This window comes from Catharus ustulatus, chromosome 3 (assembly GCF_009819885.2).
Source record: "Catharus ustulatus isolate bCatUst1 chromosome 3, bCatUst1.pri.v2, whole genome shotgun sequence".
In the NCBI taxonomy this organism is placed as follows: Eukaryota; Metazoa; Chordata; class Aves; order Passeriformes; family Turdidae; genus Catharus; species Catharus ustulatus.
Window position 1 is genome coordinate 9381598 of NC_046223.1, and position 56930 is coordinate 9438527.

General features: G+C 40.5%; 1 protein-coding gene across 1 annotated transcript; it reads right to left on the reverse strand.

Annotated features, from left to right (window-relative positions):
• Positions 1 to 19628: 19628 nt before the first annotated feature.
• Positions 19629 to 56696, reverse strand: LOC116994791 (serine/threonine-protein phosphatase 4 regulatory subunit 3B-like). Its single transcript, XM_033056730.1, is given in 17 exon segments — positions 19629 to 19712; positions 20254 to 20455; positions 20904 to 21043; positions 21385 to 21554; positions 22236 to 22394; positions 22841 to 22943; positions 23589 to 23720; positions 23914 to 24030; positions 24810 to 24923; positions 25132 to 25209; positions 26452 to 27005; positions 27008 to 27065; positions 53510 to 53678; positions 54848 to 55065; positions 55384 to 55484; positions 55596 to 55740; positions 56514 to 56696. Coding segments are annotated over 17 exon segments (2727 nt in total).
• Positions 56697 to 56930: the final 234 nt, after the last annotated feature.

Genomic DNA, 56930 nt, shown 5'->3' on the forward strand with positions numbered 1-56930 from the left:
TGTCCTCCCAAATAACTGACCTGTGATTTGTAGAGAAGAACTGTAAGTTTTATCTGCAGTTACATGGGAAGAGATGCTTTTAGAGATCTCTCACATTCACATTTCACTGCTTTCTTCAGGCTTTTTGTTTTGTCAAGCAGCATAAATTCAGTCAGGGTACATGTGGAGTCAGCCACTTCTGGGATTTTATCAGAGGCACTGTGAAAGATTTTGATAGTTACAAACTGCTTTAAAGTCTTTTTTTCTCCTTAGAAATTTTAGCAAAACAGCAGAACACATTTCTAGACATATATAGCAAAACCAGAACATGTTTTGAATGCTTTTGATTTTGAACTAGTGGTTTCCAATGCTTTCAAAGAGGTTTATAATGGAAAGCACTATTTTCTCTGGTCCTGTAAATAGTTATCAACGTGTTCATTAAACACCAGATATAAAACTCCTGACACCTTCTCACTCTTCAAGTGAAAAACTAAAGCATTAGAAGGTGTAGTAATATCTCGAAGAATGTGATCTTGATCCTATAATTTAATCATCAAATCACTCTTATTTGCTCTAAACTGTTTATGCTTAGTCTGTATGCTGAATAAACCTCATGGATGTAGTTGGAGCCAATAGACAATAAATGCCAGATCAATCAATAAATCAATCAATCAACCAACAAAGGACAGTTAACCACCAAGAGAAGAAAGGTCTTTTAGAGATTGAAAGTTATTTCTCATCTCATGAAGATAATGAAGCTTATGGACTCCCAGATATGGTATAGAGACAGGAGAAAGAATAAAAATATTACAGCCAGAACAGCCCCTAAGCAGTATAAAACAAGCAATGAAGAAAATAAGCACTGCTTCTGGTTTAAACTTCACACAGGATGTAGTTTCGGGTGTATATTCCAATTGTTGCTTTTTATAAATACTCTGTGTATTTTTTAAAAATATAGCTGGCTTATCTGAACAGTATCAGAACATGATAGCTGACACTTCTTAAGTAATTTTGGCCCTGCTACTTGGTCTACACAGATCTTAAATCTGCCAGGGACCTCTGCCAGTGAGCTGTAAGTTTGAACATGTGAGCAAAATCACTCTCCTAAGTAATGGGTCTTGAGCCATTGCAAACAAACACTAAAGATGCTTGCATTTCTCTTATTAGCACATACTACCAAGTGGTTCTGTGGGAAAGATTTAGGATGGGCTCTGTAATGACACTGAAAGTAAACATTAAGAATTAATGCAATTCATTAAAACAGTATTTTTAAATACATTTTAGAGTAACTGCTAACAGCAACTTACCTCTTTGTGGTGCTTAGCATTTACTGAAATAAAAGTGCACTATTCTAAAATTTATGAGAATTGATATCAATGTTTTAATGAACTTCTCAGAAAGTGCAAATGTCCATAGTGAGCTGCTTAGGATGGGCTTCTGACATTGTATTCAAAAGACAAATTTTATGCCAAGATTGTAATTAAAGTCCAGCAAGGCCATTTGAAGGAGCTAAACAATAGTGTGTAATTCAGTATGAATAAACATAAAAATCTGATATTATGAAGTGTTTCTCAGCTACCAGAAGACTTGCTGTTCTTGTATTGAATCAAATGCACTCACAAGTTATGCTTACTATTTACAACTTCAAAATCAATTAGTGCATCATTACTGGTTAATGTGAGAGTTACAGGAAAGCAATGATAATGAAAAACCGTGCAAGCCGGAAATACACAATTATTGAAAGTCCCAGTCTTGGTAATGGCTATTTCTAATTAAATATAAATGGATGAGAAATGTCTGGCTCTAATCCTCTTGTCAGATCACCACAGGGTAACAAAAGGATAGATCACCTCCCACAGGCAAACAGTTTTTCATGTAAGAAAGAAGCCAGATATTCAATTGACTTATTTGGATTCTGCTGAAGAAAAGGCATTTAAGTGACTTTAAGAGACAGGAGAAATGAACCTGAACCCTGGCAACAGTTTACAGGAACTGTGCAAAGAGCCAGATCAGAAAATCATCATTTTATCATCCTGCTAAGAAGGTGAATGCTTTCCCTCTATCAAGTCATCAATATCATGGATTATATTGTAGGTTAATCTAACGGATTGTACTGTTTGGGCCTAGACATTTAAGTAGATTTGGATTTGGAAACACATAAATGGACTTCTTGTTCCTGATAGTCAGTAAGCTATCTACAAGGTGCAGAAGTTTGCCACGTGGAGTTAGAACTTACTTAAAACATGTATTGGTCAGCAGGGACTGAGCTCCATTCAGAACAGTATGTAGCAAAACATAATTGGGTAACACACATCTACAAAATATGACAAAGTGAGCACAAATATTTTTCCACACTGTATCAAGTTTGAAACTGAGTAAGTAAACTTGTTATCTCATGGAAACAGACCCTAGATAAATGTCTTGTAGTTCTCTGCTCTTGCTAAAGAAAGTAATAATAAAGCCCCCCAAATTTAAAGCTTTTATAAAATTAATGAAAGACAGTTGTTACAAGTCTGGTTAGTTTCAGTCCAGTCACATTAATTCTTACTCAACATAAAAGGTCTGGCCATTCTATTTTTCTATTTCTTCTCTTGTTTCCACATATCTATTTAAAAAAAAAAATTATCCTCATGCACGTTTGAAATTTATGCCTTTCATTTCAGCTTTATATTTCTCATCTGGTCTCAGTTGCCTTATTAACATTTTCATGTTGCTTTGGCCATCAAGCAGCTGGTGGTGATTACCACTTGAAAAGTTAAAATTTTGCTGGAGCAGAAAAATATCTTCTTCTTCAGCTTTTGCTAATGTCCCCAACACTGATTTCCAAAGAAAACGCCATCACCATGGACAGGAGTTTCACAGTAAAGGCACTCAAGATTATGCTTGGAGGCCAGACTGGAAAAAAGTCCCTAACTGTCTATATCTGACTCCAGCACTTGTTCCAAGATGAGTACTGCATGCCCTGATTCCCAAAGGTGTTCTTTTTAGATTATCTTGAAAATCTGTGATGCTACAGGCACATCTGGGCAGATCAGTGTGGGAGTTACAGGCAGGATAAGCCTTTCTATATGGTCAGATCTTTGTGTGGTTTAGAAGCTGCTGAGCTGCAATAAGCTGCCCTATAAGGATTTATAGTCCACTTTGGGGCTAAGATGTGATAAAGCCTCTCTGAATTGCATTGAAACAGGCTTTGGGGGCTTATTTACATCATGAAAGCTGGAGGATGGTGGCAGGTGATGCAGGTGTGGAAACTGCAGAGTGTACATCTGTCCCTCCAGCTGCAATGGAAGGAGCCACTCTCACCTCCAAACTTAGCACAGGCACTTTCAAGACCCTTCTACAGCTCAAAGGGTGACTTGCAGTATTAGAAATTCTGTTGGAAACACTCTTGTACCCTTTGAATCAGACCCTTTGTGAAATAACTCACCTTTTACTCTAAGATATGTTTTTCCATGCTCTGTGATCCATCCGTTTACCCATTTCCAGCACAGGGAGAATCTATTTTTTCTTGCTTTACCTATAACTTTTTTGTAGGCATTAAAGTGTCCACATCCCAGGGTAAAAGTGATTGAGGATTTAGAGCTGGTAAATGAGATTCAAATGCTGGCCCTTTCTTAGTCACTAGTAGTCACTGATGCTCCTGTCACTCCCAGTTAGCACAATCTTGGATTTTTCTGGTATTATAAAACTCAAAATCCTGCTTGTAAATTATAACTTGTTCCCAGAAGCTGTGTGACAGAGAACCCAGCTGAAATCACATGTGAATCAGCACAACATTACAGTCATCTTTCTAGAGTTAGCACATGCAAGCTAAGCTCAGTCCCTGAGCAGAGAAACACTTAATACGGGTTTTAAACTGGTGTGACTACAAGTAAGAGATTAAAGTGATAGAAACAGGCTGCAGTTTTTGCAGCATATCTATGCAGTTAACACCTAAACTCCTGTTTTCTGCAGCAAAATATCAGTGTCATGTTTCTCGTTAGCAGCACATGACAGATGATGCCTGTTTCTGACTCTGGAAACCAAAGGGACCAAAGCTGTTCCTACAGAGCACTCAGCTCTACCTAGGGTCATGTGTGAGAAATTTTCATGTTTCCTACAGGCTCCTTGCACATTTGCTATGTTATTTTCCCCCTCTCTGCTTAAGTAATAAATCCTTTGGGACAGGAGCTGCCTCTTACTGTGGTATAGCACAGAATTTTGCTTCCAGTCTCAGTGGAGGCTTTTAGCTGCTACTGTAAGATAAATGATAGCAGATAACTACAATATAGATGCTCTGTGGTCTTTGGAATGGTCACATGTCTGCAAAATTAGCATTTCAGATGTCTCAGCTAAAGTTTATTTGCTTCTTGTTTATTTATTAATTGAAAATACCTGTGCCTAAAGGTAAAGCAATCAAAAATTAATCACTTTCATTTGGAGGAACAGATGTCATTTTAACCACAGCTTTTTTTTGTTGGCTACAGTTGGCAGACCCCCCTGCAGAGGCAGAGCTTTTTGATTTGTTCAAGTAACAGATCATTAAACACAGTACCCAGCAAACCCAGGGAACTAGGAAAATTTGTAGAGAATGCCTCCAAAATACTTAAGCTGCAAGTCAGACAGAACATACCTTTCACTTGTTCACTCTGGCCCACGGACTCAAAAAATAAAGACACTGAGCAATTTAATAGGTAGCTGATGCTAGCACCTGTGGGTACAGATCAGAAGTGTACTTGATGCTACAAATAGCAAAGTTTGTAAATTTGCTGTAGGATCACAAAAACTATCTTTCTCTTTAATGATTTCTGACTGACAAACCTCTCACAAAATACACTTTTAAAAGCCTTTTTCATTACTTCAGGGTTCACAAGTGATAACAGGATTATCAACCCTGCGGCATGAGATGCACAAAGCACATACTGGAAAAACTGAAACTTGAGAAAACCTCCTATTTCCCAGTAGCTCCTCCTCTCCCTTCACCTTCACAAAACATTAACCTCAAGGCTCACCCAGCCTTTCATTTCTCAAGCTGTGAACAAAGGAGAAGCCTCAGAATCTGAAATACCAACAAGTAGAATGTAAACGGAGAGTGCTGGGGCTGGGTGGGAGGTCCTTCCCTCATTAGCATCCCTTCAAAACCGGGATACGCTTAGGGATACCCCTCAGCCTATAAAGGGCTTCCTGGGGAGGTAATTCTGAGTACTACTCAGACCTACAGAAAATCTGGAGGCATTTGCACCAGAATTTTATTAGCCATTTCAAACAAAGAGAAGCTGTTCTAAAGTTTTATGAAACTTGAGAACCTTCAGGAGTTTTCCTGTGTGAACTGTCTTTAATTACTGCTGTTTTCTTTTAGCTTAAATCAGAATATGGAACCAGCTTTGACATTCATCTCAAGACAAAGTGCTGACACTGTGAATGGCAGCATCATCAAAGTGCTCTATATGTTTCATCCTAGTTGCTCTTTTTATTGTATTCTTTATAAATTTAAAGAAAAAAATAAAATACCTAAATATCCCATTTGGAAAAGATTAGAAGCTGTTCTCATGAAATAAAATTCTGACAAAAACTTTGAGGAGTCATATTATGGCATGATGTCCTGCACCAATGAAGCCCATGCAACTGCACTGTTTATGTGCAACCAGTCTTAGTACTTACTCCTCTCTTCCAGCAAAACTCACATCCCAAAACCAGCCAAATTCAGGTAGAGGTTCTGCACAACTCTTAAGCTTGTAAATAGACAGCTGGATAGAAAATCCACTTCTTTTGCACAGTGTATTATGTTTTCACTTTTTGTTCATGACATTAGTTTGATTAGGGTGAGAACATCCTACTGTGAGCTACTTTAATATGAGAAAAAATAACTTTGTCACTGGACAATGGATACAAACAATGTATTTTCCAGATTTCTTTCCACAGGTTGTTTTCCATAAACTTGTTTGTTTTCTGTCAGAGGGATGAAGTACACAAAACTTATTATAATAACCCAGGCAGAAAAGGGATACTGGTTTTGGAGGAGTAGAGGAAAATATCAGTAGCAGAGAAAAAGTTCCATATGAAGAGAGCATGATTTTGCTCTACACCCCTCTGCAGACTGACAGACACATTTTGGTCTTCATAATCCATCACTAAAAAAGTTCCCATCTCCCCAAATGATAAACCCATTTGAAAATCCAATTGAAACCAATTGATGTCAAATTTCATGAGAGGTGGACTGAGGCAGAGAGCTGCACAAGAATAACAATTGCTCCACAGCATACAGCACTTGGCTTTTGATATTTTTCTCATTAAAGGTAAAGTCGTAGGATGGGTTAAACAAATGACAGTGCAGGAACAAGAAACAGCAATGTCTCCCTGCGGTAAATGGGAGCTGTACTCCTTCCTCCTACCCAGTCCTTCCATGCTGGAAAGTAGGGGCACTGCCTCCATCTACCTCCTCTACTGTTTATTTCATGCACTCTTAAAGTACACATTCCTTTTGTCAATATTCACATAAATGGAAATAATTAGTGAAGTCATGCAGTTTGCTTAAAGAGAAATGTAAATTCTCTCACTTTGAAGCATAACCAAATTATCAGCTCCAGAAGTTAGTAGAAGACTTTTCTTAGAGAGCAAATTTTTACATATATAAACATGCAGTTTCATTCTGACCACCTCCAGACTTAAGGATTATAACCTGAAAGCAGGTAAAATATGTCAAACCAAAAGTCTGCCGAGGCCAGTATTCTCCCTCTAATTGTGAATGGAGGCAGGCTGTTCTGCATCCTGTTATTTATTTTTATTTGTTGTCCCTGGTATCAGTTGTTTTTCCCCTTGTTTTTTTAATTTCCTCTTTTTGCACTTTAGTGCCCTATAAGACTTCATTGTTTCCTTAGGTTCATGACTGGCTATGTGAGGAGGATCCAGCATGAAATGGATGGAAGAGCACAGGAACAGTGCAAAGAGTCAGACTTTCCTGCAGGGGATGGAGTCCTAGCCTTCTCCTCCCACTGTGTTTGTGGCATCTGGGTTTACTCTCTTAAGCTACAAAGCAGAGGTTTTGCAGCTCTGCATCAAAACAAGTGTGAATACAGACTGCAAACCATGACCTGAATCTATAATGGATGACTCCTGAAACTGTTCAGAAATGCTTCATGAATATTCTAGTTAGAGATAGGTAATAACTCAGCCTATGAATACAATATACAGTTGCCTGTTACATGGCAAATGAACAGGTGTAGAATGGTAAATTGTCCTGGTTTCAAAGACAGGTATTTGCCGAGAAAGGCAGGAATCCCTCCCCGGGAAGAAGAGTCCAGATTCCCTCCCTCCAGTTTATTATAATTTGGAAATTAAGGGGCTCTCAGGCAAAGATACAGGATTAGGAGTAACAGTTCTTTACTAATATATCTACAAGACAAACAAAACCAACATCAGCTATGAAAATTAGCGACAAAACAAAAAACCAGTAACTTAATTCCAGTCCTTTTGGGCCACAGACACTGTCTTCCTGTGCTCAGTGCTGATGCTGGGGCAGGGCGGAGCTCTGCGGAAGGCTGGGATTATGGTAGCAGAGGCCCAGGTGGGAGAAGGATGGGGGAAGGACTTCCTCTGCTCACCGTGGTGCTTGGCTGGGTGCCCAGAGGTGACAAGCAGAGCAGGAAAGCGGCAGTGCAGTGTCTCAGCAGAGAAACCTGCCTCCTGGAGTTGGGATGGTGTGAGGTGAATGTCAGCAGCTCCCCAGACATCTTCCTCCAACCGCACCGACGATCAAGAGAGCTGACGAGTGAGACAACCAACAAGCCAGAGAACCCCACCCCACCCAATTCTTTATCCTTAGAGGTCACAAGCTGGATGCAGCCTGCAAAACTTTCTTAGCATAATAATGGGGAAAATTCCACAGCAAGATGAAAGTAGAGGAAGAGATTCCCAACCCCCAACATAAATCAACTGCATTTGTCTCCATTTTTCCAAAGAATGCCTGAACATCCTTTGAAACTTTTGAATACATGTAAAAATAAAGTGACTTGACTTTGATAGGGCAGCTTTGACCCTTTCCCACTAATTTCAGTGGGGTTGAGAGATCTTCAGGACATCAGGTCTTCCATGGGGTCCTATATTTGAAATTTTTTCATGTCTTGTCCTGGTTTAGAGGACAGGTGTCTGCTAAGAAAGGCAGGAGCTTCTCTTTGAAATGGAGAATGTAAAGCCCCTCCCTCCAAATTATTATAATTTTGAAATTAAGGGGCTTTCAGGCAAAGATATGGGAATTAGGAATAACAGTTCTTTTCTAGGGAAATTAAAATAGAAATACAGTACTACAAAGAAACAAACCCCAAACCTTGACAGAGTCAGAGTACAGCCTGACACCCTGTCAGTCAGGGTGTTGGTAGCAGTTCGATTAAATGATGGTTGCAGTCCCCTTGCAGTTGACAAGTGTAGTTCAGTTGAAGCAGTGGTCCTGTAGAAGGCTGCAGTTTCCCTCTGGAGGTCCAGTGATGATGTGGAGAAGTCTAGTTTTCTTCTGCAAGTCCAGTGGAGAAAGGGCTACCTTAGTGTCCCAAAACCTCTGTTTTTACCTTGGTAAGAAATGTTGGGCTCTTCCCCCTGGCTGGAGCAACTTCCAACGGGATGAAATAATTTTATCAGTCCCACAGTGGGACTCAATGGGCCATTAGCAGAAGATAAGTCCCTGGAGGAAGGATGGGTTGTGAAAAGATAAAGAACAATGCCCCTCCTGGTTTCAATGGATGGCCCATTAGCAGAATGTCTCCTGTGGAGATAAGAACCACTGCCCCCACCCTCAACAGAAGGTGATAGAATAGATACCTTTGATAGCATCCTTTATTGTAACCCAAGACATGTCTATAAACAGAAAAGCTTTATCTTAATCTACACAAACTATATTTTCTCTTGTTTTTGTCTGGATATCATCAAAAGCAAGGCTTGATTTGTCAATATAATGCAAAAACAGATGAAAATTTATGAACTGTGTACATTGTTTCTAAAACTTAGAACCGGTGTAATATTTATTTCCTACATAATATCACTGGTAGAGGTATGTATCAGTGTTTTTTGCCTTCAGTTGATGAAAACTACAGGTAAAAAAATTTCTTCAGTACTTGAATTTTCAGTACTGAGGAACTAAGTAGGATGTGCATCTTATACTTGCATTCAAGAAATATTGTATATATTACTTTGAACACACCAGGGAAAAGTCTACTCTAGAGAAACTAATGACCAAAAGAAGTTTTGAATACAAACTCTTCCACTAGAAATATAAATAAGTTATATTCATAATACAGAAGAATTTCTAAAAATTAAATGGGATGAAGCTCTGACTTTTGTTCTTTCCATATCTGTGGATTTGGGTGTTTCCCAATGTCTTACAGAAAATATTTTTACATGGCACTTTAGCCCTAGGAGCAATTTTCCAGCCTATAAACTCTACATTTAATTTCTGTTGGCTTTCATTTGTTTCATCAAAATTTACTCACTAACAAAAAGACACGTCTAGAGTAGCTTTACTGAAGATAGCAGGACCTAGTTAGGACCTAGGTTATAACAGGGTGTTCTTGTCAGTTTACCCAGAGGAGTCAGGAAAGGTGGATAAGACACAAACCTGACCTTTGGAATTGAAATCTTTCTCAGAGATTTGAGCTAGAAAGCATTCTCATTTTTCCTATTTGACCTTGTTACAGATCAAATGGGAGCTTCAGACAAGTCTTGCTTTAGGCTAAGATTTTTGGCAGCAGTTTGAATTTAGGCAGCCCACACCTAAACCTCTTCAGCCCACAAGTTGCCAAGAATGGCAGAAGAGGTCTATTATAAAAGGAATTATTTATTGAATAGATAGGAGATTAAGAGTCAAAAGGCCTTAAACAGAGTTACTTACCACACAGTATAGGACAAAAAAGAACTACTAGTAGATTACATGAATCAGTGCACAAGATTACGATATCTATATTAAAGCTAGCAAATAAATAGTTTAGATTAGAAGTCAATGCAATTTACCACCGAAATGACAATAGTGTACATAGAGTCCTTTCACTCAGTCCCCAGCAGAATAAGCACAAAGAACCAGCATCATGACTTTGGGGAGAAAGCTCCACATATTTCCAGGGAATGTGCAGATTTCTGCTTTATGAAAGTTTGGTGTAGCTTTTATTGTTTGTAAAGCGAAGCATCTTCTTTCTAAGTGTGCTTCCACAGCAAGATGTTCATTGTCATCTAAAAACATCAATTCCATGGTACTGAAATAACTCACTGCAAGGCAAACTGTCTTGATCATATTATTGCACCAAGGCTTATGTGAGCTCATGTGAGGTGCCGTGAGTTATTTTATCAGCTAATTAGCAAAAGTTCTTGTGTGGTGGGGGTAGGTGCCCTGCTACAGACCTTGCCATGGAACTCACAAACTGAAAAAGCCAAGACATCTAAGTGAGCTGGTGATCACAGAGATGGCTTTTGTCTATTCCAAAAATGTCATGGACAAACAATGGTTAAATGTCAGTTTTGCATGTATTTGCAGAGGTAAAGAGAGTTTTTTACATTCTGGAAATCTCAGACAGAGGAAAGAGAGTTTAGTACCTTAACAAGAAGAGACAAAGTAAAGATGAGGCATTTACTTTTATAAATAAGTCAAAAATCTGCATCCTGAAGTCCGTATTCCAAGTGTTCCACTCGACTTACCTCCACTTTTATATTCAGGAAAGCTGAAAGGACACGAGCAATAAAGGCAACCAAATGTTCAGAATTAAATAGAATCAAATCAAGTATTAAAGCTCAGAAAAGAAAATCAGGACATGCCAATGTAATTGATATTTCTGTGCATTAAGATATAGCCTTTTAAAACATGATATTACACTGTTTTATTTAAGAACTTTTAACCCATCATTACTGGATCTCTTCTCACTCACTAAACTAAACTCTTCTCACTAAACGCCTATAGACTAAATCACTTGACTAGGGTGAATACAACTCTAAAATTTTCCCTGTTGGCAAACCATGCATTACTATAGCACTGCTTGGGGGAAGTCATCAAGTTCAGAAGTGGAAGGTCCAACATTAAAAACTCAGGTTTGTCTGTGAGAACATGGTGTTGATGCTTTGGGTTTTAGCTTTTATATTTTTCAGATTCTCTGCTGCTTAGTGTGTAACTCTGAAACTTCATATTAGGTGTTAGTAAGTTCTCTCCAAAGGGTAGTTAGACAAAACAATCCCTTCCTAGCTAGATAATCAAGGACAACTGGCACCCAAAAAAGCATAAACAATGGTGAGGGAAAAGGGGCAAGGTGGGGACTAGACTTCATAGCCTGAGGCTGTGGTAGAATAACCGACCCCAAATTGTAGATGAATCAAAACTTATAAAAGTGTAAAGACTTGTGACCGGGAACCATCTTGGATTGTATTTTGGTGTAGCCCCGGCCAGACTCCTGCACTGCCCAAAGTGTATCCTTTCAATAAATACTTATTTTATCCATTTTGCTCTGTCTAGTCTCTGTTCCAGGTCACCCTTTCCAGATGTCAGTTTGAGTGATTATCTGTAGGGATAACTGGCATCTCTAGCATTACACTGAGCTACTTTGAACAAGGAGGACAGATAGGAGTTTGCCAAGAGAGGAGAGGTACTGTCTGTCACTGGAAATGTCGGGGAAGGTCCAAGCAGCAGCTCTGACTCTGAGCCCATTTTGCCCAAAGTACATGACAGACCATGCAGCAGTGGTGGTCACTGGAAAAAAAGAAGCAGTCCAGAAGAACTTAAATAATATCCGTTTGCCATCTAACTTCCAGGAGCCAGACACCTGTCTCCATGATGGCATCTTTGAAAATATCTAGGAAGCAATTTCTCAGAAGTCGGCAGTTATCAAGTGCCAGTGCTCCCCTTCACAATGCTAAGATGGTAAAGTGCATTATTTATGGATTCAAATGGCACATTCTTCTTCCAAAATAATCGTATATTTGGGATAATGCCCTTGATTGTCTGCCTAAGTGAAACTTGGGTAATAAATAACTCTTGGCTTTCGGCCATTTGACCAGTAGTCAGCGCTAACTGAAAACTTACCATTAAGGCATTCAAGAATAATTTATCTTTTCAAATAAACAAAAAATGTCACAGTGGTACTCATCTTCCTTATAATATTTTGTAGTATTTTAGATCAAAATAATAAAAAACTGTCTTTTCCCCCTTCTGAAAACTTTTGCAATAATGTGCAAACCAATTATGACAGTATTTTCCACGTTCTCTCCTCATTAACCTCTTCCCATCATCAATCCTCTTGTGTAAGTAGATGACTGTCAAGATTGCAATAGGGAGTTATTACCTGTGTGTAGAAAATAGGTCTAGTGTTCATGACACTGCAGCCTTGGGAAGATTTCAGAAGGAAGTTAAGAAAAGGTCTCTAGATTCCAGAGAGCTTTACAATGTAAAACAGGGAAATCGAATCAATTTAGCATTTAAGAGAGAGGGTTAAAACTGATAAATTTACTGTATGTGTCCACAGTGCCATAGAGGAAGTAAATATACCCAAGTTATGGTAGGATCTCTGTAGCTGTATAGCCACAGTAACGTTTTGGTATGTTAAAATTAACTCTGAGTTAATGCTCTCTGAGTTGGTTAACTCGGGAGTTAACACAGCTTTCGGAGCAAATTTTTCAGAGAGCACTGAGTCCTGGTTTTGCTAAACTGATTGGAGAAGAGAACTCATCTTGACAAGTTTGAAGCCATTTACTACACTGGAAAGGATTTTTTCCTCCTGACTTCCATGTCTGATTTGGAGAGATTCCACTTTTGATAAACATATGAAAACTATCCTTCTGCCCTGCACTGAAAAATAAAATTTCAAATCCAGAAATCCAGTCCTTAAAACACCTTGCAGAACCAGACCCAAGTGCAGGAATTGCACCACTGAAATATCATGGATTATGATATATGGAATACTTGTGAAACAACAGGTCAGCATCAACACATCAACAGTGCACACCAGCACTGAGCAGCTATGTGAGGGCAAAGACTCAGACACCTGTGACTGCATACAGATACACCTCTTCAGGTTCCCCGTCTCAGGCACCCTTGGAATATAACAAATCACTGCCTCTCAGTGCAAGATTTCCTTAATAGCAAACTCTCACCTCTTGGCAAATCCTGCGCAGTTTAGCAGACTCACAAAGATCTTTTCCTGTAAGTATTCAGCGTTTCTACTGGGAGGGCTGAGCTCCAAACAAGAGCAGAAACATCTCGTATGAAGTTTTCAATAACTCAAGGCATTTAATACCTTCTGTTTTAGTACTCCTGACCAGAGTCTGCATCTGTTGCTGTTTGTGTGGGCTGTATTTCCACATTTGTAAAACATGATTACAGCAATGCTTTACATCACAATGATGTGACCGGACTAGATTTCAACACAGTGAGAAGCTTACAATTCAACATTTTAGGAGAGATTCCCCCAGACAAAATGGTGATTTAAGTATGGAAAAATTCAATTATCAAAAGAACCCCTCAAAACCTAGTTCCATACGTGACATTGAGGTGAGGCTAGAAGTTCCCTTTCTCCTCTCTTTGATATCTGAAGATCTTAAATGAGGAAGACTCAAGAGGAAGTAGCTAGCAAAAGTGCAGAAGAGAATGATACAAGAATCAAAATATATGAATGGAGAGTAATTTTCTGAATCTAACCATCTACACACACAGAATGAAATTATTCCTTGAGAATTAAATCAGAATTGGAGATAAAGTAATTTGGTGAAGAGGTGGTAGTAACAGACTGTATCTAGGTTAGGAACCTGGTTGTAGTATTATGTATCAAATGACTAATATTTTTCAGCTCAATCTTTTGATCAAACCAGGAAGATAAAGAAAAGAAATAAGAATAAAGTAAATACAATAATTTGTAGCAAAGTATTTCTGTAGGTTTCTAATCTAGTAAGGAAACAGAGAGAGGAAGAGGAACTATTTATTAATCAATGAAGTGTTGCTTTTTGCCTTACTGGTCTGCCAATAAAAAAATCTACCTCACATATCTGATATAATTGTTTATATACATTGAGAATAATTGAAAAATACCATGAATCTTCCTTAATCTGATCTTTTAAAACCCATGACAAACATTAAATACATTCAAATGGCAACAGCAAAGTTGTTCTAGCAGGGCTGGGAGCTTGGTGATGAGGACCCTTATTCCTGTTCCCCTTCATCTCATGTAGTAAAGCTGAGGACTCCTAAGTCAATTATATAATGATTTATACACAATCCTTCACAATGGTGAAAACACTTCACTTCCTTGCACTGCATGAGTAAAGGCAGAAAAAACATAGCTCACCAAGCAGAGGACTGGGCTCTAAGACTACAAGAAACATGAGCAACTGCTCATATTCCTGCCTTTCATCCTCATGTTTTCTCTTCTCCATGCTTCCTCTGGAGCAATACATCTATTCACTAATTTTTGAGCTTACACTGATGCCTTAGGATTTCAGCTTTTGTATTTTTCATGTATTTTTAATCCTGCAATTCTTTAGTGTAACTCTAGACTCCATATAGAGTGTTAACTACTGATTTTCCATTTTGGTCAGACACAGCAATTCTTCTCCAGGCCTGGGAATCAAGGACACCTCACTGTCTTGGGCCTAGAGAAATGCATACAAAAGTGAGTTGGGGGAGGAGCAAATTTGGGGTAAATGACTTCATTACCTGAAGCTGTAATTGGAAGATTAACCCCCAATATGCAAATGGACCAAACCTATAAAAGTATGTAAACCTGTAACCCATTGTCAATTTTTTGTGTGTAGCCCCTGAGGGGCTGTCATCTGTCCTGAATTCTTTTTAAATGAGGCCTTGCCTCTATTTAATCTTCCCTTAGTATGACAGTTTGGTTCAGCTGCTCTTCCACAATCAGTGGAGAGCTAAATTAGTGATGTGGAGTACCAAGAGAACCCACATACTCACTGTAAAAGCATCACCTGACAGCAGCCAAGAGGCCTGTCAAGCTGAGCACCCTCAGTGAGTGCATCATGTTGCCTGCAGGCAGGGCACAAACATGGAATTACCAGTGTAAGATGTTGGAAACTTCTTCCATAGTGAGGTATGTCCTGGCCTTGTATGAAAGAGCACACCTGTGAATAAGAATAGTGGGTCCATGAGGTTTTATATGGCCTGGCAGCTCAATCCCTGGGAGCATCTACTAGTCTAGTTACATGGGATTTCTACCGGCTAAGATGTCTGCCTGGCTGCTCTGAGCTGGGCAGACTGAAGAAATTTGGAAAACCCAGACAATGTGGCTAATACCTCCAGGGGCTGACACACAGTGGAGTTACATTCCTGCATGTCCCCTGGCTCTGGAGTCCGTCCTATTTGTTCTCTTCAGCCTCAGTGAATGTCGTCTGAGTCATGTCCTCTAGGAATGAAAAGCGGAGTACTGTTTGCAACCACTGTACTGCTGTGTAAAGAACCAAATGATGGCACTCTGGCTTGCTTCCCTGCCTCCAGTTGCAGCCAAAATTGGATATCTTGGGAGAAGAAGGTGGTCAGAGCAAGCAAATACGAATTATGATCTCCCTAGGAATGGTATGCAACAGAGTCTGCATGGACATGATCACAGCAGCTGGCTTGGGACCCTGAACAGATGTAGAGATCCTCTCCTTCGCTGATAAATATAACAAATTTTCAGGTGTTTCCTCAAATATTATTAGTTCTGTTCAGGTAAGGAAACATTTCCTGCTAAGAAGCACAATTAACCTGTGCAGGTCTAGGGCTTGCTTGGCTACAGCTCCTGCATTCCACACAGTCACTGCCATGAAGTGCTGCCATGGCTCTGCAGATTTCTCACTGAACTCACTCAGAAACTACCAATGTCCTCCTGCCTTGTCACCTGACAGGCCCAAACTTAAAAACCTCCTCTACATGAATCCAGGATAAAGTATACCATTCACTGACAAAATATGTGATTCACATTCAAAAAACCCCAAACAATTCAGCTTCATTGGTTTTTCTGGATCTGGGCTCTCTGCTGGAGACAGAGACCATGATCTATTTCAGTGTTTTGGGGGTAAAATAACTAACTGTTCTGTTTTCTGGGCTTTTCTCACATTTATTTTCCAAGAAAAGACATGGTCTTCTGTAGCTGAGATTTGCTCAAAGCTACAACAACCTACAGTTGACGTGCCAGCTTCAATCATGTTTCAAGGTAGTTGGACTTCTTCAGCTCCTCACAGTTCTACTCTGGAACACTTCTGGGGATAGCTGTGAAATTTCAACTGATTTGAACTGATTCAGGATATTGCCTTGGACTTCTTTATGAATACAGAGATAAATAGGGCTTACTGCAGCAAATACAGTAGATATCTCATTACTCAGTGGGTATTTGTATTGTTTGTAGCAAATTTTGATGAAGACTGATTTGTCTCTCAATGGTCAAAGTTGAGACATATCCCCACATGGTGAAAATGCAATGAAAGAAAGGGGTATGCACAAGGCAAATGTATGGAACCAAACTGCATGCTATTTTCACAGTCTTGTGATATTTCACTGTCACAAAGTCTGATGTTTACTCTTTGCCTATTGCTATGAGTAAGTGCCAAGTATTTATTAGAACAAATTATTAGAAAAAATAAGCCAAACAGGAAATTAATAAAGACTCATTTGTGTGGAAAAAAATTGCTTCTCCCCACATCTGATAAATAGCCAGGCAGGCAAAGCTGAAGGATCTCCATGTCAAATGAATATTTGAGTTACTGAAAAATAAATTCCAGTGAATTACAGCAGATTCCCTTAAAAGGGTGCTAAATGTAAAATGTTTCATTGAAAAAATTTTATACACATGAAAAAATTTTTTACACAATGAAACCACTAGGTGAAACTACAACATGTATGTGACTTAAGCTTGCTAACTTGCCTTTCTATTGGTTTTCCCAATCTATATGAAACAGATTAATAACTGTAGAGTTCCTCCTTATTTGGAATGAGAGGGCTCAATATCCAGTCATTTTTATTTCCTGATTTCTCATATTTGTCTTGTTAAATGAGATCAGTTGTTTGTAACCTTATGTCATGGCAAATATGTATCATACAATCACTTTTCCTCAGAACTACTCAACCCGCAAGATTAATAAAGGCAGACCACACGGACATCCACCACCCATTTCTTGGCACTCTAAAAAACCTCCTGCCACAAGACACCCTCCAGTTATTTCCTTTTTCTTCCTCCACTATTACTTTTTCTGCATTTCTGAGCATCATCCATCATCATCTTAGCTCACACATGTTAGTTTTTCCCTATGACATTCCTGTGTCTTTTTATGGTGGGATTATTCTCTGCCTTTTATAGGTGGGGACACTGCAGCAGTGTCACACCATATTTGGTGTGAAGATGAGGAAAGATACAGGCAGCTGTGGGCCTCTTCCAGAGTATAGGAGGAGGAGGATGACAAACATTAAGATATAAGAGAAAATTAGGAAATAAATAACGAAAAACAAAAAACCCTACCCAAAACAAACCCAAAAAAGCACCAACAGAAAAAAACCCCAAAAAACATCTAATTTGCATTGGACACTTGAGGAAACTAATGCTGTGAAACTTTCAGGACACAAAAAGGAAAAATTGTAGAATCGCTATTAATAGCTTTTTTTTGCATGTCTCTCTGTCATTCAGGTTGATGCTGTGTTTTATTTCAGTAGATGGTAACCACAGAAATCAGAAATCAAACAAAAAAGAGCTCTCAGTGATAGAAACATAGTGATATGGTGATATGACACAGATATTCTATGCCTTTGTTATCTGTGACCGCCAGAAATACAGACAGAAAGAGAGAAATCACCAGGGTTGCTTTAAGATGTGTATTAACTCTCAGGTTGTCAAAGCACGCCACCGGAAATACATCTGCAGCAAACTCCTGAAACAAAGAATTACATTATGCGACAGCTTCAGAGGACGAAACTGCATTTTTTTGTAAGAACACAACTTCATTATTTAGTCTCTCCAAAATGTTGAATATAAGCTGTCAGTAGAGAAAAGGCTCTAGAAAATAAGTAGCTTTATATGGTGAGCAGTCTGCAAACTGCATGTACTTGTTGTGGCAGTGTCTAGCACGTTCACGAGAGTCACCCAAAACAAGCCCTCCTGATCCCACAGCTAGCTGAAAGATATGGAAGAACCATGTATTTAGTCTATTCTTGAACCTCCACTTACATAAATACAAAGATTTTTGTCCACTCATACATAGAACCTTTAAAGATAAAACCCCCCAGATTTTTGCTGCTTTCTAGAGACAAGAAATGCAACCAATGTAGGGGTTGCACTTTAATTTCATTAAGAGATATGTTTATCCTTTTGCACTTCTCTAATTTGGAATAGGACAGTCACCAATATGGGCTATATCTAAATAGCCACAAAAAAAAGTGTTTTTAACCTGGTTTACTTTCCATGCAGAGAAATTTGCTTAACTTCTGTAACAGAGAGATTTCTCTAGCAAAGAGAAATCTTAAATAGACAGATAATTCAGAGAAGCACTTTGAATTCATGATTTCATGGCTCCCACACTCTTATTAAGTGAGGCCTAAATTTCTCTGTATGTGGCAGGGGAGGCGATATCTGTTCACACACATTTGATATAAACAACTAAAATCTTTTAAAGTCGAGACTACCAGTAAAAAGACAGCCTTGGTCAAGAGCCATCACACAGTTATTACATTTATTCTAGTTTGGTTGGTTTTGGTTGGGTTTGGTTTTTTTGGATTATTTAAAATATAAATTTATTTTTAGCATACAATGTCTCCACTTAACAAAATCTTATCCATTTTCAATTTTCCTGATTTTGCCTTTCACTTTCTGCTTTTGCAGAGCATCCCGGCAGTGCAGATTTGCTCAACCACTGGCCTCAGCCTCTTGAGAGCCTATAAACAACCAGATACTGAAATCTGCTAAAATAAAATTAGGCAAAAAGAATTGCCTTACTTACGAAGTTTAAGATGTCACCTGCAATTCAGTCTAAAAAGAGTAGAAATCTTTTTAAAACCCTCTACCGGCTTGGCTGTGACAGATTGAAAGTGAAGCTAAGAATAGGGTTACCCTTTGCACAGGGCATGATATCACTGACTGCAACAGTACCTCACAGGAAAAGAAGCAAACGCACCCAGGCAGGTTTCATGTAACTTTTTATTAAAATAGTACTTATAAATAGCACATCCTATGAAATTACAGAGTCCAGTTTTAATTCCTGAATTTTACAGCTCGGCATTAATATTGTCACATATTTACAAATGGCGTAAAACAAGTACATTGGGATCTTTAATACAAAATAAACTTGTTTGATGGAACAAAGTATCTTAGCGTATCTATACAGAAAGCAATTTTTTTTCCAAACAAGAGCTACAATTAAAACTAGCTGCTACCCTAAACTAACTACTAACTAAATCTCCAAAACATAGAAATGGCTTCACCTTAAACTATTCCAGTAGCAATTGACCTAACATATGTTACTATCTATTATTACTATATTACATAGTATTAATTATATTACTTATATTGTATTATATTATCATATAAACATATATTACCATCGCATTATTTTCTATAATAACATAAATTACAAGAGAGATATATGTGATGGACTGCAGCTAGTTCTGTATTTTACCATTAAACAGTTGCAGCACTGGAAAACCCATAATAAAAGTTCTTATTTAAAAATTTCAGTTTCCTTTAGGAATCCAGGCGAGCTCTTTTCTTTGGAGGTGTCTCATGATCTTCATCATCTGGATAACCAAATATTTCAAATAGACCTCTCTGCCAATTAGAAATAGGTACAAAAATGAAATTCCCACTTTAAAAAAATACACACTGCACATCTGCTTTGCCCCCAAGTCAAAAGGAGTGAGCAATAAAATTCTTGCCACATTTTTCTGTAGCTTCTTGGAAGCTAGGATTCAAATAATGCTCAGCTGTAAAAGGCACAAAAGAGGTATCACTTCCTGCATTTTGTCTGCTTAAAAACACTTATTCATTCCCTAATGGAGAATAGATTCAAAAAAAGGCAATCCCATCTGTATATCACACACACAGTGCACTAGCTGGGCAGGGAAGAAAGCCAAAGAGTAGGAACAGTTCAGTCACGCAGAAATCAACCTGTGCCCACTAGATTAACCACAGACTCCAGCCCCACCCTATCCTCCTTACACTATACCCTAAACTAGTCAGGGTTTCATTCTTGGTGAAAGTAGTCAGGGATTTGGGTGAATTTATCCCTAAAGATACCCTGTACAAGGCTATTGCTAACTGTGCTGCATTACACCCAGTAAAGCCCCAGGAGGCTGCTCTGCTGTCCTACATGAGGATAGGAGCCTCCATAAAAGTTATCTCCCACCTTGGGGTCTGTCACCGCTGTGGCCAGGGCTGGATAGGAGCCATTGGAGCTTGCTAGTGGCATTGGAGCTGCCTTCTCTTCACCTTCACTGAACTGCAGATCTTCATCCACCTCTAAGCTTATTGTTTCTTTGACAAATGTCTCACCAGGCAATATGGAGGGGACACTGCAAGAGGCACAGGACAAGTGACTGAAGCTTTGCCTGATGTTTCAGACTCAGCCAGGTCATAAATGACTTTCAAAGCTTTAGAATGAAGTGACTGGGGGAAGACAATCCAGCTCCATCCCTGCTTCCACCTTCACCGTAAGCTTCACAAATACCCTGCTGATAATGAGGCAGACTAAATCCTAACTCAGAAGAACAGAGCAAGATTCTGCTCCTCATAAGCTGAGAGTTTTCTCAACGGAACATTTAATCTACTGACCACATCAGCTCTACCCCAAAAAAAGGTAGATGGGGGTTCACTCTAACCCAAGAAGTTTTCAGCAAGAGTGAAACCAAACTGCAATCCCAGCCACCTGCTTCTGCTGCTCTACGGGAAATTAAAAACCAATCAGTGGGCCTGCAGGATGGCAATCACTGGCATCCTCATTAGACAGAAACTGGGCCATACCTGTTTGGTTTCTTGTTTTGCTGGTCTTTTTCTTGCTCATATTTTGTCTTCAGTTCCTGGAATGTGTGAATGTATTTGAGAGATTCCAGTGCATCAGAGAAGTTCTCAACTATATGTGAAATAAGGAACTGAATATCCTCCTGATTAAGAACAAAACAGGGCTTCACTTTCAAATGTTCACATGCAGAAAGTCAGAAAACTTTTAACTTTATTTTGGGAAGTAGCTGATTCCTTGTCTAGAACCAGAATATTCTTGTCAAGAACTAATGGGGAGCAATCAGATTTATTCTTAGGAAAAGAGCTGAAATCTAACAAGAATTATTAAACTTCCCTTATAAATGGACAATAGACTCAGCAACGTCCCCGTTCAATTTGTGACCGTTCCATTAAAATGGATGTTTGCTATCTTGGAAATCTGCCTTTTGCCTCTTGCCCTGCAAGGTCATGGACATATCAGTGCTGAGGCTGCTGCTGAACTTACCATTCGGATGAATTCAAACAGCTCCAGCAAGGCAGAGTTGAGCAGGTTGCACCTGTTCCTGCTGTCCAACACAGCATTTACAACTGGTTCAAACAGGTTTCCCAGAGTGATGTAACGGTTATAAAGTTCATCTTTCAGGCCAATTATCCTTCTCATAAAGCGAAGAGCACCTGTGTGAAGAAAGACATTCAAGCATTCAACAGCCACATGCCAGGGCTCTCACCTTCTTGTGGAAGAATTGAAAAACTTGATGTTATCCCAAGAGGAAAATGCACCCCCTCCGAAGTGCAGAAGCAGATTTGTTGACAGGTCATCTTCCTTTCTTTTTTTGACTTTCCTGGCTATTTGAAGGTCAGCAGGAACCATGGATTTCTTTCTCAAGTCCAGCAGCAATGCATTCCAGCATGCGTGTAGTTAAACTATTAACTTCCTTGTGTTCTTTTTCCTTGTTCCCCTCCCAGAACCAGCCCTGAGTCTTTAAAGACCCTGGTTAACAGCATTTCGTTCACTCTCCACAAGGAGAACCAGATTCAGGACATTATTAGGAAAGGACACAATTTCCACTGAAATGAGGCAAGAAATCTGATTACAAAGGATCCTGTCATGGAGATTTGAAAACATCCCTGTAGACTTCAAAAGAGACAACAATCCTCCTCTCATCAGAAATTGCATTGGTCTGTGCTTACAGACAGCTGCTACCTCTTTTTTCCCCCCAAATTACTTAATTGTAGCCAATGAAACACAGCAAATGAACAGGAATTCTGAGTTCAAGTGTACATTGACATTCTTGTACCTTTCACACAGGACACACAATGCCTTTAAAAAGGAAATCACAACATTTCCATACTCACACAAGGCCAGAAATTTGTGTTTGGATTTCATCAAGACCAGTGTTCTTCTTAGGAAATCTTTGTTCATAATGTAATTCTTCATGTGATACTTGTGCTGTTCCACACAAAAAGACAGAAGCTCCAAAACTGAGGCAAGTATTTCTGCTGTTTGATAGTTATCTACAAGAGAAATTAATGCCTTAAGTTGTACAAAAAAATAAATACTGTACACTAAGCTCAGTTGCTATTGCAGTTCCTGACATATTTTTAGTCGATTTTTGTTTTACTGGATTGCTTTGGGAAGCAGGACATTGGGTCAGAACAAAACAACAAACTGTGTCTTTTTTTTGCCTTTACAGTAAATATTCTTTAAAATTAGACTAGTAAAACTATGACATTATTCTCAATATACATGAAGGAAGTGCATCTTTACAAAATAAACCATCCAGCTATGTCAGCATTCACAGCTTCAGGAAAGGGCTATGGAAATTCCTGCCCGCATAATCCCTGTCCCTGGAGGAACAGCAGCTTGCAGCAAGCCTATTTCCAGCAGGCATCACAGGTCTATTGCTGTTACCAGGAGTGTACTGCCGTTCAAAAGGGGAAAAAATTTAAATCGTCATTACCTATTTCATAACATTCTTCTGATGTAACAGCCAGAAGCGGTGCAGTAAGAACATGAATGTAACGGTCGTAGAAGATATCGAGAAATTCAAATATTTCTAAATTCTAAAACAACAATAATTTCATTAACCTCTGGCATGCACATACAACCTTTTAAATTAAAAAGCGTGGCAACAGAAGAAACAGCCTACAAAGAATTCTTCTGAGTTTTCTGGGTCTGCAGAACTGTCTTCACACAAGATAAATTTCTTTATTTTGGGAAAAACTTGTGAGACATCCAACCAACCTAGCTGTCATTAAAAGAACCTCCAGCATGGATGCAAATATATACTGGAAAAAACATCAGTGACTCAAAATGCTTGACAAAGTGTCCTTAAACCATTCTGAAATGCATGTAGTTTTGCCCAGAACAACCTGTAAACCATTTTACAGGTATTCTGGTACATTGCAATGTATTTAAATATTTCAGGATTTATCATCCAGATGGAGAGAGCTATGGTCAGACAGTTCTATGGCACTGACACATGGGACTGCATGGTTTAATACTGGCCCAATGTCCCAGACACATACCTTTCATTAGCAAAACTAGCTTATCTTTTGCTTATTTAAAGTTGCTGTTAGACCACATTCCAATCAATAAAAAACCCCTATAATTTTTTGTCCTCTGCTCACAATAACAGCAATAGAGAAAATCAGGCTTTTAAGTTTGACAGGACAATATCATGCCTTCTGCCATTCATGTTCTCTTACACTAGCTGTGGCCAGCATTTTCTCTGGATCGATCAGTGCATACAAAATCTCCATTAACTGATTGTCACCTCCAAATTCAGGGTCGGAACTACAGATTAGCTGCCTAATGACCTGAATGATGAGTTGGGTATCCTGCAAAAAAATCCAAAGAAAGAAATCACAAAAAAATTATTCACAAGAATGGAATGAGTTCCCCCTTTTCTACAATTTTCAAAAAATTAAAAATTAAAACAAAATGCAGAAATTTAGGTTTTATTTTGCTGGTTATTTTCCTGTTTGCCCTAAAACTGGTATATTCAGCAAATTCCAAACCACTTTTACTCACATTCTCACTCTGTCGGGCTTCTTGCATTACAAATTCTTGGACCATGGCTGGACTAAATTCTGCCAGATAAGACAATATATCTGTAGCAGCAGATCTAACTTGCAGATCATCCACTCCCTCACACACACAAAAAAAAAAAAAAAAAAAAAAGAGATTAACTTGTTAGAGTGAATACTGTTTGGTATTTCTTATTGCATGAACCTTCAAAGAAAAGGCAGTTGAAAACTGCAGAAGATTTTGTTACAAAACTTTTCATGAGAAACATGATAATATGGTTACAGAAAAACCACAAGGAACCAGGCAAATCCTTCAAATCCTTTCCCTACTATTTTCATCCTTTAGACAGGACACAACGCTTTCTGTGAATTTAAGAGCCCTAACTTAGGCTAGAACATTCACAACATCTTACTTTCTTGAATATCTAAGACTTTATTGATATTCCATACCTGCTGTCCACAATTTATTCATTTTGTACTAAAGGACTACAGTACAAATCAAGGTGTACAACAGTTTCAGTACCCATTTAGAGACAACAAGAATTCACACCCTTCCTTAAGAGATGTGATTTTCTCTGATTAAAAAAAACAACAATCAAGCTTCCACATGAAAAAGTTTCTTTCACCTTTTGACTATCTTGTCACAAGGACTTCACTGCCCTCAGACTTCTCCATTATGAAAAGTAAAATAGTAAGAGCAGTCAAACCAGGCTACTTCAGAGCAGAACTGTGGGCGGGTTCTGGATTCTGGACATTATCAGAAACTTCCACTCTCAGCAGAGCAAAGCTTTCCAATCAGACTTACAAAAAGGTGCTCAGCAGATTAAAAAATATTAAAAAAGGTTATATGGCTGTGGGCTTTTCTAGTTTTATTAAAACTAGTTCTAAGTCTTCACTTACCATTAACATTTCAAGAGTTGGAAGAAATCCCAACTTTGCCAAAGTTTGAAGAAATTCATCTCTTTTCTCAGGTAGCATAAAAGAAAAGGCACAGAATTCCTTGAAAAACTTTATCTGGTGCACAGGGGAAAAAAAAATTTTGTGTGTTTGAGTCAGAAAACTCTCTGAAAGGAGGAAACAGTTACAATTTGTACCCTGGGTGGTGTACTGCCTGCTTCTCCAGAAGTACTTCTAACACTGCAGACCTCTCAGAAGAGTTTCACTTTCTAATTCATCCCTCTCATTTAAAGCCATTGAGGAACTACCATGACTACTGACTTACCAATTCACATTGTTGCTCGCCAGTTGTAGCTTCATTTGTTAATTGTGCAAAAACTTCAGGCAAAAATTCCTCATCCTTCTGTGGAGCACACAAAAAGAACACAAATTATACAGTGCTTCTAGAAAGTGAAAGCATGATTTTTCTAGGATCCCACACTGTACAAAGTCAACTCTCCACACTGCATTATTTTTATCACAAAGAAGGCAAATGCTAGAGTACACATCCAGCAGGATCATTTCCAGACTTTCTGTGCAGCTGAAGCATCTCCAGGACAGCAGAGCCACAGGTAAAGCTGATCACAGGGGATAATCCCCAAAGATGATCCCTAAACTCATCTCTACAGAATATGACATTTCCTTTCCTTCTCTGCTGTGCCACCCCTATACTTTGCAGTTCTGCCCGACTCCATAGACTCCCTGTGGGATTTGCCACACCCATACCCACATTAAAAGGACAGAAAAGGACAATGCTAATTTGTTTCAGACTCCCTCACAGCACTTTGCATATAAACTTCTAGGTAAGCAACAGGTACACTTCTGATGTAAAAAGTGCTAACCAAGAGAAAACTTCGGCCCTACTGTACCGACACCATTCTTGCTACACTTTGAACATCCCAAGGAGATCAGTTTCCCTCTTTTGGATCTGCAGCATTGTGAAGCACCCTTTCAGTCCATCTCTGCGAGACCTAACAGATTACAGGTTGGCTGCAGCCAGATTCTCCTGAATCTTACTTGCAGTAAAACCAGCTGTCCCACATGCAGGCACTCTGCTTTGCCAATATGGGAAACTTTTGTGACTATTATTTGCTTTTCAGATTCACATCCTCTACTGATATGAATATTTAAGGATAATATAGGACAACACTACACTTCCTGTGAAGCATTAAATGCTTCAGACTCCAAAAGCTTGGAAACATCATCTCTCAAGTGTATTGGCACTTTCTGCCATATATATCCAACCATTTCTCTGTACCCCTTTACATGGAGCACAGGGTAATAAATGTCCCTGGAACAAAATACTGGAAGTTGCATGTTCCTTAAATACTTATACAAAAACAGCTCCAAAAGTTTGCTTGGCAACCAAAGAGCAAGACTTGATCTGTTACAGCCCATTAAAAGTGTTAAGATACTGACCTGAAATGTATCATTTTGAAAATACAAAATCCAAGGGATCAGAAAGAAGTGAAAGCATTGAAAACATTGTGCAAATGAAAGTGCCTGTGATTAACTTATATGGTGTTCACCAGCTGTAAACCATTTCCAAACTACAGCCAGAGGGATCTCTACAGATCCCATCTAAGCAACATTAAAAATCACTTACCTGCAACCCATGTAAAATCTCCTCTTTGCTGGAGCTGATAAAGGAATTGAGGTTAGAAAGAAAACCCTCTTCAAAATCCGATGGATTAGGCATTATGATGGCCTGAATATACTGTGCCCTGGATGCCTGGTGGATTTTTTGCCTGAGTTCAGGGTCTCTGGTAGGAATAACCTCCTGAAGCTTTGCTCTTTTGGTCAAGGATTCCCTGTGCCATCCTGGCTGAGCCAAACAAGGATCATACTCAAGGCATCCGACAACATCCAGAATACACTCGTCAGAAAACATCACCTCAAACAGAATGGCTTTGTCCAGGTACAGAATTCCTCTCACAATTTCAAACAGAAGATGCAAGCCTTCGGTGTTCTTTACACGCTCACAGACTTGGAAAAGCTGTAGCAGCTTTGGAATATAGCCTTCATTCCTCAAGGCCAGTGCAAGCTTTCCCTTATGGATGCGTGATAGGCAAACAGAGGTCACTAGGTCTGCAATCTCTCCAAGTCTGGAGAGTTCACAGGTAGGAAGGTCCATGAAACAACTTATTCTACCCATTTCTTTAGGTGCTCCTCTTCTGACTCAAGAAGGTCCTGGGTGACTTCAACGGAATGACACCAATACTCAAAGGGGTCAATGAGGGAAGCAAGACAGAAGGCCACTCTGCACTGTCCTTCTGCTGCTCTGCCCCTCCAGCTGCCTCAGGTGTTCTTCAGTCATTATGATGTCACCAGATCAGAGCCTGCTGATTGGTCTGTCCCTCTAACTCCCAGACTGCAGAATGCTGGGCTCATGACTGCCACGGTAGATGACCAACGGCTGTTGTTCGTTGTTGACCTTTTGGAACTTCTAGACCCCCTTCCAGTACCTTCTGAGGGCCTATAAGAAGGCTGGAGAGGGCCTCTTCCCAAGGGCAGGCAGGGAAGAGGGGGAATAGCCTTAAGCTGTTTGTATTAGATATTAGGAAGAAATGCTGGACTATAAGAGTGGTCAGGCACTGTCACAGGTTGCCCAGAGAAGTTGTGGCTGCCCCATCCCTGGAAGTTTTGAAGACCAGGCGGGATGGGGCTTTGAGATACCTGGTCTAGTAGAAGGTATCCCTGGCTATTGCAGGGGTGTTGGAACCAGATGAGCTTTTAGGTACCTTCCAAAACTGTCATCATGGAAGCATGCTTGGACACTTCCCCAACTGGAGCACTGTATCTGAGGGCTACAGGCTTTTCAGAAGCACAAGGCCAGCAAGGGAGGGTTTCAGTGTTAATGAAACTTCCCTGCCCTACCACCCAAGAGCCACTCTGGAGTCATTCTCACATCACCTCATGTGGGACCAAAGGCCTTCACAGCTATATGCTCCACTCTCACACAGTCAGACCAGGCTTCCCTATCAGCTTAACCCTGGGTTTCCCATAGCAGAGTCACAGATGTCCAGATCCTCAAAACAGTTTAATCATGATGGAGTGACTAAATAATAAAATAGCACCTCAAGCAGGTGTCTCTGAGGAGGAACCTGGAATAAAGAAACTCCTGTGCTTTTATCCCCTCACTAAGTTCATGAAGGTCTGGAGCTCATTAGCTTGTACTGCGTTTCTTGGGTGTTTGATCCCCTAGCTGCCCCACAGGTCCCTGTGCCCTTTGTAATGCAAAGGGTGGTTCATGGCCTCTTGCCTTGGGCTTGGGTTCCTGCCCTCCCAGAGTTCAACCTGCATCTTGTACTTCAGCTGCATTTCCAGTTATCTGCACTGAACATATTCTTGAACATCTATCTCACCACCATCTGCTGGGAAAGTGATACAGGTGGCTGCAAGCAACCAAGGGCATTCCTGGAATGTGTAGAGGCCAACTTCCTGATCCAGGTATTAAAGGAGCCATCCAGAGGCTGTGGATGCCCCATCCCTGAAAGTGTTGAAGGGCAGGCTGAATGGGGGCCTGAGCAACGATGTCTAGTGAGAAGCATCCCTGTTCATGGCAGAGGGGCTGGAACTGGATGATCTTTAAGGCCCCTACCCATGAAAAACCATTGTATGATCCTATTATTTGGAAGAGATATAAAAACAGCAATTACTGGAGCATGGCTCTTACCCCATGTTGGCTTGGTAATAGCAGCTGTTTTTGTCTTTTCAGCAAGTGCAAAGAATAATTTGTTTGTGCAACACCTTATTTCAACTTATGTTCAAAGTATTCTTTTCTCATCGGTTAATTTAAAGCTGCTACATGTCCCTCCATACCACATTAACTAGAAGCCACACTGGCCCTTCCAGCAATAGGATACATGCTGCTATAAAAAGAGACATAATTGATAATGTACAATCCCACTAGCCCATTACGGCTGGAAAGCCTTTTGAAATCAGATGGCAATGAACAGGTCCAGTGTTTCACAATTAAGGGTGTGTCCCAGCTTCTTCTACGCATGGTGATGCCTTAAAATGAAACAACACACCCTTTCAAGACAGTATTTCAAGATAATATTGCAAGATAATATTCAAGATAACAGAAGGTAGTATAAAAGCAGGTGTTTAATGTAGGCCTCCAGGGGCAGATATGGAAAATATCCACAAAATGCACTCCCCTGGGGTGAATACAGTTTTCTAAGTTTAGTAAATTAGCATAATTGACAAAAATAATCAGAGACAAAACTGGTTACGCAATTTCCCCCAGTTCAACCCTTCTCTGAATCCCGCCTGCCCTTTTTAGGGACTAAATGTTCTTGATGAAAATGTGTCTCAAAGTGCTGTTTTTTACTTTGGTTCCTAGGGAAAACCAAGATAGGATAGGGGCCTTGTAACCCCCAGGGCTTGGAGCTCTGGAATATATTTTCTCTCTCTGCCTAGGGAAAAAGGTAAGGAAAAGTACTGGAACTACGAATATGCTAAAAGGCTATAAATGCATGTGTAAAGAGTATAGAGAATACAGAAAAGAAAAAAGGCTAAAATCAATTTGGTATCAAATGAAAACTGCATCTAAAATAGGCATGGAATGAGTCCCGTGGAAAACAACACCAAAAATTTTGTGGAGGCCTTTAGCAAACAGGAGACCATGTGCAGGCACACGTTATGATACTTTTCTGGTCAGAATCCCTTTCACAGAGAGTTTTTACTGGAAGATCATTTATTTTTAGCAAAATAATCATGGCAGAAGTCAGTTTTGAGGAATTTCTTGTTTGTGCTTTATGCTTTGAAGCTTCTCTTCATAATTCTGATACTCTGATCCTTTTGCCTTTGAAAACACTTTTCTAAAAAAAGAGAAAGCAAGTGTTATAAATGAGAGAGATTAGAATTAAAATGTTTCAAGCCTAGTTGCATATTTTTAATTTTGATTATATGAAAATGCTCAGCTCTGGATTTTCACCTCAATTAAAACATCATAAAACAACAAAAAAATGTTTCTACCTACTTCATTAAAATATGCAGAAGTACTTTGTGGAATATGAATTGAAGGGTATTTGGTCTCGAAAGAACCAGAGTTCTGTCTTTCCATTTGTGGGGGATGAGGTATAGGGGGAAAATGATGAAAGCATTTCATGAAAAACATCAATTTGAAATGTAAAAAAAGGACTTTTAGAAAGACTGGCTAAAGTTTACAGATAATAGCTATGAAGTGGCAATTTTGAAACCAAGTATTAAGTTAGCCAGGAATAATTCCCAGTTTTCAAAATACTGGTTTTATAAAGATCAGATCAGCTCCATTCACAGAGGTGGTGGTTTGCAGGCAGCTGCTCTCGCAAGACTGGGAATGATTTATTAACTTTAAGTGAGTCACAGAGGAAAATGATTTACAAGTGTGACACTTTTCTCCACTACACTATTATTCTGGCTCTGGGTAACTCCTCCGTACAGCACTGCAGACCTGAGGACACTCCCAGGTTGGTGCAACCATGCAGACTGCCCAACACTACAGCATCTTCTTTAGTTCAAAAGGCTGTTGTCTGATGAAGACCAGTGCCAGCTTTGAGAGCCACAGGCACAGCTTGAGGCACAGAATGTTCCCAGCTTGTGCTGACAGATGTTTTGCTCACCAACTCCTTTAGTAGTTAAAGACGGATTCAGCTGGAACTGTTGGGGCATGGGGTCTGTGGTACAATTTTTGTTATCTGGTTTTCAATGAGTTTACTTTCCTTGAGTTTTCATGAAAAACATAGGTATGTTTCACATTATCAGAGTTGGCTGTTCAGAGTGTCTCAGTCCCGGTTTTGCTAAGATACCCAGGGTATCCTTCAGTGGGAACCTGATTAATCATTCAGATACCCTTGGTAATTAAGGAGCTCAGATGTCCTTGTCAGAACCTGAATCCCACTGATTGTCAGTGAAAGCTGGGACTTCTAAATGGCTTTGCTGTTTTTAAGATCAATTATGAGCTTGAAGAACCTATATACTTTGGAAAACAATAAATAAATATGAAGGATTTACACTAGCAGCGTGCCCAGATGCCCAGGCATTGGCAAAGATTGTCCCCAACAAGGAACAGCCTAGTCTTAACTGCTCCATGCTGTCTTGCAGTGATTTTATGATGATACTCTATTCACTAATTGTCTGCTCTATACCCAGAAATGGTAGCTTTAGAGTGGGTTCAGAGGTTGAGCTTGGTTGTGCAGGATTTTTTCAAAGCTTCACTCCCAGCCAGGTGTCTGTGGTTCCTTGCAGATTGGCAGACTTTGTCGCTTAGCTAGCTTGGATTTGTTAGCTTAGGCAAGAAGTTTTTTTCCCTTTCCCTGGCCTTGGAGACTTTGACAGCAAATCTTCCACAAGTTTTTTTTTTTTTAATTCTCCTGAACTGTTCGGTTTGGTTTTGGTTTGAGATCAAAGAGTTGATGGAAGAAGCAGAGGACCAGAAAGGAGCCAAGGAGCTGCTCCATCCCAGCCCCAGACCTCAAAAAAACCAAACCCACAAAAGAAAGGACAACCAAATCCACCAGCTTCATCTGGTGTGATGAGAAGACCAACATCAGAGATTCCCCAGGTTCCCACCTGTTTGGATTTTTTTCCCCCCGAGCTCCTGTGTGTACCTTTTGGGTTTTTTTTTCCTTCCATGAGGCAGAAGCCAAGTGCTATATTGTTCCTCCCCACCACATGGTTGGCTGTTGTTTTTCTCTTTCCCTGGCATTTTGAGTTTGGGGGTTCTTTTTGTTGTTTTTTTTTCTTGTTTTTTGTTTCATTTTGTTTTGTTTTTTTGTTTGTTTGTTTGTTTTTGTTGTGACAGTGTGAGTGTGTATATGGGGAGGGCAAGGTCTGACAGTTCAATATCTAGCATTTTTCCACAGTTTTTTTCCCATGTTGTGTTGGCACTCTGTTTGCCAATAAAGGGTTGGCTTTTTAAACTTTCATCCGCTAGTGTTAATATCTCATTGGCAGAAAGGGCATTGTTAGAAACTCTTTTTTTAGAGGAAACACTCAGTCTAGAGTATTTTCTCCTAAACTTGTCTCTAAACTGAGACACATGTCAGGCATCATCATGAAGAAAGATCTGCTTAGTACAATGGAGGCATTACTTTTGCAGAGCCCATTTTTTTTTTTTTTCCATTTAACCCTTAAAACACTGTTTAAATCCACATCACCACAACCCAGAGTGGAGATGCAGAGAGACAAGCATTCCTGAGCTATATAGTTCTTATATGGCTCCAGGAATTTGGAGTTATTGTCTGCAATGAGTCATTGTCTGCAATTCATGGAAAGTGGAGGATCTACAGTGTTAGCAGTAGTCCATAGGAAATGCTAACTGTAGGGATGCATTAGGAAACACCTCTCCTTCTCAAGAAGGAAAGCTTTGGTGCCTGACCCCAGTGCCCCGATCCCTAGAGCATGTGAGACCTCAAACCTTACCCTGAGAGACAAACAAGAACTGGAGTTAGGATTTTCAGCAGCCCTAGCATTTTCTACTCTGGCAGAGAACTTTTAGTTCTGTTTATGAAAAAATTATATTTCACTCAAGCACAGGTTGCAATTTAAAAGGCATTTCAGCAGCCAGCAGTCCAACTGCAAGGCATTTCCTGATCTTTCCATTCCCATGTGCCTGTTTAATGTCACAGTCTGTCCAAAATCATGGTGCTGTTGTCTTCTGGGGCATCAGCCCTGCTCCATCCACCAGACTTTAATGCATAATCAGAGAATTAAAGAAAGTAAGTGGCTTTTTCAGAGTCCATTCCCCAGTTCTTCCATGTACTAATAGCTGTGGAACTCTTCATTGGTGGAAACCGAGAGTACCATCTCCCCAGTACTACCATTACAAAGAACACACTGATACAAACAACACAGAAATATGCCACTAAAAAAATGCTAGACTCCAAGGTCAGATTTAGCTGAGCAGAGGATACTCTAGCTATTCAGTGGATAAATACTAATGTTATTTTTTTTTCTGGATCCTCTGCAACTAGATGTCAAGCAGGGCTGATCTGTCTTCTGCTGGGGTGGAGAAGTTAAAAATACAAACTCTGAATACACTCAGTATTTTTAAAGGCACCTTACAGGAAAAGCATGAAAGAGCTTTACACGTCTAGTAAATAAATACTCATAGTGTGCTTATAAGTCAGAAATAGAATTTTTCTAATTAAAATGTTTTAAATGTGTTTTAAAAACAAAATTGTTGAATTTCTCAAAGGGAAAGAAATGCAAGACCACAGAATGCACAGCTATTTCCATACTGTCTAATGAACTGCTTCCCCAGCAATGCTCAAGGGTTTTTGCTGCATGACATCAGTGGAAAGTAGAGCAGTGGAATTTATTTGGTGAAGAGAGATTAAGGACATTATGCAGGAGATAAGGAGATGTACGGCCCTTATTGCAAGAGCTCCAAATGCCCTGAGATCTGTGTGATCTGCCAGACTGGACTGAGGGCAAAATGGACCTGCCTAATCCTTGCTGACCTTGCAAGATATCCATCACAGAAACTGAAATGTTCAGCAGTCTTTGCTGTTAAAGCAAAGGAGTTAGCCTCATTCTAGGCCCTCTTAACATGATTAACAGAAGGAGGATTGCAGAGTCTAGACGTACCACCCTGAGGGACTGAGGAAGGCAGAAAAGAGTCCCTAAGCTGCCTTCAAATATCATTGCTATAATTACATTAGATATTTTTATATGTTGTCATTAGCTGTAGCACTTAGTTATATTATTATCACAATTAATGTTTATTACCCAGAATAAGAAATTCTAGAAACTCACACATTCCAGCCTCAAAAAAAAAAAATCTCTTTCATGCCCTTCTTTTTAGTCATCATGATCTGAGTCCTGTACTAGCTACAAGCATTTATACACTGAAATCCTTATTGATTAAATCTATTGGATCTAAAGTTTCTCCCTCTGAATTTTTACAAAATTATAACAAAACAAGGCTCACAGAAAAAAACACAGGAAGCAAATGTTGGGGTGAATGCCCATTCAGGTGCATTCAGGTAGAAAACCCTCTCACTCCAAATGTAATGAAATTTCAAGCACAAAAACCTGTGGCAAGGCTGGGTAAGACAAGTAAAGCTCATTATTTTGTATTAAGCCATAGTACAATCAAGTTTAGTTTCTTGCAAAAGACAGAACATGTCAAGATCCTGAACTGGTACTGAAAAATGGGTGGAAGTTACTGATATACTAGAAAGTAAAGTTAAGCAATGTGTAGAATTGCTAGAAAATTGTAGCTATCAGTTTTGCCACCAGCCTCAATTACAGTTGTTAAAAGCTTTCCTGGGTCTGCTGGGGAAGAGGTTGGAATTTTAAAAAATATTCAGTCTTGAAGCACCACTGCGTTTTATAGTCATATGGCAGAATAGCCTTTGGGTATTAAACAGATTGAAAGACTTTAAAGGTAGCATTTTTGGACAATCTGCATGTCACACTTTCTGCCTTTTGTATTTGAGTGGCACCTAGGAGCAGACTCAGGATGAAAATGCTTTAGTTTTAAAATAATCTATTTCAGCTTTACGGCTCCCTAGGAGAAGCATTGTCCTCCTTAGAAATGAAAGGGATCTTTATCAATTTATCAAATAATCAATCACTTTATCAATTAACTCTCTCTGGCTCACCGGCCAGCTGTAAGCCCTCTCCACAATTCCCCCTTTTTTTTTATTGGAACCAAGAACGCACTGCTAAAGATTTTTCAGGGCCCTTGCAAAAATCCAAGCAGACAGTGGGGGGACAAAGAAAATACCTCAATCTGCAAGGAAACCATTCAATTATTCCCATCTTCAAATTTAAAATATTCCTGTAAACTAACCCACTGCGATCTGACAAGCCCATACAATACACACTCTCAAAATCCTGGATCCATAACCATGAGCTAACAATAAAAATTACATTAAAAAGGTATATAGAAAATGAATTTTCAAATACTCTTATGGATTCCACAATCCCTTGATGATACATTTGTAGCAGAATGATACCTTCAAGTAAATCTTCCTCCACATAGGGTTACATTTTATGGCCAAAAGACCAAGTCATCTGTATAGTCACCAATTAGAACTAAGCAGCATCCACTTAACTTTACAACAGGTCACTGCTATCATAATGTGCAGCCAACCTAGTTGCTTAAGGTTTTGACTTTTAGCTACTAATTCAATACCCTTATGTAAAAGCCATACCTCTTCCCTAGGTACATTATGTTCCTCAATACTGGGGCAGTAAATGCTACATGAAGGGAAATGGTACAAGACACATTAGTCAGTACTGCCAACCTCTCTGTAGAGGAATACAAAGAACTAAAGTAAAGGTAGCATCCACCAATTTAAATTTAAGTTTTCAGCATGAGTCAATATCCCCATTTACTTTGCCCTAAGTGATTGTCTTCACAGCGTGTTCCTTAAAGGTTCATGCTTCAATCTGCCTGGTGGTCGGTGTCTCCCATGCATTCTACTTTGGTTATGGGACCATCCATCCTATTCCTTCCTATTCCTGCTTGTACTCCATGTACAGCTTAACACAGCGAGCAGCAACCCAACAAGGGCCATTGTCTGTCAAAACACAAACATATCTCTCTTCCCCATGTTATTAATTCCACTGGGCCAGTCCACATTCCAATATTTAAATCCTTAACCCATACCTTAATATCCTTATGAAAATTTGGCTGTTTAGAATTTAGAGAAGAAAAAATGATGAAATATAGGAGACAATTGAGAATCAGGTGAAAGACACAAGTTTAACACATAAACAACTTTGTCTAATCTCACTTGAGGTATGTCCCCTTGCATTCCCCCTTTCTGTTTTTAAGTCTGGTGCTTCAAAACGCTTTGAGTTTGTTCAATAATTGCTTGGCCTGTCAGGGTATGGGGGATACCAGTAGAATGATCAACACCCCAGGCACAAAAAAATCTTTGTGGTTTCTATGAAACATATGCTGGACCATTATCTGCTTTTGTATGCAAGACAACACCTAAAATAGAAAAAGCATGACAAAAATGATGAATAGCATCCCAAGCTGCTTCACCTGCAAATGCTGATGCAACTACGGCATAAGAAAAAGTATCAACTGTAACATGAATGTACTTTAAATGACCAAATTCAGTCATTTTTGTAAAATCAATTTGCCATTTTGGAGTAGACCCCTGGGGTTAGTACTATAATATTGTGAAATATGAGTCATATGACAATCAGGACAAGAAGAAATAATTGATTTTTTTCCCCTGAAAAGGAATATCCCTGGTTAAAGTCAAAATAGGGTGAGAAGGCAAACAAGATGTTATTTGGTCTGTAAAATAAGACAAAGCAGATTGCAATTCATGATGATTTCAAAAACCCCATTCAAAAGACCATTGTTCTACAGGTATCACAATAATTACAGGCCTAAAATCTCAGGACAATGTCTGCAACCTATGCTGATGATGTCTGTAAAAAGGTTCATAAAGTCCTAGAACTGTTTTCCAGAATCTGAAAGATAAAAATGTCCACTCCAAAAGATGCAGTTTATCTTCCTACTCATCATTCCATTAAGACAATATTCCACATGGTATTTCATGATCTTTTTAAGAGAAATAATTGCACTCCAACAGAAAGAACTATCCTGTTAAATTTGCACGTCAAAGCTAGTTCAATTTCTTCTATAGCCTTTTCTGCCACAGCACCTCTTATCCGTAAAAGAAGTAGATCATGACAGTAATTAAAATAAAAGTTGCATTTGATGATTAATTATCCCTAAATATGACTTAATCCAACCTATTGCACCAACCAATTTCTATACATCAGTAATAGTTTTAACATCAATGTCTAATTTGACAAGTTAAGACACAATCCAAGTATTGGTTATTATCAACCCCAAATATTTCCAAGGCATCTGTTTCTGTACTTTCTCCGGGGCAATATTAAGTCAAAAGTTCCCAAATTTGTAACAACGCATTATTCGAGAGCTGACAATTGTTCATTTTCGAATTCCCACAAGATATCATCCATATAATGATAGCAATAGCAACTGCTAAACTGTTCTCAAATCTTGATAAGGTCTCTGCCACAAACCATTGACAAATACAGTAATTTCACGATTACAAGCTGCACTGACTATAAGCTGCATCGCCGGGCGTTGGCAAACATTTCGTTCTTTGTCCGTACACAAGCTGCACCCAATTATAAGCCGCTCTGTCGTTCACAGGGAGGACCAGCGTGCAACAAATTTGCCAAATAGTAACAGAATCGTGGGATGGCGGGGTTTACTGTCTCGGCTCGGGCCATGAGGGCTCAGGGCTGCCGATGGGGCCGGGTGGCCCAGCTCAGTGCTGCCGCTTGGCGGGGCCGCTCAGGGCCGGCCGCCGCTACTGCTGGGCTTGCTCGCCCCAGCCCGGCACTGTGCTGTGGTGGCAGGGGGGCACGGAGCCCGCTGGCATCCATGGTGGTGGTGGGAGGTGGGGATGGAGCCCGCTGGCACCCACAGCGGCGGCGGCAGGAGGGGATGGGAGCCCCCCGCCTCCCCCTGAGCCGCGGGGCCAGCAGGAGGGAGCCCCCCGCTTCCCCTGGGCTGCACTGCCTGAAGGAGCGAGTTCCTCCACCTCCCCCCACCCTGTGCTGCCAGCACGGAGCTGGACTCCACCCACTGCGCAACAGAGTAACCAAATTGTAACAATCACACAGTCTCAGGTTTTACTGACAGGTGCTCGACTCGGCACCTCGGTTTGCATTTCCGGGGTTGGAAATGTCAGAAAATTATTCACATATTAGCCGCTCTTGAGTGTAAGCCGCATTTCCGGGGTGGGAGCAAAATTTTAGTGAAAACGGTGGGGCTTGTAATCGTGAAATTACTGTAGCTGGAGAACTTTACATTCCCTGGGGTAAAACTTCACACTGGTATCTTTGTTAGGTTCCTCATGATTTAAAGAAGGCACAGTAAAAACAAATTTTTCTTCATCTTGTTCAGCCAATGGAATAGTAAAAAAGCAATCTTTTAAATCAATGATGATTATTTTCCATCCCTGTGGAATCATTGTGGGTGTTGGAATACCTGTTTGTAAAGCTCCCATTGTGGCCATCACAGTCTCCATTTTCCTGATTTCTTTTTTATCACAAAAACAGGGGTATTCCATTGGTTGAATGCTTCTTCAATATGTCCAGCTTGCAGCTGTTCTGCTACTAAATTTTGCAGGGGAGTAAGCTTTTCAATAGGGAGGGGCCACTGATCAATCCAGACATGTTTATCTTTAACCATGTCAAGGTCACAACTGGACGCTTAAGGCCCTGCATCACAGTAGCCCTGGCAAAAAGCTCATGGTGACTTTTATACCCCATTGAGATAAACAATCTCATCCCCATAAATTATATAGGGCAGTGGTGACATAAAGCCTAATGTGAGCTTGTTGGCTTTCAGGATATTTCACATTAATCACAATAGCAAATAGACCACCTACAGTTGCACCACCCAACCCTATGACTCCAAAATCTGCTCGAGTGAGGGGCCACGATGAAGGCCAAAAAAGATGTGAAATGATAGTCACATCTGCTCCTGTGTCAATCAAACCTGTGATAATTATGGTCCCTTGGCTGTGATAATGTACTGTTCCTCCAAACAAAATCAAAATCTGTCATTTTGAGTCCAAAATACCATAGGTGCTCCTGTAGATCCAAAATCTCCTGTGCCACAACTCTGGTCCACTACATTTGGAACACAACTCACAAAAGGAATAAGTTGAACAATACAAGTTTGTTTTTGAATAACAACAGGAGAATCACTAACTGATACCATAGCATAAATTTGTCCCAAATAATCAGAATTAATAACACCTACGTGTACATTAATACCTTGAATAGTACTACTAGATCTTCCTACTAAAAGAGAACTCAAACCCTATAGGACTGTAGGCGCCAAGGGGCACCTCACATATTCATTTTGTCAAAATAGTTACTGTGTCTGCGACGAGAGTATCAATCCCTGCAAAGCCTCTTGCAGCTCCTGAATGTTGTTCCCAAACAGATGACGCCGCAGGGCCGAGATGATTCGTTGCTGATGTCAGGTATTTGTGTCCCCATGTGCCCCCTCACATTCTTCTTTCCATGTCCTGGCAATTGCTGTCCATTTGCCTCTTCATGAATTACTAAAATGTCCAAATCTACCACAATGATTGCAATTCACACTGTTGCCTGGGTTTATCTTAGGCTTTACCATTTGTCCATAAGCACCAACTTTTGAGCAAGCAGTTACAACATCAGCTAACTAGGGGTCTTCTGGCAAAGACTCGTTTTTTGGCAATCTTCATTTTCATTGTCTCTAGCCAATTGTTTATACAAAATTTGCCTCAAGTTTTCATCATCTACTTGTTTCTCAACAGCTGTAGCAATCTTTTTGACAAACTGCAAAAAAAGTTACATGCTACATTGCTGTATAGTAACATATCTCTGTTTCAGAGATGCCATTTCCATGTTTTAATTAAAGCACTCATGCCTAAATGTTGAGCCGACACCAGGACTAAAGGATCCCATCTTGCCTGTAAATCTGGGTTAGTAAAAGGTCCAGTACCCATTAAAGCACCAACCTGCGGAACACTGTGAGGGCTCTGCCGGGCAATTGCATGCTCTCTAAAGCCTTTCGCTCAGCTGTCACCAGGTGTTCTGAAATACACTATATTGTAGCAGTTGAAACAAAATTGTTGCAAAATACATAATGAAAATATCTTATTAAATTTGTGAGATAAAAAGCAAGCAAACAAGCAAAATTGATGCAATATCTCTGCCCATGCTGTGGAATTCAATGTACCAATTATAGCTAAGCTTCAAATAACAGTGGTAGATAAAATTCAAGGTTGCAGAACCTAGATAATTGGTCTTGAGTCTGGGCATGAAAATTAATTGCTATTCCACTAGCATATAAGTAAAACATTTGAGGAAAAAAGATTCCCAGAACTAAAGGAATGTAAGCACCATCTACCTATAAATATTATTACGTATATAAGTTTCTGAATCATAATCTAGCAAAAACCCTGTGTCAATTTAGTGTAACTCTATATGGTAAATTTTATCAACATTTCTGTTAAAGAAAGTAGGTCATACCATGTTACATACACACAGATAACTTTAAATCTCTCCAGTAACTCCTAGCAAAATCACAAATCACTAAAAAGATAAGGGTAACTTTAACAAACACATTTCAATATGTCTTTTAGGCAGTCCAACAGTGGTGCATCATAGCTTCAGCAAACATAGCTGTTCGGCTGCTCTCCAGTAGGTGCAGGAGTGGGGGAAGGGAGGGAAGGGTGGGGGACTCACCGCACTGGGGGAAGCTGAGCAGTGCAGGGCTCGGGAAGGAGGCAAAAGAGCTCTAATGAGCCAGGGGGGCCTCCCAGCCCAGGGGACCAACACAGTTCTGTGGGTTTTTTGCTGTTTGTTGGGTGTTTTTCTTCATCCTGTAAACACTAGCAACTCGACTCTTCTAGCTGTACTGGCTTTCTGTCGGATTGCAAACAGTCCTTCTCATTATGGTCTTATCAATGTTCATAGGCAGAGAAAAAATAAACTATTTTACAAAAACAGATGGTGTTAAGTGGAGGACCTCTATGAGCTCGGTGGTAGCAGCAGCAGCAGCAGCCACTACAAATTCTATATTAGCTTTTAATTGCAGCAATAAATTTCAAAGTAGATACCATGTTGCTGTTACTAGAAACACTAACATAAAGAATTATTTTTTTCACACAGATGTGCATCTTAAAAGTGTAATTAGCATTTCTATATAAGCAATCTATTCACAATTATATCCTCAAATCTTTTGCCAAAACTATTATTCTTTCACTTGGAAGTAGAAATAAATTCAGTCAATCTATCTGATCACTCACAATATAAAATATCAAGTCTTAGAAAGAAAAAAGCTACAGCCTGTTTCAGATGTACAAACTTGGAAATCTTTGCATAAAATCCTGTCACCAGCACATGGAAGAGTCCTTTTGATGTACAAGTAATGCCTGAGAATGTATCTCATGTCCATTTTTACATCTCTATATGTATTACTTGCAAAAATTCACATTGGCTGAAGTGAGGTTCAATCAAAATTTTGGTTGGTGCTTCTTTGATAAACATCTTACAGATTTCTCCCTTTAAATATACTCAGCCTTAAAAAGGCATTATTCATGTCAAACAAATTGAAGACTACTACTACAAAGTAATGACAAAATACAAATTACAAAATAATGGGGGGAAAACCATTCCTGTTTCAGTATATTTCAGTATTATGTACAAAGAATCCTCACACTTCTAGAAACATCCAGTAAATGAGAAGTATCAAGCATTTTGGCCTAGAAACCTGGAAATTACAATTTTTTTTTTTTGGGGGGGTGGGGGGGGGATTTGAGCAATTTTTTGTAGATCAACATAAACCCATAATTGAACCCCTTCTTTACTCATTAGAACCATGCTTGCATTTTTCACTGGAAATACAGGCACTTCAGGATGCAATACATTATTTGATTAAAGGGGAAGAAACACCCTAACCAAACAATCTTACCTTCTTTTCAAAGGCTATGCCTATAATCTAACCTGCAAAGTCTCTTGTTTCAGTGCTTCCCACAACTATTTCTTGAGTTACTGCTTGGCACTGAGTGTTTGCTCTGGATCTGCCTTCAGCTGTGCTGCTCTTTGCAGTTTTGCTGCTCTAACTCCACATGTACACAGTAGGAACTCCTCAACCCTGACTTTAAAATAGCAGGTGGCTTCTTCCAGTGTTTTTTCTGTATGGACACAAGAGAAATGCCAAACTGGTGAGCTGTACTGCTGTCACTCAGATGTGGAGATGGTAGTGAGAAAAACAATGCCAACAATTAATGTTTACAGAGGGAAAAGGCAGATCAAATTGATTTGTAATGGTCTACTGTAGCACTATTTCTAATTGGTATCTCACTATGTAACTAGATGACCATGCAACATACTTAAGCAATAATAAAAAACTTGCATTCAACATACTGAAGCACCCTATAAATCCAGATAAAAAGCTTGGGAGATACCCCTTCCCATCTATCCTCACTAGTGACAATACGAGGCAGAGACTGAAGAGAAAAACTACTGTAGGAATAATTTTTTTAAAAATTGTCATTAACACCAAAAATACTCATTTTTAAAATCAAAATTTTGCTAATAATTAGAAAGTCACCAAGAGTTACATTGTGCCCCTGAATTTTCTCAGCACAAGAAAGGCATTTGTAGGAAGAAGACTTTCCTCAGGACTGAGAATATTTTCTTTGCTCTCATCCTAAGAAAAAAGAAAATTGCTTTTAAGACCAAATGTGCAGCATGGCAGACTGTGCTGCTTAGAAAATCCTAATGTCTGAACTTCCAGTGGGTAAGACCTGAAGTGTCTTTTTTTGTCCAAGTCAGGATCCATGGAGAGTGTTCTGTGCTTTGCAGAAGAGGCTCATCAGTGCACAGGGTCTGACTGACAATAATCTGTGAGGCACAATGGCATCCCAGCAACTTGGAGCATTTCAGCAGGTGTATTTCTAGGGTTTTTTTCGAGGGAAAGGTACTCATATGACTCCTGCAATACTCATGAAAGAATCCTAAACACAAGCATGAAAGCTCAAAATTTCAGTTGTCTAAGGGTATATTTGAAAAGCTGGTATTTTTTTCCCTTCCCCTAAGAAGTAGAGAACAGGAAACTCACAATTCCTCCCAGTCTCCCTCATTAAACAGCTCTCCCTCTTAGTGCTTGCGTTGACAGTATCAAAAGACAAGTGCCAATTAGTCTGGCATAGACACAACTTCAAGGCTCTCTGCTTCTGAATATCAGATTACATCAAAATTTAAGCATCTTTTCTCACCTCAAAGATAAACAGATGTCTTTTCCAAATACACAGGTTTTATAGTTATTCATATCTGTGACTTTGGTGACAATCACAATTAATATCAGCAATCAGATCATTACAGAAAAGTGGGCAGGGTTAGTAGGAAGTGTTGAGATTCAGCCTCCCTGGGAAAAACAAAGACACGTTACCATTCATTTCGGGTGTTTTCTATATGAAAACAAATTATTCAACACCAATATACAGCATTTGTATGGATTAAAGAAGAGTAAACATTAAATACTAACTTGTCCTTTCTGCACAATTCTTTGGAGATAAGAAGGGTGGCAAATAAACTCTTACAGTATCTACTAAATAATGTGTTTTCATATTATTATATTATAGTCAGAAGCCTTCAGTTCTTAGACTTTTTAGGCAATTCTCAGAATAATTATCTGACAAGTCCGGTTTGGACCATGCAGCCAGCATGGATTTTTTTTTTTTTTATTTTAAACTTATGACTGAATAATTGAATTTTTATCTGATCAGGGTAAAATTATTTCTGAAACTTAAGAGTACTAAACTATCATGGTTTTCACTGCTATACATATTTCTTCACTGACTAAACCCTCACATTTCTACAGCCACAGGACTGTTAATTTTACCAGGAAACTGACCCTAGCAATTCACTTTTCACGAGTTTTGCAGAGCATACACTTGGCAGTGGTTGGATATGTCATCTACTTAAAAATGCCAAAACAGAAGCCAATTCCGGGGAGCTTGGACAGCAAGGGAAAGACAGAAGAAATCATTGATGCAATACCTGTGAGGCATGTGTTCTGCTACTCCAGTGGCACACATGCATCCACAATTATAATGCCAACGTAGATGCCGCCTTCCCCTTCTCCTAACACCACTGCCGCTCCCTTCAAATAGCCAGATTTCTTCTCACCACTCAATCCCATCAGCAATAACTGGACTAGTGAATATAACAGACAGAGAAACCCAGGGTGCAAAAGGTGTCATTAAGAAAGTTATTTACAGACTGAATTACTGTCTCTTTCAGCCATATCCTAGTTAAATTCACACAGTCCAGCAGAATAATGGGAATACTGGTGAATCAATCCTGCTCCAGCATTAACTATCTTAGGCTGCATGAACTGGTTTTCATAAATTTATTACCCCTTCAGTTTCAAAGCCAGGTAATAATTGCAGGGCTTCCCATGCCTAAGGCACAAGTAAACCAGATCAGTGGCCTTCAAAGAATATCTTTATTATAAAATAGGAGAACAAATGAATAGTGAAAATATATTTTCTTGCAACAAGAAAAAATGCACAGTAGGCAGGAGAAAATTTTTCAACTTAGTTTCATGATTTTTATCACAAAACTGGTGCTTTGGAGGACAAGATGTTCACTTGCTCTGCTCAGCCAAGTGGAAATGGCTTAGGAGAGGCTCACAGAGCCTGTGCTGATGCCACCTCACAAGTGTCCATGTGATTCCCAGGCAAGGATGCAGGGATTCCCCTCATTCCTACTGCAGGGCATGTCAGCCAGTCAAAGCTGCAGCTCTGCCCTTCCCACGGACACAGGAGCTAGCCTGCAGGCTGCACAGATGCCAGAAACGCTAACAGAGTGTTACATACAGCTGTGAAAAAGTCCCATCTGTACATCCTTTGCAATTTTCCACATCAGAAGAAAAACAGATTCTAAACTATCAAAGCTGTTCTTATAAATAACCCTTCTAATATGCAGCCTGCCTGCAATTTTATTTCCCCTCTGGCTTGTAGCTTAAGCATTACCATAGACAGAGAACTTCTTTCCTGATATTTTGATGAATGAGAGAGTCACTGGAAGCCAAGTAGTATTGAAACGTGATGTTCTGCAACTTACCTGCATTACCAGTAAACCCCAAATCTTCTTAAACAGCTGCAAAATAAGGAAAACTTGTGTCTAAAGATCTGGGTAAGTTCCAATATTCTCTTTTATATCACAGATAAATCTGTTTACCAAAGAAAACAAGACGGCTCAGAAAAGTCAGATCTGCCCTGAGTGCTGTGCTCAATAATCAAAATACCCATGAAGCCTTAAGAACCTATAAATGAAACAACACACACTTTTGAGATAATATTAGTATAGGAGGTAATATAAAGCCTGGTCCTTATTGAAGGCCTCCAGGAGTAGATATGAAAGATGTCCACAAAAGCCCACCCCCTTGGCAGTGAATACAGTTTTATAGGTTTAGGAAATTAGAATATTTGACAAAAATCACCAATTAGGAGCACAAGTGGTGATATAATTTCCATGCCTCCCACCCCATCCCCAGTCCAAGCCCCTTCTAAATCCTCTCCGCTCAGATAGGCCTAAATATTGTTGATGAAAATATGTCTCAAAGAGCTGTTTCTTAGCTTGGTTTCTAAGGAGAACCAAGATAGGATAGGGGCTCTGGAATGTGTTTTGCCTTTCTCCCTATCAGGGCAGGGAAAAGTACTGGGAAAACTAGCTACAAATGCAATAATAGGCTACAAAGCTACAAATATATGTGTAAAGAATGCAGAGAATATATAAAAGGAAAAAAGACAAAAATCATTAGGCATCACCCCAACCTGTAACTTGTCTCTGTGTTGAATTCAACCCCTGCCAGGCAGGTCTCAAGCCACAAGGCTGCAGAGGAGAAGTGCTGAAGTTAATTCAGTTTTCTGCACTGCATCTCTGCAGCACAAATCTCCATCTAAGACTACTTCTTTGATAGATATGGTGCCAACTGTGATGCAGATAGAGAAGAGCAAAACACTTGGGGATATATATATTCACAACTAATAATCAGTAAGATTATGAGCATTAAGCTATCAAAATACAACTACCGGCCAGCCATCCTTAGGAAGCTATGTTGGAACCGATAAGGAGAACTTAAGCACAAAGACCTTATTTCGGAGCCAGTTAAAAAGTAGCTCAGCTGTGTTTCCAGTACAGTTGAGATGAAGCTGGTGTACCAGAAATCCTTTGTCTTCCTGCCAGATAGCCTCTGAGAGACTCTGGCTAAGAGAACTTAGGAGTTGGAAATGAGTATTACTGGGACTCTTCTGTGGTCATGCAGGAAACTGAGGGATGCAATTCTTAATGACTTTCCATCAACAGACTCGCAAATACAAGCCTCTGACATGCCGATCCTTAAAATCTGGGGGCAAAATCAAAATCCAACTTCCCACCTATTCTGTTCCTGCTCCTCCTTACTTCCTATAGGAGTGAGCAGGCAGAATTTCAGCCCTACTGTATCTATTCGGTTGTAGAAAGCCAAGTTTCGAACCTAATCAACAACTTCAGACTCTTCTTCCCAAGGAATCTGCTATGTGGAAGGGATGGAAATTGCAGTGAGACACTGTCTGAAGTGCAGATCTTTGATTTTATTTTCAGGTAACATGAAACAATACGCAAAGCTAAACTCCAAACATGCTATTTTGTCCTTTCATTTTAAGCAATGCTATAAAATCATGTACCTTTCCCCAGGAAATTATTTTGAATCGGTGCAAGCAGCAGTGCGGCAGCTGGGCACAGAGGCAGGTGATGGTTGTTGCCTCAGCAGGGGGAAATCACACTCCCCCTGTGAGTGCCTGTGCTCCATCCTACTGTGCCGGCGCCGGTGCTGCCTGTGGAGTCTGACAACCCACGCGCGGGAGAGCTTCTCCCATCAATGCTTCAGGTTGCTGTGTCTGTCGGGCAGGTGCTGTCTTCTTCACCTCCACCTCATGCTGATGATGCCAAGGGCACGCCCCCAGAAGGGGAGGGCGACTCCTCACTTCCGAGTCTCTGGACGCCTTCCCCATGTTCAGGTGCTGTGAGGCCTGCAAGTTACCCTAGTTTTTGGGGAGCAGTTGGGGGTGGTTTCATTCATGCGGTGGGGGTGGGGCAGAGTGCTCAAGCAAATGCTTAAATGCTTCTAAGTTCGATCTGATTTCTGGGAAAGATTTGTTGGAAAATCGTAATAATACCATTCCAATGAAAGAAACTCAAACCTTTTCCATGTTTAATACTGTTCCTAAGGCTGAACAACATGATTGAAAAAAATATTTAAATAAACCTGTTCTTGTGAATAACTTGCCTTGCTACAGGCTTCAAACAGGACACACCTGCTTCGAGCTGAGGTTGCTGCTGCTGACCTATAACGCTGGAGGCAGAATGTGTCCAATATACAAGTTTCAAATGCTGACCAATGTGCCAAGCACCGACCAGATGGTCCCTCCCCAGGGAATGGACATTCATCTGTTCATGTTTGAACTGTTTTGACATCAGAACTGTTGAACTCTTTTGTTGAACTGTTTTGAAATCAATCAGAGATTTTTTTGCCAGATTTTTAAAAATGTATTAGAAATGGTAATGGATTTTAGTTCTGGTGAATTGTATTAGAAATAGTACCTTTTATTGAACTGTTTTGAAATCCATGAGACGTTTTTAGCTAGATTTTTAAAAATGTATTAGGAATGGTGATAGCTTTTGATTCTGGGGAATGGTGGCAGATTTTGCTATTGTATTAGAAATAGTGCTTTGGTGGTGGATTTCTTGCAAGGAAGGTCAACAAGTTTGGAAGTTTCCTAGGCAAGTATCCTCAGGTCTCCTGAATGTATCTATTTACCCTAGCAAAGGGCCTTGCTGGGGAGCACAGAGACACTTCTTTTGCTTACTTTTTATAATACATTTTGAAAGGGGGACATGGGGCATACTGGTGAAAGCCAGGGAAAAGCAGCCTTGTATTTTCTCAGGCTGCTCAAAGAAAAACAGGAGAGAAGGAATTATAACAATGATTAAGCACCTGCTGGATCCGTGAGAGACGTGATGTTTTCGTGAAAGCATGTTTACAAGGGGTGTTACCTTCCTTGCACCAATGAAGTCAAGTCTATCCTCAGTTCCATGATCTAGTTTATAAGAGTGTGATTTGTTTCTTTAATAAAAGGCTTTTTGCTTCTTTTCTGCACGAAGGAAGACTGTTGCTACATCCTTTTTGCTGGTCTCCTAGCCTGAAAGCAGCAATATTACCAACAAATATAATCTTCCTAACTTTATACTGCTTGTGTAGCTACAGTATTTTGGGTAATCAAGGAGTTAGAATTTCCAAGTAAGATTTCTTCAGAGCTAGGTCGGAAAGTGCTAACACAACATAATTGCCCTGAATATATGCAACTTCTTCTGAATCTGTACAGCTTCCTTTTATTGAGGAAAATAAACAGTGAGCAGTTATCAAACACCTGTATCAGATATCCCCATATCAATACTGAGACTTAAATAGAGCCAACTATCTGTTGTGGAGGTTTGTGGATATGAGTAATTCAAATGAGACTGATAGTACTGTAGATTTAATCGGTGTATGCAGGTTGATAACGAGGATGCCATGGCAAGACCAAACTGAGCTCTGAAGATTATAAGATTGAATCAAGTCTGGCTGATGGGAAATAAGATTTTACTAAGTAGAAATGCAAAGTTTGTCTGTGTGATGTTTAATTAGATGATTGTAGTGAAATATTTCTAGCTTTCCTGAAATGGTATATAAACACATGTAGCCCTCAGTAAAGTTGGATTCTGATTACCATTCAGTGTCCCTGTCTCACTGTCATCATCGATAGAGGTTAGATGCTATTTACACAGAGAAGTCCTGATAATTTTTCTATGAGAAGTACAGCAGCTAATGTGATACAGTACATCTATAAAGGAGAAAGTTCAAAGCAAATTACCTCTCTTTGGTAACATAACTGCTTCTTATAAATCAAGATAAGGTTGTCACAGCTTTTTGATCAAGGTTAATCTACTCATAGCCGTTAAATTCATGCACATGCATTATCAAGGATGTCTTTTACAGCTTCTCACTTTAACAGTTTGAAGCATTGCCATCACAGATGCAGAAGAGCCAGAAAGCATTTGCACTGTTATGTCTATAGTTTTCAGGCCTGAAAACAGTTGTCCTGGTTCAGAGGACAGGTACTGCCAGAAAAAAGGCAGGAGCTTTTTCTAAAATGGAGAGTGAAAATCCCTCCCTCCCAGTTTACTATAATTTAGAAATTAAAGGGCTCTCAGGCAAAGGTATGGGTTTAGGAATAACAGCTCTTTACTGATATATCTAGAAGACAAAAAAGAACATCATCAGCTATGAAAAAATTAGTGACAAAACAGAACAAAACTCAGTCCCTTTTCCAGTCACAGACACTCTTCTCCGCACGGTCCCAGTGGAGAGCGGGGCAGGCCCCTCGCGGCAGCAGCAGCACCTGCATTAGCAGCAAGGAGGCGGAGGTGGAGGCGGCAGGGCCGTGTGCCAGGTGGGAAGAGGGTGAAAGAAGGCTCCCTGCTCACCGTTTGGGTCCCGGTTCTCAGCGCTGTTCTCAGAAGCAGGAGGCTGTAGCAGAGCAGGGTGCAAGGCAGATCCGACCGCAGAGAAAAAACCTCTCTCCTCCACGTTCGGCTGGCGAGAGCGTGTCCCCCTGGAAGGCCAAAGCAACCCACGACCATCCCTTTTGTCTTGAGCAATTAAAACCTAAGGGAGTTGCCCCAGCTAGCTTCCTTAGCATGATATTGGGAAAATTCTCCACCTCCACCGAGGGAAAGAGTAAAAACCCCCCAAGAGCACTTAGCTGTACAGGAACAAGATCAGTAAAAAATTTTAGCAGTACAGCAAGGCAAACTATAAAAACATGGGAAACCAAGGCAGATTGTCACACTATTAAGTTTTTACCCCGGCAGATGATGGAAAATATTTCTACACAGCAACAGAAGTGTTGACCTAGCACTTCCAAAAGCCTAGGTAAAAGGTGACCAAGCTAAGCCTCACCACTCCCAAAGGCTGGAAGTTATTGCATGATGAAGCCCAGCCCACACTCTCCTTGCTAACAAGTTGAAGTTTTATTCCATTTAATAGACTTTGCTGCACTGACACATCTCTAATTAAAAGATACCATGTTCTAGTGTAAAAAATCCTGAACCACGAGGGAAAACCAGAATCCTATTCCACTCTTCCTATTTCCAGAAATCCCTTACAAAAACCTGGCAGAAGTAAAAGCTGTATGTTTTCGTTAGAATGGACAGATTACTGTTTAGCTTTGAAAACTGAACAAATCAACAGCAGTTTTACACCACTTGAAGATTTATCTCTCTTTCTCAACCTTGCATGCTGCAAACAGCTGCGCAGTTCGTGAGAGCACTGCAAATCTCCAAGAGCTCAAATGTCTAAGCAAGACCAATAATAAACACAGGGAAAATCCAAACTTGAAAATTGTTTCCTTCACAATCAAAGAGGACTGCTTTCAGGCATATGAAAGGCAGGCTAAATGCATTTAGTGACCCACTAGCATTTGCTGCCAAAACCAGCTGGATTTGAAATGTTGGCCTCATCTTTGATTAATTACCTAGTAATCTATGAGGGCAGCTGCTCTCAGACACTCAACAGATGTATCTCTAAGAGGAATAGAAAGGAAAATATTTTCTCTGATTAAGTTTTGAAATAAAGTTGACATACACTTTTGCAAACAGTTGAGAGGTAGCAAATACATAGATCATACTATCAAAGAGAGGAGGCACTGTTTCTTTACAGCAGAAGTAAACACTAAATTTTAGATTAATTGTCCTACTTTAATGTTACCATTGGGTACTACTGGTGCTCAACTAAATTCTAAGCAGTGGCACGTTTAGTATATGCAGTGCATTACTGAATGGAAAGCCAAAGTCAGAGGCTGAGTAGTTTATTTTACATGTAACAAAACTCACAAGATCCTCCAAGATCCCTCCTGCATGAAATGGCTGCCCTCATTACATGAACATTCCCTGAGAGGACCTCATGTGGATGCAGAATCAACAGACAGACAATGTATTCACAGCATCAGGCCCTTGAAAACTGAAATGTGCCATTCACAAACAATCCATTACATCAGGTTTAAAATAGGTTATAAAAGAGATTTCAGGGAATTAGAAGTTTAGTGAGTTCATCCATTGACATGCACTCTCCAAAGTGGCATTTTCACAGTTTAAAGCAGTATCACCCTCAGTATATTACAAAACGTGTAATTACCTGGCAGCAAATTACACATTTTTGCTGAGGAAGAGGATGAGGCTTTTTATGAAGTCCAGCATAAGCACCACACAGGGATGAAGGTTAAGTTTCTTAGATTCGCAGTGAAAAATAATAGTACATTCAAACATTCCACATAATGCCTCATCTCATACAGCCAAAGGACCCAGAATTTCCTCACAGGGATCTTGTGAACACGTACCTCCAGGAGATATGAGGGAGGGCAAGTGTTGACCTTGGGAAAGCACATGGGAGAGCACATGGCCTCAGTATAGCCAGGAGCTCCAGAAAGGCTTCTGCTCCCATGGAGGTTCTGACCCTCCTTCTTTCCCTTCTGGCAGAAAACACTAAATGTACATGACTTGGAAGCACTTTCAGCCAGACTCCAACACATTACAGCCCATGTGAAGGAAATGAAACTATATGGAAATATGTCACCCACATACCTGGCTTCCTTTTTGTAGCAGCTTTCCTGACATAATGGACACTTCCCTGATAAGAAGTCCTGCTATTTTCAAACTAGAGAAGATAGGCATTGGTTTCAAAACCCTGGGGGAAAATTTCCACAATTTCTCAATGCAAAATTTCACCTGCAATCTTTCTCTGCCAGTTTTGTGTTCATGGCACAGTCTTAACCTGCTCATACTTTGGTGAAAAGACAACTGGAACAAAAAGCATCCCTCATTTAATGCAAAAATGCAGAGGTGATCAAGGCTATCAAATCTGTCCAGGTACTGTGGCAATGTCTGTTCTTGTACAGAGTTCTTCCTGTCTGACCATGTGTTAAGAATGGCCCTATTCTCTGTCAAGATTTACCTTAAAGTGGATCCAAGCATGGCCTGAAGTGAGCTGCAGCATATCTGTACTCATGAAGCTGAGGCAAGGATGAGAGCAGCAAGCTTTTCAGCCAGGAGGAGAGGACACAACTGCACAGCCATTTGCCAGTAAGAACACCACAATCACTATTAGGACACGTGGTCATCACAGGCCAGCCAGATGTCTAACCAGTATGGAAAGCACTCAATGAAAATAATCATGCTGTCAAAAGAGCACAAATCTTATTTTCTGTTTGTCCCCATGTACTGGTTTGAAGGCAAACCTGCAGGAGGAATGAAGTCCACACAAATATGTTGTGAGAGATGTCAAGTCAGAACTGTAATTTAATAGGAGAATTACAATAAAGGCAATAGCACAGAAACAGTGGCTTACACCAACAAAATCAGAGTATGACATGACACCCTGTTGGTCAGGGTGGTGGCAGCAGTCGGATTGGAGTGATGGATGTAGTCCTGTTGAAGTGGTGATCCTGTACAAAGGTCTGGTCCTTCTCTGGAGGTCCAGTGGTAGTTAATGAAAGCTCTTGTCCTCTGGGAATCCAGTGGTGGTATTGTTGTGTCCCAAGCTCCAGATTATATATAGATAGGAATGTTCTGTTCCTCCCCCAGGGTGGGGCATCTCACAGTGGGATGATGCAATTTTATGAGAAATTCTGGGAGACCTTGATGATGCATTATCAGAGATGGCCCCCCCCAGGGTGGCTGGTGCTTCTGCAGAGGGAGTTTTCAGGGCTGAGTCATGGAGAAGATAAAGAACACTGCTCTACCCATTTTAACAGCTCATGTAGATGGTAGTAGAATATATACTTTTGTTTACACCTCACATTGGAACCCAAGACATTAACCACCCCTTATTCTCTACCATCTATATCATACCCAAATCAATATCCTTCTTTAACTCTCATATAAATACACTCAATAAAACATTACACGTAGTTCCCACTTACAATTAGGTCCCCTTGTGGTACACAATGGGTTTCCCCATCTTTCTGAATTACCCACCAAGGGTAACCTGGTCCTGAGCAAAGACAGACACACAGATGGGTTTGCCTTTGTCTGAGGTGGGACTAATCCAAAGAGTCTTTCATAAAATACCTTTTATGTGTGCTACAGGGACTTTATCTCCATCCACTGTATGCAAGGGTTCAGACTCGGCAGCACCAGCTGAACTGATGGAGCCTTAGGTGTTGACCATCCAGCAGGCCTTTGCTAAATGCAGTTCCCAGTTTTTGAAGCTCCCCTTTCAAGTAGCTTCAAGGTAGTTTTAAGCAGTTCTTTGCACCGTTCCTGGTAGCTGCTGCATAATGGAAAATATGACATACCCACTCAATACTATGTTCTCTGGCCCAGGTGTTTGTAAGGCTGTTCTTGAAATGAGTCTCATCTGACTCGATTTTCTCGGGGGTCCTACGCCTCCACAGGACTTGCTTTTCCAGGCCCAAGATGATGTTCCAGGCAGTAGCATGAGGCACAGTGTAGGTCTCCAACCATCCAGCAGTGGTTTCCACCATGGTCAGCACATAGCATTTACCTTGGCAGGTTTGGGGCAGGGTGATATAGTCAATCTGCCAGGCTTTCCAGTACCTATACTTTCACCATCATCCACCATACCACAGAGGTTTCACCCACTTGGCCTGTTTGATTGCAGCACAGGTCTCACAGCTATGGATGACCAGTGAGATACTGTCCATAGTTAAGTCCAACCTTCAGTCACGAGCTCATCAGTATGTTGCATCTCTTCTCTGATGACCAGAGGCATCATGGACTCAATGAGCTAGAAGTAATTCTCCCTTGTGCTGCCAGTCCACATCTATCTGTGATACTTTCACTTTGGCAGCTCAACCTACCTGCTCATTGTTACAATGCTCTTCGTTTGCCCAACTTTTGGGTACGTATGCATCCATGTGTCGAACTTTCATGGTTAGCCTCTCTATCCGGGCAATGACATCCTGCCAAATCTCAGTGGCCCAGATGGCTTTCCCTCTGGGCTGCCAGCAGGCCTTTCTTCAGTGATCCAGCCATCCCCACAGAACATTAGCTACCATCCAAGAGTAAGTGTAGGGATAGAGCCTCAGCCACTTCCCTTGTTTGGCTACATCCAAAGCCAGCTTTAAGGTCTGCACCCTTATTTGATCCACCTTGTTCCTCAGTAGCTTGTGCAACTTGCCCATGTAGAGCCCCATACAGTAACTTTCCATTTCTGATTTGTCCCTACAATTGGGCAGGAACCATCAGTGAAGAGGGCATATTGTCTTTCACTCTCAGGTAGCTCTTTATATGGTAGGGCTTCCTCAGCATGTGTCACTTGCTCTCTTCTTTTTCAGAAGACAATCTAAAAAGTCTCACCTTTGGGCCAGTTTGTTATGATTTCCAGAATCCCAAGGTGGTTAAGATTTCCTATCTGGGCTCACTGTGTGATCAGAGCGATACACTTGCTCCTTGTGGCATTGGTGGCATGACATGTAGAAGGAGCCTTTCCTTTGAACATCCAACCCAGCACAGGGAATCTGGATTGCAGAAGCAGCTGTTCTTCAGTGATAATTACTTCTGAGGCAGCTCAAACCCATTCATAAGCTACAAGAATCAGTTGGGGTATAGCTGGCCTCAGATCCTTTGTATCCCTCACTCCAGAACCCAAGTGGTCATCCTCCAGGTAATTTCTGACTGTGGCTCCAGGAAGGACCATTCTCCCAGCTGCAGTTCAAAGCACATTCTTCACATCCTGCCCTGTTCTGACTGGCCCAAGGGCTACTGCATGGGCAATCTCCTACTTAATTTGTTCGAACACTTGTTGTTCAAGGCCCTACTGGTAATGTTTTTTCTTTCATATCACAAGATAAAGAGGGCTTACAATCATGCTGTACTCTGTGATATGCATCCTCCAAAAGCCCACAGCTCCTAGGAAAACCTATGCTTCTTTCTTGTTGGTAGGTGGGGACATAGAAATGATTGTGTTGATTACCTCTGTTGGGATCTGGCAACGTCCAACTTACCACTTGACTCTTAGAAACTGAATTTCTTAAGCAGGTACCTTAACCTTACTTCATTTAATGGCAAAACCAGGCCTCAGGAGGATCTTGATAATCTCTCCTTTTTTGAAGACTTCTGTGTCTTTTTTGTGTCTTTTTGGTGTCTTTCTTGAAGACACTGTGTGCCCCCATGTGATTATGTCATCCATGTAGTGCAGATGTTCTGGAGCCTCACCCTTTTCCAGTGCAGTCTGGATCAGTCCGTGGCAGATGGTGGGAGTGTGCTTCCACCCCTGGGGCAGCTAGTTCCAGCTGTACTCCACACTCCTCCAGGTGAAAGCAAACTGAGGTCTGCACTCTATTGCCAGAGGAATGGAGAAAAATGCATTGGCAATATCAGTGGTCACATACCACTTTGCTGCCTTGGACTCTAGCTCATAGTGAAGCTCCAGCATGTCTGGTACTGCAGCACTCAGTGGTGGTGCAGTGGACTTGCATACTGGCCATATAGGGCTGTTAAAGGGTGAATGAGTCTTGCTGACCATCCCTTGGTGCTCCAGTTCACAAATCATCTTATGGATAGGAATCACAGTCTCTGTTGGTGTGGTATTGCTGATGGTGCACTGTTGCTGTAGTGATTGTTTCCAGATGTTCTTCAACCCTCAGCAGGCCCACAGGAGAGGGGTTGTTTGAGAGACCAGGAAGGGTATTCAGCTGTCTGATCTCTTCTGTCTCTAGTGTGGCTACCCTAAAAGCCCAGCAATGTCTTTTTAAAATACCTACTCCTGAGATAGTCTATACCAAGGATGCACAGGGCCTCTGGGCCAGTCACGATGAGGTGTTTCTGGCACTCCTTCCTCATCAAACTCACTTCAGCTTACAGTATGGTCAGCTGCTGGGATCCTCCTGCCATCCCAGAAATTGAAATGGATTCCACTCCCACATACCTTGGTGGCATCAGGGTACGTTGAGACTGGTGTCATCCAAAGCTGTATACGTTTGTGGGTCAGATGTACCAGGTCGTTGGATCCACATCCCTTTCCTCTACCTAGCAAGAGGCAGCACCCCTTTAATCCTGGTCATGGTACACTTTCTCTCCTCCTGCATATATGTTCCTGAGGTACCTTCAAGAGGATTGGTCATATTATTGTTCCTATACCACCTGGAGTTCTGTCTACAAGAGATTGAGCATTGACCCTAGATAAGCTTCTTGCAGTCATTGTTCCTATTTTCAGTTCATGTACCTGGGCAGCTAAGGAAGAGATGGGTTTTCCATCCCACTTCCTCATGTCTTCTCCATGCTCCTGAAGGAAAAACAAAAGTTACCTCACGGAGTGTATCCTCTCTCCTTGGTTGGGGAACATCCTTTCCTAATGGCAGATACTCTTGTTGGTTCTGGCAAGATGTGGTAAACTCCTTCCTCCAGCTCCTTTCTCAGTTTCTGGTGGCCCTCTTCAATTTTCTCTTCCAAGCTGCAGACATATTCAACCAGCTTTGTTTCCATGGATGAGACATGAGTACATAACAGTGGGGTGACAGTGTCCTTGTCAATTAAGAATTTACAAGGCCACTGTAAACTGCTGGCCAATGCAATTCACCTTGTTCTCTCCTTCCATCCATTGCAGCATTACTAAATAACGGGAGTATATCTCTGGTCCAAGCCATGTGAATCTCAACCACATTTGTGATGTGCACTGGACACCATGTGGGCTCTTAGGGAATCTCTTATCTTCCACAAAAATGAACCAGCTGGAATTAGCTCCAGCACAGCTAATTACCTTAGGCACTGGATACCTGTTTCATTGTGTTCTGTTTATCTTGTTGCACATGGAGGTCTTCTTTACAAAGGTATCTATCCCTTACACTTGCAGCAGTTGCCACCAGAGGCTGAGGGTTTTCTGGGTTTCTCTTATTCCCTGGTCAATGACCGCATCCTGGGGCAGGGATCACAGTTGCCTGACCTCACTTCCATCCAGAATGGCGTCATTAGCTGTGGTGTTTCAGATGCAGAGCAGCCAGGTCAGGATGGACTTGTTTGCCTGATGGGTGAACTCCCTCTGCAATTCACGCAGCTCACCAGGGATAGAGACCGAGCAACGATCTCTGGGACTGATGCCTCATGCACTGGGTGCAAAGGTCCTGCTGCCTCCTCCTCAGTCACTATGAAGGCTGATTTGCTCTTTGATTTCTTTTTCTTAATGGGGGCAACTGCTAGTGGCTTAGGCTGTCCTTCTGGCTCAGTGATGGTTTCTGTGGACATGATAACTGTTGTTTTGGTTCCTTTTCTCTCTGGTTTGTGATGGTTTGCGTAGACATGGTGCCTGTTGCTTTGCTTCTTTTCTCCTACTCCTCCTGAGAATGCTGTACTACACCAAGCACTCTTCTGACTCTAAGCACAGTGTACGTAGTGCAGGCCGTACAAAGAAGAACTAACAACAAGATTATGCCATCCCTGACATCCAAAAGGAACGCAATATTTTCAGAAGCTGATGTG